The following is a 72089-nucleotide window of genomic DNA, read 5'->3' as shown; positions in this document are numbered from 1 at the left end:
GTTAGTTTAGTCTTGCCTATGTCAGGATCTGGCCATTTGTGATGAGCCTATAAGCTACATAAATAATAAGGTATGATATATTTGTTTTAAGAGCTCTGTCCACGGACCTATAGCATATTTTATTTAGTATTTTCAAACTCTGACGCGCAACGGTGGGTAAAGACCGGGGCCCAGTTCCCAAAATCATCTTGATGAATATAGCTTTAAGCTGCTTTTGGCAAACGGAGCTCGGGGCATCGTTTTCCCAGAGCCTTTGTATAGCGTTAGAACCATCTTACGATGCATATTTAGTAGCCGAGGTGTTTCCCAGAGCCTTCGTTAGTAACGTGGCTCTGAAACCCTTGCACATCTACGAGCGATCCAGACACATATAGAGCAGCCAAAGTGCACCGTTGGGCTAATTTTCTACCTTAACTCACAAGACATAATTCCAAAACCTATTTATACGAGTTTTGTGTAAATGGGGATGATCATACGATGACAAATGTTTAATTTGGGTCATGTAAAAAATATCTAATGTAATATTTGAAATATGTATTTGTAACATTTTGTCAAGATCAGTTTTATCCCAAGCTGAATCTTAACTGGTACAAATTGGAAACACCTGGAACACTATAAACACCAAGTCATTGTCAGGCTTCAGCGAAATAACAATAATACAGCATATATTTTGGCTGCTATTCAGCAGATTGTTGCTCTCCAACATAACCCGCGGCTGCGCAGGCGGATATGCGCATATTCTCAACAACCTGAGCCCGTTGCAGACACACAATGATGGATTAGAAATACAAGAGAGGAGATACTCAGGCTGCTCGACCTTGTGTCCCCTCATTCAGCCAACCAACCCACTGCAATTTTGCGCGGAGTGCTGAGGTGCAGCATCGAACAGCATGGGGTTTTTACGTAGTGGGGAGTTCTCTCCAGCTCCTTGGGGATGGACACGTCATCAGAACATAAGGGCAAAACCAAAATGTGTGCAGTAGAGGGTTAGTTACTGTAGATATGTGTGGGCTAAAGGAAACAGACTGATATTTATTTTATTACGTTTGTTTGGCAGGGACAATGCACAACAAAAGCATAGGCTGTCTCAGAGCACCAAACATGTCGCACCAGATTTAGCGAATAGTTCATTTTCATCCGTAGTACCTAAAATATCTAGACATGGAAACATATACAAAACAGGAAAAAATAAATCAATTTTACAGTAAAAACTACAACTGATCAGGACATAACACAGAAGTCAAAACATTGTGGTGCAGTGTGCTAGAGCACTGTGGAGGAAATAAGACCACCGGGGTTCAAATCAGGAAATCAATCAAAATGACTTGTAGATTAGTTTTATTTATTTTCATTCAAAAAAAGTCTGCGAAATGTATAGGCCTAGCCTATGTTTCACATGAAATGTGGGTTACTAGTCGTCGTTGCTTATGACGCAAGCGGCATCAATTTCAGCAGCAGGAAAATGGACAGATCCCCCCCAACGGAGTCACGTGAAAAACCGAACATTCCCCCCCAACGACGCTTTTAGCTGTCACTCTTACAGGCTCACTATCTGCTTGTTTGGTAAAGACTTACAAAGTTGGATCGTAAATAACGACGCATTTGTTACGACCATCGTAATACTTAAAGCGGCAATCAGCAATATAAACAATAATAACCCCTGGTTTGGTGTAACGCTCAGGGATGGGGCTGGATACATTACATCACTCTCAAATTCATAGAGCTACGGATGCAAGGCCTGACCATCCATGATATATATATAATTTTTTAACTATGTTTTGAGACTATAGCGTGTTTGTAAAATATATATATATATTTTTTAAAGTCTACAAACGTTGGAGTAAATGTTGGGTTCTGGTGGAGAACGACAGTTGAACTAAGCTCATGATGCATTTAAGTTACATTTTTCAAGAATGAACATATTCATTTCTAAGTACAAAATGTATGTAATAACTGCTGATTGCCCCTTTAAGTTACACCGCAACTGGGAAACTTGGCTCTGATCCGTCGGTCTCTCCTGGACTGTGTCACCTTCAGTGTTCTCCAGACAGTCCAGAGGGAAAGTGCCACACACTTCGAAAACCAAGTTGGCAATGAGGTAAGCTAGGCTATGGTTTACAGAGTTTTTGTCCAATTATGTAGGCTACTATACCGTTGCAGGGTCACCTAGTGGCTCGATATATACAGTGCATTCTGAAAGTATTCAGCCCCCTTCCTCTTTTCCACATTTTGTTATGTTACAGCCGTATTCCAAAATGGATACAATTATCAATCTACACACAATAACCCACAATGACCTTTTTACAAATGTATTAAAAATAAAAAATATGGACCTTATTTGCATATGGGACCAGTCAAGTTTGGACACCTACTCATTGAAGGGTTGTCTTATTTTTTACTATTTTCTACATTGTATAATAAATAGTGAAGACATAACTAAACACATATGGAATCACGTAGTAACCAAAAAAGGTGTTAAACAAATCAAAATATATTCTTCAAAGTAGCTACCATTTGCCTTCATGACAGCTTTGCACACTCTTGGCATTCTCTACCAGCTTCACCTAGAATGCTTTTCCAACAGTCTTGAAGGAGGTCCCACATATGCTGAGCACTTGTTGGCTGCTTTTCCTTTACTCTGCGGTCCAACTCATCCCAAACCATCTCAATTGGGTTGATGTCAGGTGATTGTGAAGGCCAGGTCATCTGAATGCGCACTTCATCACTCTCCTTCTTGGTCAAATAGCCCTTACACAGCCTGGAGGTGTGTTGGGTCATTGTCCTGTTGAAAAACAAATGATAGTCCCACTAAGCGCAAACCAGATGGGATGGTGTATCGCTGCAGAATGCTGTGGTAGCCATGCTGGTTAAGTGGGTATTGGCCACCCGGCCAAACTGAGCAATCAGGGGAAAAGGGCCTTGGTCAGGGAGGTGACCAAGAACCCGATGGTCACTGACAGAGTTCGTCTGTGGAGATGGGAGAACCTTCCAGAAGGACCACCATCTCTGCAGCACTCCACCAATCAGGCTTTTATGGTAGAGTGGCCAAACCGAAGCCACTCCTAAGTAAAAAGGCACGACAGCCCGCTTGGAGTTGGCCAAAAGGCACCTAAAGGACTCAGACCATGAGGAAACAAGATTCTCTGGTCTGATTAAACCAAGATTGAACTCTGGCCTGGCACCATCCCTACGGTGAAGCATGGTGGTGGCAGCATCATGCTGTGGGGATGTTGTTCAGCAGCATGGACTGGGACACTAGTCAGGATCGAGGGAAAGATGAACGGAGCAAAGTACAGAGAGATCCTTGATGAAAACCTGCTCCAGAGCACTCAGGACCTCAGACTGGGACGAAGGTTCACCTTCCAACAGGACAACGACCCTAAGCACACAGCCAAGACAACGCAGGAGTGGCTTCGGGACAAGTCTCAATGTCCTTGAGTGGCCCAGCCAGAGCCCAGACTTGAACCCGATCGAACATCTCCGGACCCCTGAATATAGCTGTGCAGCGACGCTCCCCATCCAACCTGACAAGAGCTTGAGAGGATCTGCAGAGAAGAATGTGAGAAACTCCCCAAATACTGGTGTGCCAAGCTTGTAGCATCATACCCAAGAAGACTTGACACTGTAATCACCACCAAAAGGTGATTCAACAAAGTACTGAGTAACGGGGTCTGAATCTTACGTAAATGTGATATAAATATATTTTAACATTTGCAAAAACTTCTAAAAACCTGTTTTTGCTTTGTCATTATAGGGTATTCTGTGTAGATTGAGGGAAAGAAAACAATGTAATACATTTTAGAACAAGGCTGTAATGTAACAAAATGTGGAAAAAGTCAAGTGGCCTGAATACTTTCCAAATGCACTGTAAGACGAAAAAGTAGCCTACAAGTGGATATCGAACAACTTAAGACTTTCCTCTACGCTAAATTTCTAGCTATTTTGCTATAACGCCACACCTGTGACACGGATAAATTCCCAACGATTTCACAAGTTATGGTATTTTTGCAGTATTGTGATCTTTGAGCAGTATGAGTTGTTTTCAGTGTCAATGAGGGTCCCAAGACAAGACCAAGACACCAACGTTGAGTTGGCCTGTTTTTTTTATTGCTTCCTAATCAAATCTAACATTCCTAAGTGAGTATTTTTTCACACAAAACTTATTTAATTCATAGAACAAGTTTAAATGAACTGAATTTCTAAGCAGAAGAATACTAGCATGAGAATCAGACACTAAAGTCACACTCATTTGTCATTACCTCTGAAATCAATCGATAAAGGAATAAGGAACCAAACACTTGGTTTTTGAAAGCTGTATTTTTTATTTACTGTAATAAGAGACATAACACTGTGTTGAAGAATAAATAGGAGGAAAAAGCAACACTTACCTGTAGGGAATCCCAATAAAAACAGTTGGAATGAGGTAACACTGAAGAGCAATGTTTGTTGTTTTTAACCAGTTTTCTGGTCTCATATCTGCAGCATGTAGAGTGAGTGCACCTGGGGAACAGAGGGAGACAATGACATGATTAAAACCACCTCCACACCAGTCGACCTATCCCAACCCAGGAAAACCTCTACAGACAGAAATACATTGTATAGATTACAACAGGGCAGCAGGTAGCCTACTGAGAGTGTTGGGCCAGTAACCACAAGGTTGCTGGTTTGAATCCCAGCGACTAGGTGAAAAATCCCCTTGTGCCCTTGAGCAAGGCACTTAACTCTAATTCCTCCTGTAAGTCGCTCTGGATAAGAGCGTCTGCTAAATGACTCAAATGTAACATATGGTTGTCTGTCATTAGATGAGTAAATCATGTCAGCTCTTCTCATTAACTTCGATGTTGATCTGAAATGGTCACTGTTTCACCTCACTGAATACATCCCCTGATATTACACTAGGATGAAAACCAGCTGCCTTCAAGGAGCATAGTTGTGCACCCATGGGGTTGTTTTAACACCGGACCTCCATCTGTAAAACAGGCCATCATTATTACTCGTTATATTGATATGTCAATTGGCTTATGATGAGTACTGATAGATGAGGTTCATTTACTAAGTAGATCAGGGTTTCCCAAACTCGGTCCTGGGACCCCCTCTGGGTGCACGTTTTGTAGATGACAAACACATATCGATAGAGAAAATTGTGTGTGTGTGTGTCAGACAGATGCAATACGAAACTCCATGTGGTACATGCTTTAGTGAAACAGGACAAATCAGACCCACCCTTTAGAATGACAGACAGTGCTGCGGCCTTGAGATGTGCGAGGTGGTCGCCAGGTAATATCCACTTGAAGGACAAGCATCCTTCATTCATTGACTCACTTATTAATTCATCCTTCATTCTACTAATACACAGTGTTCCACCAAGTGGATTGGTAGTATGTCATGTCACAGAGGACAATGAAACAACATTCATTCAGGATACTAATGACAGGTGTATGTTGTAAGGACTGTTGTGTTAAACGGAACAGATGGCCCTAAAGCAGTGTTTGTCAGTCCTGCTGCTAGGCAACCAACAAGCTACAGAAATGCCACTAGTATTGATGAAATAACAGCATGTCAACAGACAAGAGGTCTTCACAGGTCCAACAGGCCTGAAATATTGAGATCTGACCAGAGACCCGAGCGGGTTCTAAATTCAGACTTTTGACTCAGATCTGATAATTGTCACGGTCTCAGGTACGTGCAATTGAAAATGATTTACCGACCAGAAACGTCCTCTTTAATGTGTGTGTGAGGTGATGATAACTATGCAAGCTTGTTATGTGTCAGCCAATTGCAACTCAATAAAATGTATAGCTTATGTATAGCTGAAACTGGGTTCGGCTGCTCACCTCACATGTGCCTTCTGATGTGGAGACGGAGAGAACGAGTGAAAGGAGCCTTGGCCTAGGTTAGGACAGTCACGAAATTGTCAGCCGGTGATTGTCAAGCAAATAACTGTCAGTCTCAAGGTAATTGACAGTTAATTAACATGAACACATTTAGCATCTCCTGTTTTCAACATATAGCCTACAATTTTAAAAAGTCAAATAAATCCATGTAACATAGCCTACACCTTCACAATAAATCCATGATTTATTTTAGACAGGTCTAAAGAAGCATGATATGAAGAAAATGTCTATTTCAGAAGAAAAGAATAGCATACTCTGAGTTGTCCTTTTGTTAGGTCCTGATCTGGCTATGCCAAATGGTTATGGGCTACACTAGTTCCTTTAGCAGACAAGATTTGCTTATGTATGCCAGTTAGGCGCTACAGCCTTTGTAAAGCAGATTAATGTGCTTCATTTTAAGATGTTATTTGGCCACTTTAGTTGTGACACAAACCTTATGAATACATATAGGCCTAATGGCTATGAAATATGCTAGGCATCATTCACAAGTGATAATATATAATTCAAAATTGATAAGCTTATAATATTGTCATCCATCAGATTTCTTGATTTATTCTTGTCTTTACATATACTAAATAATGTGTGAAATTTGTTTTGATTTAGAATGGACCATTATCATGCATGTGTATCAAAACAGGGGCCGCAGGAAAAAAATAAATGTCATCTATGCACTTAAATAACGAATAGAGGATGCTTTTCCCTGTGGTTTATTTCATTCCAGCCAGGTACACTATACTGCTGTTGTAATGAGAAGCAATGTGCTTAATATTAGGAAAGTTGAGAAATAAATATAGTAGGCCTAGCCTATAGAAAGCTGATGGGCTCCTCCTCTTTTTATTAGCGGCCATCACTCTGTTTTGTCACTCAATTGCATAGACTATAGAAAGGTTGCGCAACATGAGCGAATGGGCTTTCATGAGTGTTTTATTCGATTTGAATACATTTGCATTGATGTCAGAGTGATTAGAGGGACAATAGAGTGCGGAGTACCAGGCAGTTAACACGTTTGGGTAGGCTACTAATGACCATCAGCAGCACTATCAGAGCTTGGAGAAGCCTAATTACCTTGACTCAATGGTCATGTGGAATTTGACTGCGGTCACCACAACAGCCCTAGCCTAGGCTACTATTGATTGCGAAGATGGATGCCTTTCTCATTGACGTAAAATTAAAGTTAGAGGATTTTAATTAGGATCTCCATTAGCAACAAAGTATAGTATAGTGAAATTATTATTTTCGAACTGATTATAATTTGTTTTAGTATTGTATATTATTCTTGCAAATAGTGTGTTGTTTCTTTGCCGAGACATTTTTGTTGGCTAAATTTTGTTTGAACTGTCTTTTTTATTGTGTGGGCCTACAAAAAGGCACCCACCATTGTTGGTAATTACTGCAATATAAGCCTGTTCAAAACTTTAAACCAGTTTTGTTTCTTTCTGTTGAGACATTTGTTTTGGCCCAAATGACACTGAACAATATAAAACAACATGCAACAATTCCAAAGACTTGAGTTACAGTTCATATAAGGAAATCAGTCAATTTAAATGAATTCATTAGGCCTTTATTTTATCTTTATTTAACTAGGCAAGTCAGTTAAAGAACAAATTCTTATTTTCAATGACGGCCTAGGAACAGTGGGTTAACTGCCTGTTCAGGGGCAGAACGACAGATTTGTACCTTGTCAGCTCGGGGATTTGAACTTGCAACCTTCCGGTTACTAGTCCAATGCTCTAACCACTATGCTACCCTGCCACCCCATCTATGGATTTCACATGACAGGGAATACAGGTATGCATCGATTGGTCACAGATACCTTAAAAAAAATAATGTAGAGGAGTGGTTCAGAAAACAAGTCAGGATCTGGTGTGACCACCATTTGCCTCATGCAGCGTGACATCTCATTTGCATAGAGTTGATCAGGCCGTTGATTGTGGCTGTGGAATGTTGTCCCACTTCTCTTCAATGGCTGTGCAAAGTTGCTGGTTATTGGCCAGAACTGGAACCGACTGTCGTACACGTTGATCCGGACTTCCAGAGCATCCCAAACATGCTCAATGTGACACGTCTGGTAGGTCTGAAGGTCACTTTAGAATTGGGACTTTTTCAGCTTCCAGGAATTGTGTACATATCCTTGCGGCATGGAGTGTGCATTATCATTCTGAAACATGAGGTGATTTCGGCGGATGAATGGCACGACAATGGGCCTCAGGATCTCGTCATGGTATCTCCGTGGATGCAAATTGCTATAGATGAAACGCAATTGTGTTCATTGTCCATAGCTTATGCCTGCCCATACTATAACCCCACCGCCACCATGGGTTACTCTGTTCACAACATTGACATCAGCAAACTGCTCACCCATACGACGTCATGCTGTCTGCCACCTGTCCAGTACAGTTGAAACCGGGATTCATCCGTGAAGAGCACACTTTTCCAGCATGCCAGTGGCCATCGAAGGTGAGCATTTGACACTGAAGTCGGTTACGATGCCGAACTGCAATCAGGTCAAGACCCTGGTGAGGATGACGAGCATTCAGATGAGCTTGTGCAGACAGTTTGTTCAGAAATTCTTCGGTTGTGCAAACCCACACTTTTATTGGCTATCTGGGTGGCTGGTCTCAGACGATCCTGCAGTTGAAGAAGCTGGATGTGGAGGTCCTGGGCTGGCGTGGTCACACGTGGTCTGCGGTTGTGAGGCCGGTTGGACGTACTGCCAAATTCTCTAAAACGGAGGCCTCATATGGTAGAGAAATTAACATTCAATTCTCTGGCAACAGCTCTGATGGACATTCCTGCAGTCAGCATGACATAAGACTACCAAAATCACAAATTACCTTTTTGAAGGACATACCATTAAATCTGCCCCCACTCCCTCTCAAACATTTGTAAGTGCAAGTCATTATCACTCGACACATCCTCCCCACTCGCTCAATCATACAAATATACACACACAGTATAGTCCTGTATGCTACGTTATATTGTCAAAGTCAGAAGAGTTACAGATCGAAAAGCATTGTTTAGAATAGACATTCTCTGTAAGGTGTAATGGGGAACAGTGTCAGCTCTACACATTACATTTCTATCAGCAACATTCTAAACATTGCAGCACCACAGAATACACCTAGTCCAAAAATCTAAATTGAATGTCTTAAGATGTTGCAAGATATGAGAGTTTCCTCTGAATTTAAAAAACTGGCCAACTAACACAAATTAAACATACAGTGCCTTGCGAAAGTATTCGGCCCCCTTGAACTTTGCGACCTTTTGCCACATTTCAGGCTTCAAACAAAGATATAAAACTCTATTTTTTTGTGAAGAATCAACAACAAGTGGGACACAATCATGAAGTGGAACGACATTTATTGGATATTTCAAACTTTTTTAACAAATCAAAAACTGAAAAATTGGGCGTGCAAAATTATTCAGCCCCCTTAAGTTAATACTTTGTAGCGCCACCTTTTGCTGCGATTACAGCTGTAAGTCGCTTGGGGTATGTCTATCAGTTTTGCACATCGAGAGACTGACATTTTTTCCCATTCCTCCTTGCAAAACAGCTCGAGCTCAGGGAGGTTGGATGGAGAGCATTTGTGAACAGCAGTTTTCAGTTCTTTCCACAGATTCTCGATTGGATTCAGGTCTGGACTTTGACTTGGCCATTCTAACACCTGGATATGTTTATTTTTGAACCATTCCATTGTAGATTTTGCTTTATGTTTTGGATCATTGTCTTGTTGGAAGACAAATCTCCGTCCCAGTCTCAGGTCTTTTGCAGACTCCATCAGGTTTTCTTCCAGAATGGTCCTGTATTTGGCTCCATCCATCTTCCCATCAATTTTAACCATCTTCCCTGTCCCTGCTGAAGAAAAGCAGGCCCAAACCATGATGCTGCCGCCACCATGTTTGACAGTGGGGATGGTGTGTTCAGCTGTGTTGCTTTTACGCCAAACATAACGTTTAGCATTGTTGCCAAAAAGTTCAATTTTGGTTTCATCTGACCAGAGCACCTTCTTCCACATGTTTGGTGTGTCTCCCAGGTGGCTTGTGGCAAACTTTAAACAACACTTTTTATGGATATCTTTAAGAAATGGCTTTCTTCTTGCCACTCTTCCATAAAGGCCAGATTTGTGCAATATACGACTGATTGTTGTCCTATGGACAGAGTCTCCAACCTCAGCTGTAGATCTCTGCAGTTCATCCAGAGTGATCATGGGCCTCTTGGCTGCATGTCTGATCAGTCTTCTTCTTGTATGAGCTGAAAGTTTAGAGGGACGGCCAGGTCTTGGTAGATTTGCAGTGGTCTGATACTCCTTCCATTTCAATATTATCACTTGCACAGTGCTCCTTGGGATGTTTAAAGCTTGGGAAATCTTTTTGTATCCAAATCCAGCTTTAAACTTCTTCACAACAGTATCTCGGACCTGCCTGGTGTGTTCCTTGTTCTTCATGATGCTCTCTGCGCTTTTAACGGACCTCTGAGACTATCACAGTGCAGGTGCATTTATACGGAGACTTGATTACACACAGGTGGATTGTATTTATCATCATTAGTCATTTAGGTCAACATTGGATCATTCAGAGATCCTCACTGAACTTCTGGAGAGAGTTTGCTGCACTGAAAATAAAGGGGCTGAATAATTTTGCACGCCCAATTTTTCAGTTTTTGATTTGTTAAAAAAGTTTGAAATATCCAATAAATGTCGTTCCACTTCATGATTGTGTCCCACTTGTTGTTGATTCTTCACAAAAAAAATACAGTTTTATATCTTTATGTTTGAAGCCTGAAATGTGGCAAACGGTCGCAAAGTTCAAGGGGGCCGAATACTTTCGCAAGGCACTGTATATATATTACACACACACACACACACAGTGGGGGGAACAAGTATTTGATACACTCCCGATTTTGCAGGTTTTCCTACTTACAAAGCATGTAGTGGTCTGTAATATTTTATCATAGGTACACTTCAACTATGAGAGACAGAATCTAAAACAAATATCCAGAAAATCACATTGTATGATTTTAAGTAATTAATTTGCATTTTATTTCATGACATAAGTATTTGATCACCTACCAACCAGTAAGGATTCCAGTTCTCACAGACCTGTTCGTTTTTGTTTAAGAAGCCCTCCTGTTCTCCACTCATTACCTGTATTAACTGCACCTGTTTGAACTCGTTGCCTGTATAAAAGACACCTGTCCACACACTCAATCAAAACAGACTCCAACCTCTCCACAATGGCCAAGACCAGAGAGCTGTGTAAGGACATCAGGGCTAAATTGTAGACCTGCACGGGCTACAGGACAATAGGCAAGCAGCTTGGTGAAAAGGCAACAACTGTTGGCGCAATTATTAGAAAATGGAAGAAGTTCAAGATGACGGTCAATCACCCTTGGTCTGGGGCTCCATGCAAGATCTCACCTCGTGGGGCATCAATGACCATGAGGAAGGTGAGGGATCAGCTCAGAACTACACGGCAGGACCTGGTCAATGACCCGAAGAGAGCTGGGACCACAGTCTCAAAGAAAACCATTAGTAACATACTACGACGTCATGGATTAAAATCCTGCAGCGCACACAAGGTCCCCCTGCTCAAGCCAGCGCATGTCCAGGCCCGTCTGAAGTTTGCCAATGACCATCTGGATGAACCAGAGGAGGAATGGGAGGTCATGTGGTCTGACGAGACAAAAATAGAGCTTTTTGGTCTAAACTCCACTCGCTGTGTTTGGAGGAAGAAGGATGAGTACAACCCCAAGAACACCATCCCAACCATGAAGCATGGAGGTGGAAACATCATTCTTTGGGGATGCTTTTCTGCAAAGGGGACAGGACGACTGCACCGTATTAAGGGGAGGATGGATGGGGCCATGTATCACGAGATCTTGGCCAACAACCTCCTTCCCTCAGTAAGAGCATTGAAGATGGGTCGTGGCTGGGTCTTCCAGCATGACAACAACCCGAAACACACAGCCAGGGCAACTAAGGTGTGGCGCCGTAAGAAGCATCTCAAGGTCCTGGAGTGGCCTAGCCAGTCTCCAGACCTGAACCCAATAGAAAATCTTTGGAGGGAGCTGAAAGTCCGTATTGCCCAGCAACAGCACCAAAACCTGAAGGATCTGGAGAAGGTCTGTATGGAGGAGTGGGCCAAAATCCCTGCTGCAGTGTGTGCAAACCTGGTCAAGAACTACAGGAAACGTATGATCTCTGTAATTGCAAACAAAGGTTTCTGTACCAAATATTAAGTTCTGCTTTTCTGATGTATCAAATACTTAGTGGGCCAAAAAAGTATTTAGTCAGCCACCAATTGTGCAAGTTCTCCCACTTAAAAAGATGAGGCCTGTAATTTTCATCATAGGTACACTTCAACTATGACAGACAAAATAATAATAAAAAAAAAAATCCAGAAAATCACATTGTAGGATTTTTATGAATTTAATTGCAAATTATGGTGGAAAATAATTATTTGGTCACCCACAAACAAGCAAGATTTCTGGCTCTCACAGACCTGTAACTTCTTCTTTAAGAGGCTCCTCTGTCCTCCACTCGTTACTTGTATTAATGGCACTTGTTTGAACTTGTTATCAGTATAAAAGACACCTGTCCACAACCTCAAACAGTCACACTCCAAACTCCACTATGGCCAAGACCAAAGAGCTGTCAAAGGACACCAGAAACAAAATTGTAGACCTGCACCAGGCTGGGAAGACTGAATCTGCAATAGGTAAGCAGCTTGGTTTGAAGAAATCAACTGTGGGAGCAATTATTAGGAAATGGAAGACATACAAGACCACTGATAATCTCCCTCCACGCAAGATCAGACCCCGCGGGGTCAAAATGATCACAAGAACGGTGAGCAAAAATCCCAGAACCACACGGGGGGACCTAGTGAATGACCCGCAGAGAGCTGGGACCAAAGTAACAAAGCCTACCATCAGTAACACACTACGCCGCCAGGGACTCAAATCCTGCAGTGCCAGACGTGTCCCCCTGCGTAAGACAGTACATGTCCAGGCCCGTCTGAAGTTTGCTAGAGAGCATTTGGATGATCCAGAAGAAGATTGGGAGAATGTCATATGGTCAGGTGAAACCAAAATATAACTTTTTGGTAAACTCAACTCATCGTGTTTAGAGGACAAAGAATGCTGAGTTGCATCCAAAGAAGACCATACCTACTGTGAAGCATGGGGGTGGAAACATCATGCTTTGGGGGTGTTTTTCTGCAAAGGGACCAGGACGACTGATCCGTGTAAAGGAAAGAATGAACAGGGCCATGTATCGTGAGATGTTAAGTGAAAACCTCCTTCCATCAGCAAGGGCATTGAAGATGAAACGTGGCTGGGTCTTTCAGCATGACAATGATCCCAAACACACCGCCCGGGCAACGAAGGAGTGGCTTCGTAAGAAGCATTTCAAGGTCCTGGAGTGGCCTAGCCAGTCTCCAGATCTCAACCCCATAGAAAATCTTTGGAGGGAGTTGAAAGTCTGTTGCCCAGCAACAGCCCCAAAACATCACTGCTCTAGAGATCTGCATGGAGGAATGGGCCAAAATACCAGCAACAGCGTGTGAAGACTTACAGAAAACATTTTACCTCTGTCATTGCCAACAAAGGGTATATAACAAAGTATTGAGATAAACTTTTGTTATTGACCAAATACTTATTTTCCACCATAATTGGCAAATAAATTCATAAAAAATCCTACAAATGTGATTTTCTGGATTTTTTTTCTCATTTTGTCTGTCATAGTTGAAGTGTACCTATGATGAAAATTACAGGCCTCTCATCTTTTTAGGTGGGAGAACTTGCACAATTGGTGGCTGACTAAATACTTTTTTGCCCCACTGTATGTCATGCAATAAAATACTAATTAATTACTTAAAAATCATACAATGTGAGATTTAGATTCCGTCTCACAGTTGAAGTGTACCTATGATAAAAATTACAGACCTCTACATGCTTTGTAAGTAGGAAAATCTGCAAAATCGGCAGTGTATCAAATACTTGTTCTCCCCACTGTATATATACTAAAAGCTCCATTGTTAGATTGTTTTAACTACTCCTATAGAAATGGTAGTCTGTCAGGTACTCAGCAGGAAGGTCTGATTTCACTAATTACTAAAACAAGACCCAGATGGCAAATATAAAGATTCCGTTTTTTTAGACTGTAGGCCCCTTACACTTAAATGTTGTGATGCAAAAATACTAGCGAAATGCATAGCACTCAGAATTAAAGAGGTTTTACCAGGTATTGCTCCATCTGATCAGGCAGGTTTATTTTTACATGGAGATAATATACGACAACTACTAGAAATAATAGAACATCATGAAATATCTAAGAAACCAGGCCTGGTATTTATAGCAGATTTTGAAAAGGCCTTTGATAAAGACTGGATTTTTTTAAAATATCGGTGATTCTCTTATAAAATGGGTAAAAGTAATGTATAGTAACACCAGGTGTAAAATAGTAAATATCGGCTACTTAGAGAGTTTTGAATTGCCAAGAGAAGTTAAACAAAGGTGTCCGCTGTCACCATATCTATTAGTTATGGCCATTGAAATGCTAGCTATTAAAATCAGATCCAATAACAACATTAGGGGATTAGAAATCCAAGGTTTAAAAACAAAGGTGTCCATGTGCCAATGACTCAAGTTTTATATTAAGTCCGCAAGCTAAATTTGTCTGGACTAAAATCTAATTGTGTACAATATTACATATTGGATTTTCAAAAATACAACTTTTACATTACCCTGCAGTTTACCTATAAAATTGGCTGATGGTGAAGTTGACATACTTGGTATTCATATGACAAAAGATATGAGCCCTCCACAATGAATTTCAATAGAAAAATAGACAAGATCATGCAACCATGGAGAGGAAAATACCTGTCTATTTATGGAAAAATTGCCCTGATTAACTCTGTTTACTCACTTACGGCGCTGCCTACTCCTGATGATTTGTTTTTCAAATCATATGAGCAAAAAATATTTTGCTTTATCTGGGACGCTAAACCAGACAGCGCTAAACCAGACAAAATAAAGCATTTAATGAATAGGGTGGGTTGAGATTATTAAATATAAAAGCACTAAACCACTCTAAAAGCTTCACCTGTTCAAAAGTTTTACTTGAACCCTAAATGGTTCTCAAGTAGATTAAGAAAAGCTCATCCAATATTTAAAGTCTTTTTTCAGATAGCCATGTCTCATTTTCAATTAATTGAAAATTACACTTTTTTTTTCAAAATCTCTCTTTTTCAAACAAGCATTGCAGAGCTGACTACAATTTCATCCCCCTGAAAATGTAATATTTGTTCTAACAAATATTATGGCTGAACTAAAAATGCGCTGGTTGTCAAAATACCTGTATTTATGGGAAATTTGTATTTTGTACTTAAAGTATATTGTAAATTGGAATGGTAGTTGTGTCTTTCGTGGAGTTATCAGAATTGTACAAGAAGGTCCGCTCAATCCAAGAGTACAAGCAACTGATTACAGCGTTACCCCAAAAACGGAGAAGGCAGGTGGCAGCGGGAGGTGGTAGGGAACTTATCTGTCTGCCCAATATAAAAACTGGCAGAATAATAAAAACAGAACAAATAGGAAAGTATACCAGTTTCATTTGAGGACCAGGATGTTGACAACTGTGCCATACAGATTGCAAAATAGTTGGGAAGACATTTTTTGATATACCGATTCCATGGTACAGGGTGTTTAAGTTGATTTTTAAAACGAAGCAAGATTCAAGACTTCAAGCTTGTCAGCAAAAATTATTATACAGAATTCTTGCCACCAACAAAACATTGAATATTTGGGGCATAAAATCATTGAAGCTCTGCAGATTTTGTTGTGAGGATACAGAATCAATAGACAATTTATTTTGGTATTGCCCTCAGGAAGCCTGTTTCTGGTCTTAAGTTCAGGAATGGCTGAAAATACATTGATCTGGGTCCCCGTTTTTGGCCTTATGGGAGATCTGTTGACGTGCCCTTGAGCAGGGCGGTGACCCTGTGTCATCCTGAATGGGATTCTGTTGGATGACTGGTGTGGTGTAGTTGTTGAGCGGCTTCACTGCAAGTATATTGTATGTTTTGGATATTCAATCAAAATAAATACATTTGAGGAAGGCCCTTTCCTGTTTCAGCATGACAATGCCCCTGTGCATGAAGCGAGGTCCATACATAAATGGTTTGTCGAGATCGGTGTGAAGAACTTGACAGGCCTGCAGAGCCCTGACCTCAACCCCATCAAACACCTTGGGATGAATTGGAACGCCGACTGCGAGCCAGGCCTAATCGCCCAATATCAGTGACCCACCTCACAAATGCTCATGGCTGAATGGATGCAAGTCCCCACAGCAATGTTCCAACATCTAGTGGAAAGCCTTCCTAGAAGCTGTTATAGCAGCAAAGGGGGACCAACTCCATATTAAATGCCCATGATTTTGGAATGAGATGTTTGATGAGGTGTCCACATACTTTGGCATGTAGTGTAGTTACAGCTCCACCTGAATATACTTACCTGAAATATAATGCAAATGTTACACGTCACAAAGACTTTCCTCATGCTTGCACACAACACTCACTCAAGACAAGCACATGATTCTTCACACACACGGCAACACAAATTCTCTTGCTCGAGTACAGAGGTAAGTGCACGAGTATGGGATATTCAAATGTCATGTTAATTAACACGATTATACAAAAGTTTGTCTATAATGTTGAGTTAATTAAAATACAAGAAACTTTAAATATACAGAAAAAGAATGAGAAATGACTAACAAAATGTTGAGTTGCCTATTGGTTCAAATTAAACTCCAGTGTATTGATCAGAATATCCGATATGGGTATTCTGCCTGCTTGAGGATCAATACACCCAATTGCGTTGTACCGATACCAGTATCGCAATACTAAGATAGCAGATTTTCCTTGGCAAAAAAGAAAACACGAAGCAGACTAAACTCTATGGTCCTTTAAAACCTAGCTTTGTAAAATATTGTGTGCTATAGCTAAACAAATGTGACTCTGGGTGACAACATAAGGCTGTGCATGTTTTACACAGACATCATTTTGGCTCTGCTCTGAAAAATTAAAAGATTAGTTTGAGTTCACAATACTTGAAACAAGGATGAGGGTGAGAAAATCCCAAAATATCTAGAGGCTACAAAATAGTTTGTGTTTGTTTTTTTTACTTCAATCAACTTAGTATTCACAAAATGGCATTTCACAGTTTTATTGCAGTTAGTCAAACAACTACTACAGGATGCAATGTACCGGAAATACATTCCATGGACGGGAGGAAATCAAAGTAAGCTAACCATTGCAGAGGCAATGCAGGTCTTCACTTGTTACTAGGATCTACTGAAAACAACAATAACAGGAGGATAGGATACTGATAGCAAAAAGCAAGAAAAGACATCATACAGAAGTTTATAAGCCATCTACAGACCTGACTACATCAAGATACATCGCAGTTGATATTGGCCTTTGGCGGCCAACATTGAAAATTTGTGTTTTTGCATCAACATTGGGCCTGGCTTGTGATATAATTATTTATTTTTTTCCCCCTCAGTCAACATTCGGGACACATGAAGAAGCTGAGGGAAATTATCAGCCCAAATTAAAAGAACAAAAAAAAAACATTTGACGAGAAAATAAATCAGTTATTTTACATAATGAGAAAGGAGAAGCTGGAGATCCGAATATTGAGCCTTGGGGTACACCGTTGAAAAAATGTCAACATAACACAATCAGTATCTGCGACGTTTGTTGTTAGGCCCTTCATAGTTTCCCACAACAGGGATTCCCCTCCCAAAGCCTGCTGGCCCCCCCACTGCAGGTCCAGGCCCTGCCCCCATAAGCCCTGCCCCCACTGCCTGTTGCTGCTGAGGGGACTCGACACCTGGACGGCCACTCATGGGGGACGAACCAATCTGATTAGGAGCCCCCTGGGGGAACCTATCGTTGCGAAGCTACAATATAAAGGGAAAGGTTGGTGGAGATATTATGAGCAGTCCAGATGCAGAAGAATCAGATGGGAGGGATATTCAATAACAATGTTCGTTTTGGCGAGGCAATGAGAAGGCGTTCCGAACGTCAAAGTAGGCAAGCAGAGGAGTTCCGGGCAGAGTCAGAAGAGGGAGAGAGGAATCAGTCCATTAGTTATGGGTGCAGAGCTGATATAAGCTATGAGAATCCCTTTCCTAACCTGCACTAACCTCGATGTGAAAAGTGAAATCAGGGGAGTAAATGTTATTATTAACCACCACGGGATACTATGATATCATGATTAAAGATATCACAATGGTAGGGGAAAAGATGCCAGAAAAGACCAGCTGGATGAGATATCTGTACCATAAACTATTAAAATCAAAGTCACTGGCAAAACACCTTGGAATGTAATATCCATAAGCAGCATCTAAATAGCCTCTGGCATCTCCTCTCACCACTGGTTAAAACCTGAAAACATTACACTGCAGTTTCTATTCAGCACCAAGGGTTGAGCAGGTTAAGGAGAGTGAGTTATTGAGAGAGAAATTAAAAAGAGGTTGAGTGTAAGCGCCCATCTTAGCGCATACATTACCATGGCTCCATTGTCTGGCATCATGTTTGGTGCGCCCATGTTTGGAGTTCCCTCGGGGCCCATGGCTCCGGCCCTTCCGCTCATGCCTATGCCCATCATTTGAGGGGGTCCCTGGTTTACACTGGCCCCGGCAACAGAGGCGGGGTTAAACCCATCTACACGCAAAACAACGTAGCATCGTTTGGTCACACTGGAAGTAAACCCCACCCATCACACCCCGTGTGCACTGTTTGTTGTTGTAGAGTGGTGTAAAAAAAATCTCTCAGGGCTGACAGAGCTAGCTAACGTTGGTTGTCGGTCACACAAGCAATGCCAATTATGTAGGTGTCAAATGTTTTGTTTCCTAGTTTGATAGGGAAAAATAAGTCAATATTGAGCCCGGTGGTACACAATTGAAAACATATCAAATTTTGATAGTCTGTGGTGAGATATCCATATCAATGTATACACTGAACAAAAAATGAAATGCAACATGTAAAATGTTGGTCCCATGTTACATGAGCTGGGGTACTGATGCATTTTTCAATTGACTGATTTCCTTCTATGAACTGTAACTCAGCTAAATATTTGAAATCTTTGCATGTTACATTTATTTTTTGTTTAGTGTATATATATATATATATAAAACCCTTTTAAAAACATACATCATTTGTTGATGATTTCATATGGCAGGTTAACAGTCTACAGCACCTGTAATCATTAGGCTATGACTTAAAATTGGTTAAGTTGTATTAATATAAGCTGAACAACCAAAAACCAACGTTAGCAGATAGATGCCTACAACAGACTATTTACAGGTCATTGGGAACAGGAGCAGTGTATCATACCATTCAATCAACAGAGCAAGAGTTCCATTACAGTAAAACAGTGGGACAAGCTGTGAGAGGCCCTCAGATAGTCTGGATGAATTTCCGATTTCAGGCGAAAGAACACCATCACCCAGTTCTGCTTCTAGGTTAAAAACCGTGACTGCACATCACCGTTGCCAAATACTCAACCCCGGACCCAAAACCCCATTCACAGCCATATGACACAGGTCTTTGAGAACACTGTAAAATCATCAGTAGGATGACAAGTCATTTAATAAATACTTTTTTTTTTTAATTAAGAAGATAGAAAATGTTGCATCAACAACTAATGGAAACACGAGTAAAGAGTTCATTATGCTTTCTAGGTACTAAATGAGAGAGCTGTATTAGTTATGAATTGACTCCACCCACCCACACTGCTGGAAATGAAAAGATGATAAACTATTTCCTAGATGGTATATGTACACAGAAATGATACTGCAAACCCCCCCCAATAAAAATAATCCACCATCTCATTGAACAACGCACGCCATTATGTTTGTAAGTAGTAAACATACACACACATAAAATGTAAATACAAACAAAGGGATGGGTTTATTCTAAGCTTGTAGATAAGAACGTTTACCAAGTGTTGGGATTGGTGGCTACTGCTGATACAAAATGTTTGCTAAAAACCCTCAAGCTAGAAATGTTTGTTCAGTTTGGGCCTCATCTATTGTTCGAATCAGGTAACCTTCCACATGTGTGGCACGATGAATAAGTAGGTCTGTAGAAAGGGCAAAAGTGAAGTTGCATAACACATTAAGGACTAAAGAAAACAATGGTTTCCTTCAACCAGTTGACTAAATAACAAATGACCTGATAATGAAAAGATCATTAGTGAAGTCATCATGTAAAATTCACACTAAAAAAAAGGTAGATGTGACTTTCTACGAATTGATGTACTCAGTTTCTCCACACAAATCAGGGGTAAAAACAAAAGAAATCCCATGACTGAAATTTAAGTCAATTTCAGTTCGACTGCAAAACTCCTTTTTCATGAAAATAGAAAAGGCATGGCCATAATTTCTTGTCAGGAAAGAGGAGTTTTGTACATGTATTAAAACTGAGTTACACCATTTAGTCATATCTATCTATCTATCTATATATATATCTTTATATACTGAAATAATCGTGGCGGGGTTAAAGTTATCGATCACTGCAAAGGATTGCTGCAAAGTGATCGATAACTTCAACTCCTCCACGATTATTTCAGTCTCACATTCCCCCAAAACACACTTACACCCTAGTCACTCTCACTCACATATCTAATCAGTGACACAAAAACATAATTAGCATGTTCTCAGACTACACCACATGAGCATATTTCCCCCAGTAGTATTAGTACTTCAGTACACACAGTATGTAGGTGATGTGCAGCCCCGGGTTACAATCATGAAGTGGTGAAGGAGCCACCATGAACCTCACACAGCCCATCCCGTTCAGAGCCTCACAATATATCTTTAGCCCTGCTCCGAGCCCTTTAATGTCTGCCGACCTGAAGGAACTAGCCAGGTGCACACAATATGGCGGGGGCTCCACCTAGCCTTCTTAGGGGGAACTTCTGCCTTATGGCTGGGGCGGCAAAACTCCAGTAACTTTCCTCAAATTCCCAGGCTTTCCAGGAATCCCAGTCCCTGGGAATTGAGAAAGTTACCAGAATTTCACAAACCTAGCCATATGGCCAACACCTTCCCAGTTCCTTTAGCTCTGTAGACACCGAAAGGGGGAGGGGGTAGTTCATTGTTGTTTATGGACCAGTCAGTGCTGAGTCATCGTTATGACCCTACCTCCCATATTAATGGCTCCACGAGGGCCCAGTTCACCCATTCTCATTTCCTGTTCTCTCTGGAAGAAGTGAAGAAGAGTGGTGCACCCGTAAACCTTGTGGACAATAACTACTAGGACCATTAGGACATGTGTAGGATGATTCCTCACACATCACAACACTCACACAGCTATACAGTGGGGCAAAAAAGTATTTAGTCAACCACCAATTGTGCAAGTTCTCCCACTTAAAAAGATGAGGCCTGTAATTTATCATAGGTACACTTCAACTATGACAGACAAAATGAGAAGGAAAAAAAATCCTGAAAATCACATTGTAGGATTTTTATGAATTTATTTGCAAATTATGGTGGAAAATAAGTATTTGGTCACCTACAAACAAGCAAGATTTCTGGCTCTCACAGATCTGTAACTTCATCTTTAAGAGGCTCCTCTGTCCTCCACTCATTAATTGTATTAATGGCACTTGTTTGAACTTGTTATCAGTATAAAAGACACCTGTCCACAACCTCAAACAGTCACACTCCAAACTCCACTATGGCCAAAACCAAAGAGCTGTCAAAGGACACCAGAAACAAAATTGTAGACCTGCACCAGGCTGGGAAGACTGAATCTGCAATAGGTAAGCAGCTTGGTTTGAATAAATCAACTGTGGGAGCAATTATTAGGAAATGGAAGACATACAAGACCACTGATAATCTCCCTCGATCTGGGGCTCCACGCAAGATCTCACCCCGTGGGGTCAAAATGATCACAAGAACGGTGAGCAAAAATCCCAGAACCACACGGGGGGACCTAGTGAATGACCTGCAGAGAGCTGGGACCAAAGTAACAAAGCCTACCATCAGTAACACACTACGCCGCCAGGGACTCAAATCCTGCAGTGCCAGAGTTGTCCCCCTGCGTAAGACAGTACACGTCCAGGCCCGTCTGAAGTTTGCTAGAGAGCATTTGGATGATCCAGAAGAAGATTGGGAGAATGTCATATGGTCAGATGAAACCAAAATATAACTTTTTGGTAAAAACTCAACTCGTCGTGTTTGGAGAACAAAGAATGCTGAGTTGCATCCAAAGAACACCATACCTACTTGGAAGCATGGGGGTGGAAACATCATGCTTTGTGGCTGTTTTTCTACAAAGGGACCAGGACGACATCCGTGTAAAGGAAAGAATGAATGGGGCCATGTATCGTGAGATTTTGAGTGAAAACCTCCTTCCATCAGCAAAGGCATTGAAGATGAAACGTGGCTGGGTCTTTCAGCATGACAATGATCCCAAACACACCGCCCGGGCAACGAAGGAGTGGCTTCGTAAGAAGCATTTCAAGGTCCTGGAGTGGCCTAGCCAGTCTCCAGATCTCAACCCCATAGAAAATCTTTGGAGGGAGTTGAGCCCAGTGTAGCCCGTGTAGCCCAGCAACAGCCCCAAAACATCTCTAGAGGAGATCTGCATGGAGGAATGGGCTAAAATACCAGCAACAGTGTGTGAAGACTTACAGAAAACATTTTACCTCTGTCATTGCCAACAAAGGGTATATAACAAAGTATTGAGATAAACTTTTGTTATTGACCAAATACTTATTTTCCACCATAATTTGCAAATAAATTCATAAAAAATCCTACAATGTGATTTTCTGGATTTTTTTTCTTCTCAATTTGTCTGTCATAGTTGAAGTGTACCTATGATGAAAATTACAGGCCTCTCATCTTTTTAAGTGGGAGAACTTGCACAATTGGTGGCTGACTAAATACTTGTTTGCCTCACTGTATAAGCAACAGCCAGGGAATAAGGATAATAATGTTCTCCCAACTGTGATAGAAAAAGTCCTGAAGGAGGAGTTACAAAAGCTGTGTGTGGAATGATACTGTATTGGATATGTAAGAATTCAGTGAGAGAGGAGCACATACGGAATGATCATCTGAGTTCCTAGGTTTGCTTAACAAGTTACCTATGTGTCCAGTATGGATTCTCAAGGCCCATCTAAAAAGGTCAATATCGGTCTGTATGTGATGAGCATATAACTTAATATGGGCCAAGCCAAAATATAACATGGATTTAGTCCAAAGTTGATCAAACACTGAAGTGACCTTGTTGTGGTGATTTCAGCCTAGAGGAATAAGGGTTACTGATAAATATGCAAGACAAAAGATAGAGAAGTAGATAAATCCCCAAATCCCCTCCACACATAGATGTTCAGACAACCCAAACATTAGTACACACAAATATATATGTACTCTACACAAACGCACAAATGAAGCTGTACAAAGCACACACATTATCAACACTGACCTCCCCTCACACACACACTCACATAAAATATATTATCATAAAGGACATGCAATAAACATGCCCCCACTTGCGCTCTCTCACACACACACCTGTAAGTACACAACATTATCACTCAACTCAACCCCCCCCCCCCCAACACACTCGCACAGACACAAATAATATGCAAGTACACTCAACATCCTCCTAACTCGCTCACTCACACCATCATACAAATATGATACACATACAGTATAGTCCTGTGTGCTACGTTATATTGTCAAAGTCAGAAGCGTTACAGATAGAAAAGCATTGTTTAGAACAGACATGCTCTGTAACATGTAATCGGGAACAGTGTCAGCTCTACACATTGCATTTCTACCAGCAACATTCTAAACATTGCAGAACCACAGAATACACCTCCTGGTCCAAAATGTCTTAAGATATGTTGTAAAATCGGAGTTTCCTGTGAATTTTAAACTGGCCAGCTAAAACAAAGTAAACATGGGTAAATAGTACATATATTATATATTCCATATTAATATACTATATTTCAAATCATGATACATTTAAATAGTTAATGAGGGATGGACACTGAAAACGATATCCTTCACCGGTTGCATTCACTCATCTGTAGTGGGACAAACTGTGTTCTAGTTATATAGTTACAGCTCCACCTGAATATACTTACCTGGAATACAATGCAAATGTTCCACATTGAAGATCGAACACTTCCATCACACATACTTGCACACAACACTCCCTCAAGACAAGCACATGAAGTAGTTTAAGTACACACACACACACACACAAATTCAAATCACACACACACACACACACACACACACACCCTCTCTCTCTCTCGTCTCTGTTGAGTACAGAGGTAAGTGCAGTATGGGATATTAAAATGTCATGTTAATTAACATGACGTGACAGTATTACAAACGTTTGTCATCTATAATGTTGAAATAATTAAATGCAAGAAACTTTAAAGGAAAAAGAATGAGAACTGTTAAACGAGAAACAAAACAAAACATACAGTATTTGTTGGAATTAAATCTTGAGTATTGATCAGAATATCTGATATAGGTCTTTTGCCTGGAACAATTTCCACACAAATGTTCATGGATAAAAACTCCCCAAAGTACAGTATGCACTACTACTAAACATTTTTATGACATTTTTTTTGTCATAAAAAGTAACTAGAAGGTAATTATCAATTATCAAAAATTGTGGGACTTGCTTTAGGTCATTGAAAGTATTTGTGTGGTAGTTGAGGAAATGTAAAACATTTTACTTAAGTGAAGAATTCTAGCCAAAGTTAAATGATAAAATATCTAGTCTGATAAGCCCATACTATGATAGACAACTATAAAAACCTTATTACTTTGGCGTGTAGGGGAGTTAGATCACATATTTCATCACAAATACAGTAAATACACTCAGACTACAACATTTTTACTCATAAGGAATTAGAAAAGTTGTAGGCTATGTTGTAGGGGTGATGAATACTACAAGTTGTAGTTGTAGGGGTGATGAATATGTTACACCTAGTGGTGGAAGTTTAGAAGTTTGTTAGTGTTAAATTTAAGTCTGGTGTAGTAGAGGGCGTGACTGACTTATAAATAGTGAATAGTAGCCTTCGGTGGGAGACTAGGTAGTAGTAAGTAGCCCAGAAGTACTAGTAGCAGTAGTCTACATTGCAGTAGTGACTGTTTTAGATAGGTAGGCCATAGGTTAGCTAGAGTAAGTGTTATAATTTGATTTTGCTGTTCTGATTTCCGATTTGAAAAGCAGACTAAAGATTTCATACACTAAGTTTTTATGAAAGTAGTCAAAAGTTTGTAAAATTGAAGAGATAGTAGTTGATGCGGTTCCTAAAACAGCTGTATAGTTTGATTGTTAGAAGATAATTCCGTTCCCAATTTCAGATTTGAATAGCAGAGAAGACCAATATTTCATATCCTCTAAGTTTTGTCTAAATTGTTGGGAAAGTGTTCAAGTAGCTGATGTGTAAAAAGTCACCTTGTTTTACAAAGTTTTTAAGAAGGACAAAAAGTTGAATTATTTAAAAAGTATATATATATATATTCCTGAGTGGCGCAGCGGTCTAAGGCACTGCATCGTAGTGCTAGAGGTGTCACTACAGACCCTGGTTTGATCCCGGGCTGTATCACATAACCGGTCGTGATCGGAAATCCCATAGGGCGCCGTACAATTGGCCCAGCGTCGCCCGGGTTAGGGTTTGACCGGGGGAACTTCATTTGGCTATTCGCGCTCTAGCGACCACTTGCGGCGGGCCGGGCGCCTGCAGGCTGACCTCGGTCGTCAGGTGAACAGTGTTTCCTCCAACACATTGGTGCGCCTGGCTTTCGGATTAAGCTGTTGGGGGTTTAGAAGCGCGGTTTGGCAGATCATGTTTCAGACGACGCATGACTCGACCTTCGCCTCCGGAGCCCGTTGGGGAGTTGCAGCGATGAGACAAGATCAAAATTGGGGAGAAAAGGGGAGGTAAAAAAATTATTTTAAACAAAATTGGTATATATGGTATGAAAAAACCTGTATGCAAGCAACTTAATCCAGACCAGCCTACACATTTTTACATTTGAATGGTATTTCTATCTGAAACAGTGTAGTGTGCTACATAACCACAAGTCTGTTTTTTTTATTTCTATATTTTTTTACAATATTTAAAGGGAAGACTGTTGCTAGTGCCACTAATAATAGTAGGCCTACATATACTGCAATCCTGTGTATGTTTTACACGAGCACAACTTTGGCACTCTGGATGACGGGACACATTGAATACAAAGTGGTGCCCAATTGATAGATCTTTAAAAAGTTATATTATTGCCAGACACTTCTGACTTCTAAGTTGTAGTTCAGCTTTGTCTTCTGGACTTCTATTCAACCATCCCTTTTGGTTTTCATTCCTCGGTCGATAGCACATTAAGTTAGGGGATGGAGCATCGTTCATTTTTTAAACTTGCACTCGTCCTTTCCTACTAGCACGGACATTGCTGATCACTACTTTAATTGAGGAAAAATATACTTACTACGACTGATATGTGGTTGTCTCACCTAGCTTTCTTACGATGAATGCACTAAGTAAGTCGCTCTGGATGAGAGCGTCTGCTAAATTACTAAAATGTCAATCTAAAAGGAGGGAGACAAAAAGTGTGTTAGGTATACGTGTTGTTCGTAAGTGTGTGTGAGGCTTGCGAGCATGTTCTGAGATTGCTGCCAGTCTACTACCCCCCCCAAGACTAATGGTAAAGGGTAACGACAATAGAGCTAAGCTAATCCTTGTGCGGGTTGTTTTAGGTTAAGCTGTAGGAGCTGAACTCTTGCTCCTATGCAACAGTTACATGCTAAGAGTAGTGTAAGGGTGGCTGTAACAGCAGAGGGTGCTTTGTACGATATTTCCAGCCGGTCCTCTTTCTCTACGGCCTCTCAACACACAATAGAAACAGAGAAGAAAAGTTATTATGCAGCAACATCATAAGACACATCACATCCACAGGCATGCAGTAATACAAGTGCACTAAGGGCTAGGTAGATAAACACATGTTTCCTGAGAATGTCAGTATGTTTCCCAACCCATGATCACAGAGTTGCAATGATGAAAAAGTTGACTGGAGACTGTTGAAGTTCTGAAAATTGGGACCAAGACTTAGGCCTGAAATGAAAGATTAAAATCCACCCCAAAAAAGCCGATGACAGATTCCTCAACTCTTTGCCTGTGTGTTTTTGTCAAGTGATTAGATAAAGATACCAAAGGACACAGCATTTGCACAGTGGCCATTTCTAGACATGCCATTCAAATTTTAACAGATTGACATTCAAGTTACCCTATCGCCTTCATGGAAAAACTTAGAACTATTCTGAGGACTCTCTCTGGAAGAGAAGTTACTCTCATCTAGAACACACTCAAGCATGACAAATGAGCATTGTGGTGAAAGGGTCTGTCAAATCATTAGCCTCTCCCCTCTTAACGTTCCCACAAGAAAGCCAAGCTGTCGGTTACAGGATCTAAATTACTTCAGACAACTCAGAAGAGATAGAGCAGTATTTTGTTCTAGCAGGTGTCCCTCTCCCATACTACTTTAGTAAAATAGGTGTTGAAAACCCAGGTAAATACAACAGGCATTTGAATTGATGATATACGTATAACGTGGGACAGCTACATGGTGTTTTATGTCGCTAGCTGTGAGGCTAGTATTGTGGATACACGGCTTAGAAGGGCTGCTACTGCTGGACATCAGTTTGGTGAGAAACATACACCCTGAAAACCACAGTAAAACACAGATGAACCAATATGAAAACCCCTCGGCCTTTCTCTTTTGGTTTTAGCAGATCTGAAGAAACCAGATGGGTGTAAACAAGATGGTGGCTGTCAGATGCTACCCTAAGCCCATTGGAGGGCTAGATTGAGCAATCGCTGCACTGCTTACACCTATCAGTCCTGTAAGAAGGAGAATGAATAGTGGCTTGACGCCAATTTCAGATCACGGTTGTGTCTTTCACGCGAAAGTCTTTGGAAGATACCAAAACCAAACCTAGAGCCCTGTTGGTATTGTGACATGCTACTTACATAAGAAATAGCACTAAATAGGTAGTAGGCTACCCTAAACTAGACCAACCCAAAATACATTTTTATTAGACTTTCACACACAGGACTACAGTACACTATGTTCATCTGTAGTTACCTAGAAAATATATGCTCCTATAGTGATATGGGACACTATTTGAAAAGAAAAAGGCAGCATTCTGGGATGCTTTAGGAATGGGTATTCAAAATTATTTTACCATTCAAATAATATCATCACTTATATTTTCCAGATAATCGAAAAATGCACATGCACATGGCAGAGGTAAACAGAGGAGATACTGCGTTTCCGGTAGTTTGGCTAACAGCAAAAGCGAAAGAAGTACGATTTTCAGCCTTATAGATAGAACCGATTCTGCTACGAAAAAAGGTTTTCTGGTGAGTGTTTTGCATTGATCTGTGTCAGGTATAGTGGAAACTCTGTCAAGGGAGTGCCTGTAATTGCTATTTGAAGTGGGGGAAATGGCATAACGAGTCGGGGCAGCCTGGAGGGCTAAATCCCCACCAGTAGCTCAACGCACCGCTATAGAAACTACATTCAAAGATTTGTAATTTAGTTAAATTAAGAATTTCAAATGTCCTGGTATTTCTTTGTAGATAAAAAATATCACAAGGACAACGTAATATAGACAAAGATTTTTCATGATTAAAATAGGTCTAAATAAATATGTATCTAAAAAAAATGAACACTCAGGTAATTGAATACTAACATTCGGTGGGATATCCGGGTATTTAATTAACCGTGCCTGTCCCTAGTATGCTTGATCATCAGTGTGACGTAGAGTGGTAGGACTGTTAGGCATCTTTTCTCAGCACCCAACATGATCGATGGACCCGAATAATCCCTATCATATCCGAGAATGTTCTCAAAATCCCCATCTAAAACGCAGACCCTCAGCAGAATCATGTGAATGAAAGTGTGTGAACACTGCTTCTCTGAATCGAAGAAAAAAGTGTGATAATTTGTGTATTCAAAAACCAAGAAATGAGTGATACTGACTGTACTGATGTGAATGTCTATGTTGGCTGTGTGTGTGTTCTCCAAGTGTATTCACACTCTTCATGAAGTTAGGCTTGAACCGGTCTGACCTTTGTGTGTGCATGTTTGTGTGTCTGTCCGGTGAACTCACGTTGTCCGCATAGTTTGGCTTGAAGCCGTCTGGTTGGCGTCTCAACTCTTCCTGCTCTCGATGGCGCTGCATCATCTCCTCCTCCTGCCTACGCCTCTCCTCATGTCTACAAACAGGAAAGAACGTGAGGACACACTCACTTCTGACTCTCCTTGTGACGAGTAGAAAATAGAGTGGGAGGTACACACACGTACCTCATCTCTATATTCTTGCGTTTCTGCAGCTCCTGGTTGCGAAGTTCCTCCAGACGTCTCAGCTCCTCTTGACGCCTCATCAGGTCTGAGAAAGAGAAGATGAGATAAATATGGGTTGGCTTGGTATTACATCAGGTCTGAGAGAAAGGGGTTGGCTTGGTATTACATCAGGTCTGAGAGGAGGGGTTGGCTTGGTATTACATCAGGTCTGAGAGGAGGGGTTGGCTTGGTATTACATCAGGTCTGAGAGGAGGGGTTGGCTTGGTATTACATCAGGTCTGAGAGAAAGGGGTTGGCTTGGTATTACATCAGGTCTGAGAGAAAGGGGTTGGCTTGGTATTACATCAGGTCTGAGAGGAGGGGTTGGTTTGGTATTACATCAGGTCTGAGAGGAGGGGTTGGCTTGGTATTACATCAGGTCTGAGAGAAAGGGGTTGGCTTGGTATTACATCAGGTCTGAGAGGAGGGGTTGGCTTGGTATTACATCAGGTCTGAGAGGAGGGGTTGGCTTGGTATTACATCAGGTCTGAGAGAAAGGGGTTGGCTTGGTATTACATCAGGTCTGAGAGGAGGGGTTGGCTTGGTATTACATCAGGTCTGAGAGAAAGGGGTTGGCTTGGTATTACATCAGGTCTGAGAGGAGGGGTTGGCTTGGAATTACATCAGGTCTGAGAGGAGGGGTTGGCTTGGTATTACATCAGGTCTGAGAGAAAGGGGTTGGCTTGGAATTACATCAGGTCTGAGAGGAGGGGTTGGCTTGGTATTACATCAGGTCTGAGAGAAAGGGGTTGGCTTGGTATTACATCAGGTCTGATAGAAAGGGGTTGGCTTGGTATTACATCAGGTCTGAGAGGAGGGGTTGGCTTGGTATTACATCAGGTCTGAGAGAAAGGGGTTGGCTTGGTATTACATCAGGTCTGAGAGGAGGGGTTGGCTTGGTATTACATCAGGTCTGAGAGGAGGGGTTGGCTTGGTATTACATCAGGTCTGAGAGGAGGGGTTGGCTTGGTATTACATCAGGTCTGAGAGAAAGGGGTTGGCTTGGTATTACATCAGGTCTGAGAGGAGGGGTTGGCTTGGTATTACATCAGGTCTGAGAGAAAGGGGTTGGCTTGGTATTACATCAGGTCTGAGAGGAGGGGTTGGCTTGGTATTACATCAGGTCTGAGAGAAAGGGGTTGGCTTGGTATTACATCAGGTCTGAGAGAAAGGGGTTGGCTTGGTATTAATGTTTTTTTGTATTCACACGTGACAGTTTCTGACAACACTTGAAGTAGGCCTATGGCTATGTCTGCTAATGTTGAATGTGCGCACAACACAAAAGGTAACATGTTAACTTTGTCCTTGAGAAGTGAGTGTCTTCCTCAGTGTGTGAGAGGTTCCTCTGAATGGGTGTACCTTGTCTCATCATCATGAGCTGATGCTCGTGCTTGGCGGCCTCCATCTCTTGCTCCAGCTTCTCCTTTGCCTCTCGGATGTTGCGCTCAACCTGGTCTCTCTGCTGCTTTTCCATCTCGTCCAGGGCCTTCCAGCGGGACGAGTACTCAAACTCAAATGTCCCCGGCTGGGCAAACCGCGGGGGGTGCTCCCTCTCCCTGGAGAGACGGGGAGGAGAGGGGTTAGTGGCTGGACTAAGACCTGCAGGGAGACCACGAGGAAAGTGGAACGGTGCACACACACACAGGCAAGTGAATAAATCAACAAATTCATACTGGTTATGATAAAGAACTACGGTTGTCAAGACTGGTACAGAGAGTAAAACTCCCAATAGGAGATTGTGTGTATAACGTACTTGTGGTAGTGTACAGATTTCACAAGCAATTTCTCTGGGAGTCCATCCTCTTCATCCAGCTGCTCGGTGGGTTCCACAATGGCAGGCCGAGGAGACCTGGAGACAACATGGTGAGGTGGGAGTGATCACTCACACTGCTTGGAATTGATTTGGTGCGTTTGGGTTATTTCTTAAACCAGGTAACTAAGTAAATGCAGTCGTTGGTTGTCTTACGTGGTGAGCAGCAGCGCCCCGTCAGCACAGCGATCCAGGGCTTTACGAGCACAAGGTTTGTTGGCAAACTCCACGAAGCCCTTCCCAGTGGGCCTTCCTCGGTCGTCCACCACAACGATAGCCCTTTCCACGGGGCCGAACTCGGAGAAGGCCTCCTCAAGGAGCTCGTTGGAGACCACGGGGGAAAGGTTCCGCACCGTGAGGGCAGAGCCGTGAGTGGCGAAGCGGATCCGGATAGGTCGGTTCCCCAGCACTATGCCGTCCAACTCTGCCTTGGCAATCTCCGCCAGCGTCCTGGTTTCCTAGAATACCAGGTCAAAGGTTAGGCTCTATTGATAGCAAACTTTCAAACATTTTTTTATACAGTCTTGGTTGATTAATGAGAATTGCCACCTAGATAGTATTACCACAAACTCTAGTCAAGTATGTTTCAAAGGGACCCCATGTATCAAGTAATGAATGGTTTCGGGTGGAGGAGTAGTCTTAACAACTGGTGAGGCAGACCCTTCCGCCAGAGTAATACATCGTAGCTAACTAACTAGGGGAAACAGATGGCTATCGATACTAATGCGGCCTAAACGCCAACATTCAAAAGGAGCTTCCTTCACCACGGAGTTAGATATTACTGATTAACGTTACTCTAAAACGCAGTCTTACCAGTCGAATGAAGCCGAATCCTCGGTCTCGGTTGATAAACACCTCGTTAGCCTCGCCATACTTGGAAAACAGCTTCTTGAAATCATCCTCCGTGAGGTCTGTCGGGAGGTTACCGATGAACAACCTACAACGCTGCGTGAAGGTTTTCTCCCCGGGTCTCCTGAAACTCTTTATATCCAGCGTCATCTCCTGCGACTCTCCGGCTCCAACCTCCCCCTCTGCCGCAGGGCTGGCAGCCGTCGGCGGCTTTGGTGGTGGGGTTTTCCCATCCGCAACATTCGGCCTTCGCTCCATGCCTGGAGAGTCCATGTTGCGCTTTGTGTGCTGCTGCTGGTGGTACTGCTGCTGCTGAGGTTTCGGCGATGGTGCGTTGTTTTGAATGTTGATCTGTTTAAGATTTCGGTGAGCCATACTTAGAGCGAAGTAAATCCCTCACAATATGTATCCAGTAAGTATAGCTTTGAATGCGCAGAAATGTTTCAGAAACGAAGAAATCGTGCCTCCTTTCAGTCAACAGCCAGCGAAGTGCGGCTGTAATTCAAAATGGCGATGACTGCGCGCGCACCGTTGACGCGAGGTATTCAACGTGGCTGTGGTTTTCCCCTTGCCCACTAGGTGGTATACGAAGACTTTCACAAGCTCAGGGATGTCGGGAAGTTTTTGCATGGCACGGTGGCATGCTGATGTGGTGTCCACTTTGTTCAACATGTTCAAGGTCAATGTCATGGGAAGATTCAGTGTGCTGCCGCTGACACTTTACTATCTAAATGATTGATATTCGTAACAGCAGCATGTTGGTTCCCTTCCCAAGGTGGGAACACTATGCCAGTAGGAGTATTACTCCACTTGGCAGTGGTACTGGTAGGCTCACTATTCTTATTGCTTATATAATCATTAATGCCATTTAGGCCTGGGGCAGATCTCATACTCAGTCACTCTGTCTATGATCCAAAGTTTATACACACACACACACACACATCCTATGGGGGTAAAGTGGAGGGAAGGGGTTCATGGGGTGATAAAAGGGATGGTTGGTCTCTTTGTGCCAGATGTCTGAGACTGGTCATATGACAACGATGGCTGAGACTGGTCATGTGACAACGATGGCATTCACGGACCTCCACACAACTAAATGGCCCTGTAGCCACATTTTTGCCCATTGTGATGACAAAAGACGCCAGGGTCACTGGAAACCAGACAGACACAGATGCCTGACAGTATAATACACACTATTCCCTATGTATCTGGTGTCTCTTTACCAAAGTTGTCAGGCAGATGCCTGATACACCCAATTTATCGTCTCTGTGCTAATGTTTGCATAGCAACGATAGTCTTCCCAGATCCCTGGAAAGGGTCACAGAGAAAAGTTTGGCAACTAACCTTCACATGACTGATGTGTGTCACATGAACACACACACACACACACACACACACACACACACACACACACACACACACACACACACACACACACACACACACACACACACACACACACACACACACACACACACACACACACACACTGCCAGGCTAGTGGCCGGGCGATAGAAAGAGAGGGGTAGAGGGTGATTAGTTTTTGTTGTTAGGGCTCAATCCCCTGTGCTTTCGGGGGCACAAAGGAAGTGCTGCTCTCAGCAGGGTCAGTGGGCTAGGTCTGCAGAGGCACGCCAATGGCGAAGGGGGAATTATAGCCAGCGATTAACTAGGCAATCCTCTGCCAATCACATGATATGAACTAGTGTGGCAATGAAAAAACAACAGGGGGGAGAGGGAGAGAGAGAGACCACCTAAAAGGAAGCGATTCCTACACCTATCACCTGCGAGTCCCCTAAGCAAGCTGGTCCTGGGGCTTTGTTCACAAACACAAACACACCCCACAGAGCCCCAGGACAGCAACACAATTAGATCCAACCAAATCATGAGAAAACAAAAAGATAACTACTTGACACATTGGAAAGAATTAACAAAAAAACAAAGCAAACTAGAATGACATTTGGCCCTAAACAGAGAGTACACAGTGGCAGAATACCTGAACACCGTGACTGACCTAAACTTAAGGAAAGCTTTGACTATGTACAGACTCAGTGAGCATAGCCTTGCTATTGATAAAGGCCGCCGTAGGCAGACCTGGCTCTCAAGAGAAGACAGGCTATGTGCACACCGCCCACAAAATGAGGTGGAAACTGAGCTGCACTTCCTAACCTCCTGCCCAATGTATGACCATATTAGAAACATATTTCCCTCAGATTACACAGATCCACAAAGAATTCGAAAATAAACCCGATGTTGATAAACTCCCATATCTACTGGGTGAAATACCACAGTGTGCCATCACAGCAGCAAGATTTGTGACCTGTCGGGTAGGGTAGCCTAGTGGTTAGAGCGTTGGACTAGTAACCGGAAGGTTGCGAGTTCAAACCCCCGAGCTGACAAGGTACAAATCTGTCGTTCTGCCCCTGAACAGGCAGTTAACCCACTGTTCCCAGGCCGTCATTGAAAATAAGAATTTGTTCTTAACTGACTTGCCTGGTTAAATAAAGGTAAAAAAAAAATTAAAAAAAAAGGGCAACCAGTGAAGAACAAACACCATTGTAAATACAACCCATATTTATGCTATTTATTTTCCCTTTTGTACTTTAACCATTTGTACATCGTTACAACACTGTATATATACAGTACATACTATGACATTTGTAATGTCTTTATTCTTTTGGAACTTCTGTGAGTGTAATGTTTACTGTTCATTTTTATTGTTTATTTCACTTTTGTATATTATCTACTTCACTTGCTGTTGCAATGTTAACATATGTTTCCCATGCCAATAAAGCCCCTTGAATTTAACTGAATTGAGAGGCAGGGGAGAGGGAGATGTGGGGGAGGGGAGGGGAGGTAAGTAGAGGGAGAGAGCACAGTATAGGGTGGGGTTTGGGGGTCAGAGTGAGAGTGAGAGAGGCGGGGGAGTGGGAGATGTGGAGGGAGGGGAGGTATGTAGCGGGAGAGAGCACACTACACGGTGGGGTTTGGGGGAGAGAGAGAGACAGGAAGAGTAGGAGAGATGTATGTAGAGCAAAGGAGGGAGAGCTAAGGATGGAATATGCTGTCTGTACTCTTCCAAGGACTAAGATCTTCCTCTCCTAGTCCAAGACTTGGCCCACTATCTTTTCTTCAATCCACCAAATTCACTCCAGACGTCCCCAATTCTCCAAGATTGTGATCCATTTCACCCCTACACTTCCCTCAGGCCCCTCCCCAAATTGTATTTTTTTTATCTCTGTGAATACTGAACCAGTAAGGGCTAAGTACTGAAAGTGACTGAGATATCTTGAATTTCACTATCACACCCAACTGTTCCCCATTGGTGTTGGTTACAGCCTGTCAGATAGGCTAGCTATAGTTACATGTTATAAAGGAAACTAAATTACATTTTGATGGATGTTCCTCATCACAGTGTGAAAACCGTGTGCCTGTGTGTCTTCCCAACCTCTCACTCCCTTCTCCTCTCTCCCCCACCCCTTCCTCTCCTCTCACTTCGTCTCTCCCTCCCTTCATACCCCCATGTCCTCAAAGAGCATAACTTTTTCTCTCTTTATGCATTGTGGGAAGCCAAAGTACTTATTTTATTTCACCAAACAAAACCCCCAGGCGACAAGTTAGATATGGTACAAAAAGTTTATTCATTAACAGTTTTGTAAACATTTGAGGTAAATTAACATTTACATCAACATGTTCTTACAAAAGTTCAGACGTAAGGCACTTCTCTTCATAGACAGTGATTTCACAATGGGGTATCTGGTCTGACCATGTCTAAATCTCCTTCCCTGCCTCACTGGCCAATGAAATCTCACTCCACGCCAGAGATTCCAAAAGTCCAACAAAATGTCAGTTTTCTGATGGGGGGGGGGGGGGGGGGTGCCTGACACAACAATGGAGTATAACTTTAACCTAGCCAAACACCTCTCCAGTATTTTTTCGACAAAAAAGTCAACAAAGATGCAATCTTTTTTTCAAAATCAACTTTTTTGTATTTGGTAATCTGGTAATTCTCTCATAAATAGAAATACTTTCTAAAATACTGAGACATCCTCTTTTTGAGATGTCCTTTGTTATTTGATCTTAGAACACCATTCTGTCTTAACTGTCCAGATCATTATCTACATGCTAAATTGTCAACTTTAAACAATCGAAATGACAAGGTTATAAACAGAAATTATGACTTAACAGAACCGTAACCTGTTTTCAACAACTCTTAACAGAGTTCTATTGGTGTCCATTTTAGATTTTCTCTCTTTGGTGGACAGCTGACCTGCTCTTCGTTTTTTTTGGATTACAATGTCACAGCTCGATCCCATCACCTGGTGGCTTTTTTTTAACATACTGTATGTGCATGGTATGTAAACGATTAGTGAGGCACTTAGATTCTGTGTGTGTGGCAACGCAACAAGCAGCAGACCTGATTCTCTAAGCATTTTAACACATCATACAACAGAACACAGCAACAGCCCATTCACAGTCTCGGTCTAAACCCTCTACTCCAAGATATACCCCAATGTAGAGTTTGCGTGTGTGTGTGTGTGTGTGTGTGTGTGTGTGTGTGTGTGTGTGTGTGTGTGTGTGTGTGTGTGAGAGAGAGAGAGAATAAAAGAAAGAGAGAAAAGAAAGGAAGGAAGGAAGGACGAGTGTGAGGGTAAGGGAGGGGGAGATAGAGAGAGAAATGGGAACAAACAGCCTATCTACATTGTTGAAATGTACTGTAAGAATCACAACTTTCTGTTCTTACTTTAAGTGGCAAAATTGAAGTGCCCCCTGCTTCTTGTTGCTTTATGGTAATAACCCCCATGTGGTGGTGGAATGATAACATATGATCTCATCATAACAAGGTCAAAGGTCAAGTGCTTGAGGGAGTCAGTAGTAGTGAGTTGTAGTTTCACAGTAACAGAATATGCCGTTGTTCAAAACATAAAGAGGTACAAAATGCAAAAGAGATTTGTCCAAAACATTGTTCGATAGCTATGATTTTTTCCTGAATGTTAGATGACAAAAATTAATTAATCTGGAGAGAGAAAAAACAGGAAGCTTAAAATAAATACAACTGCATGTTAAGAGCCATTTTCTGATTTAAAAAACTGGCAGGAGTTTAAGAAAATGATACGCAAATGCACATTCCTATTGATTTTGCTATTATGACTCAGTAACAAAGAAGAAATGTCATTGCCTTAAATAATACTCTGTATCTATCTATCTTCTAGCAATTCTATTGCCTACTCTCTCTAAGCACTATACTGAAACTTCCCATACTGACTACCAGTGGGGGCCTACAGTCTTAAATCTGCTGAATTTCTTTACGATGAGGACACACACGTCTTTAACACACTGCAAACACAAGCGTCAGTATGGGTTCTTTATAAGTCATAATTCTATATGTATAATATACCCTGTATGTACTATGTAATATATTTACATATATATATTATTTACCCTGATGTAACTGCCTAAATGTTGTTGTAGACATTGAAACAAGACTCTATAATATATCTATTGCGCACGCACACACGCACGCACACACACACACACACACACACACACACACACACACACACACACACACACACACACACACACACACACACACACACACACACACACACACAAGCCAAGCCTCAGGTTGGGATCGCGGTGGTAACATAGGTTGAAGCTTCACACTAGTATGGCTACACACGACAGTAACCGGTAGGACGTTACCTTATGCACTGGTATTAACCTGGTATTTACTGGTACATTACATATTATCAGAGGGTACTTCATTGTTAACTACCTGGTACCAAAATGTGCCTAGTCGTGTGTGATTAACATGTCATTTGTAAGTAAATAGCAAGTCATTTTGAATAAAGTGCCACCCAGGTACCCTATCCCTGTCTTTCTCCACTCCACCATACTGTCAGAGCGTCCCTCTCTTCATTCAGCTTAATAGGAAGGGTGAGTATGGAACAGACAGACGGCTAGCTACGAGGCAGACAGACAGACACCAGGAAGAGACAATAGGACACATCGGCTTCATCTTAAAGGGTCCATCACAAGAAAAGAAAAAAGAAAAGGGGGGAGAGAAAAAAATTAACGAAAGCGCAAACCCTCTTCTGATGTCTACCATCAAAGAATAAAGAAAACAGCAGAATTATATTCATCCGAAATGTTGCTAATGTCCCAAACTAGTTAGTCCAATATCTCTAATCCTTTCATGGCATCTGAGCTGCAAACAGTGAATGTGTGTGTTCCCTCTCCACACACGTGTTGGCACCTCATAACGTTGAAGCACTAAGCTATGCCTCACCGAATGCATCTCCAGATAACGCAACTTTTGTAGAGAGTAATGTCAGGAGCATCTCAACTCCAGAGCCCCCCCTCCCACATCGCCTCTGTATTTCACACAACATTTGACACCTGAGCCTCAAAGATATAAAATGTATAGAACCCAGAGGCGTTGGGGGTGCGGTGGTGGATAGGGGTCTGCATGTGTTTGTATGTGATTGTGTGAAGGTGTGTGAGAGTGTGTGTGTGTGTACGTGTTACACGGCAAGGTCGTCGGGCCGGGCTCGGACACTGCTGGTCTTGCTGGCCCTGCTCAGCCTGCGGGCGTCCGCCGCTATGAAAACGGGTGGCTCGTGCATCTCCACCTGGGTCACCGTGACATCATCAACGTGCGTCAGCGGCAGCGCCGCCTCTTCTTCCTGCTGCTGGTGCTCCTCACTCCTTCTCGATTCCCCCAGCGGGAGGGTGGAGGAGCGGGAGTCGGGGATAGGAGGGGCAGTGTCCGGTGGAGGGGGTGACTGCTCCTGATCAGAGGAGGTGTGGGAGGAGGAGGAGGGTGGCGGAGAAGGGGAGGAGGGAGGAGGAGGGTAGGAGGAGGACTTGGCAGCGTCCAGAGTCTGCAGCTCCATGGCCATGTTGGCCCAGTTCTGCTCCACGGACTGCTGCTGGCCACTGCCCTCGCCGCCGTATAAGGACGTGGGAGGAGCCTCCAGCAGGAAGTCTTCATGGAAAGGGTCCATCTTGAGTTCTGCCGCCGCTGCCTGCTGCTCGGATAAAGCGTCCGTGGCGTTTGCCTGCTCGTTGGGCAGGTACACCACGTTCACGCCACCGTACGTGGGCAGGCAGTTGAGGACCGGGTGGGCGATCCCCTCCTGGATCATGTTGGACTCCACCGCCTCGTCTCTGGCCAGGGGGAGCGCCATTCGGTCAGGTGCAAACTCGTTGCTGACCCCCTGCTTCACCTTCTTCCATCCCAGGTGGTATATCTCCAGCAGGTTGAGTAGCAGGGAGACGCAGGCTACCACCAGCATGAAGATGATGAAGATGGTCTTCTCTGTGGGACGTGAGATGAAGCAGTCAACCGTGTTGGGGCAGGGCCAGCGACCACACTTATACAGGGGGCTGAGCTGGAAGCCATACAGGAAGTACTGACCCAGGATGAAGCCCACTTCGAACAGCGTCTTGAAGATGATGTTGAACACGTATGTGCGCAGGAGAGCCCCCCGGATGCGGATTTTACCGTGCTCGTCTCTGATTGGGGGCTTCTCCTTTTTCCCTCCTCCTCCTCCGTTCCTGTACAGAGGGTCTCTCTCCTCCTGGTGCCGGCTGGCCTTCCGCTGCTCCTCCTCCTTCTCCCGGTGTTTCTCCTCCATGCGGACAATGTGCAGCACGTGTCCCAGGTAGATCAAGGTGGGCGTGGACACGAAGATAATCTGCAGCACCCAGAAGCGGATGTGCGAGATGGGGAAGGCTTCGTCGTAGCACACGTTCTCGCAACCGGGCTGCTGCGTGTTGCAGGTGAAGTCCGACTGCTCGTCTCCCCACACTTCCTCCGCAGCCGCCCCCAGGACCAGGATACGAAAGATGAAGAGGACTGTCAGCCACACCTGGACACAAGGGACATAACGCCACATAAGAGGGCATAAGGGGCTATATACCACAGGAATAAAAGGGTCAATCAATCAAATAACTGTATAAATGTATCAATCCATCAATCAGTCACCTTGCCAATCACGGTGGAGTGTTCTTGAGCGTTCTCCAGCAGCCGCCCCAGAAAGCTCCAGTCACCCATGCTTCACACGATTTCTAGCCTGGGGAGAGAGAGCACAGCCTGGGATGAGTAGCAACTGGGCGAGGCCTGGGTGGGGAGAGGCTGGGGGGGGAATGGCTGGGGGAGAGAGGTGGGGAACGGCTGGGAAAGAGAGAGGGGGAGAAGCTGGGGGAGAGAGGAGTGGAGAGGTTGGAGGAGAGGCAGGAGAGAGGTTGGAGGAGAGGCAGGAGAAAGGTTGGGTGAAGCAGGATAGAGGTGCAGCTAGAGATGTGGGGGAAAGCTGGAGATAGGTGGGAGCAACAGAGAGGGAATAGGGCTGTGTAGGCACCGACTGGGGATGAGAGGGAAGAGAGAGGTGGGGAGAGAACACACACAGAATGAGCGAGCATAGGCCAGGGAGAGCGGGAGCACAGGCATGGGTGAGTAACAACTGAGAGGGTAAGAAAACAGGAAAGGGAGGTGGGGAAATGAGAGAAGGGGACATGAGAGAAGAGGGGAATAAAAACTTTGAATGAAAATGTACAGGTTCAGAAACGAAAACAAACATTGGTGGAGTTGACCTCTGGTTTGAAGCCATAATATTACAAAAGATTACTTTCATATTATGCACACACATTGTATCCATCCTATGCACTTTCTGCTCCCGACATCACTCAGTGAAGTCACACAATCTCTCAGTCAAAGCCAATGCGTTTGGCACTGAAGGAGGCAGCAGGGTTGCATTTAGGAGGCGGCATGATTCCTTGTTCTACGTAAAGGATACATATCTGTTCTAATATATTTCTATCTGGAGGTTCTGTAATGTGGCATCCCACTCAGCACAGCCCAGAACAGCTGTGGAGACCACCGAACAACCACCCTCAGACACAGGATGGACGCCATCGAGTCAGTCATACGGGACTAACAAGCTGCCTTGATCACTTTCACTCTCGACCGGCCACACACTTCTCTAATACATTCTGTAATCACAGTACTGGAGACTGAGGTTAAACGTGCCAATAAAAAATCCTGAGCACCACCATTGTGCTTCTTACAGGCCTACTAGAATCATTAGCAGCAATTCAAAGGAAAGTTTTTCCCGGTGCTGACATTTTACAGTTGTATCAATTTCAAATCAGCTACAATTGAGAATCTAGTTCCCACGGCAACTTTTAAACACATTGCAAAGCAGACGAAAAAAGGACCAGATATCCAATGACACAAAAAAGCACCCAAAGTAGTGACAGACGGTGGACTTACTAAAATGTTGTTGTATTGTCAGTGATAAATCCATCAACTAGTGGTTCAAAAGAAATACAATACCTGGAAGCAAAAAACAAATCATATCAGTTATGAATTACAATTATAATGTCATTTAAATATGCTCACATTACCCAAATACCCTAATTAACCATTCTTTTGTATGCCTATTGTCCATGCAACTTACGATATAGACACTTCGGAGATGAGTGGAAAACTCAAATCTTTTTAAACTGGCTACAAGCCAACTGGCCACCAATAAAAATGTATCATGTCTTCAAAGTCAAAAACCTCCATTATCTTCCCCCAAAATGTATATTTCTCTGAAATAGGTGACTTGGGTGTTTCTAATTGGACAGACTACATGGAACCCTGAACCCTATGAATGCCACAGCATTGATAGACATATGTGTTTTGTTTTGAAAGGCAGATTTAATTGAGGAATGTATGCAATCCATCCATAGGCCTGTCTGTGTGTTGCTGGGCAAGCGGGTTACAATGGCTGGCCATCTGTGGCAGTCTGAATGAGTACATAACAGCCTGGGAGGAATGCTCGGATCATCAGAACACAGAACTGCTGATGAGGGGAAATTTTTGCCCCGGATCGACTGATATGCATTTACAGAGGGCTTTATATCACCAATGCATAGATACAACAACAACAAAACAACAGATCCCAGCTGCATTACTCTACCTGTTACAAACTCCTGTTTGGACAAACTTTGAAAACAAGGACCTATTTTCCCCATGTTAAAACACTGTCAAATCTATGATCACTATGATTACCACAGTATCCCAATCTATGATTGGTGTTGCATTGTTGCTGAATGTAGCCCATATCAGCTCAACTCAAATCACTGGCCTTCTACAGTTTAATGTTAATTTCAATAGATGACTCCATGGTCGTTATTCCTGGCCTAGCCTACTCAATAACGCGCTGGTATCAAAGTGGTGCAATACCCCTCTATAATGACAGTATGTGTCGAGCTGCACAGTATATGTGTTGATCCTTTTGAGGTTTTGATGAAATACCGTCTGTCACCTGTAACAATAGAGAAGCTGCCAGACACGCATTGTGCTCCTTGGCACTGGCTATTGACGGGGATCAGCGGCATTGTGTTCCAGCGGCCGTACCATTTAACTCTTTGACCACACTGACCCAAGTAATTTAAATATATTAACCTTAGGCAGTAGATATCCTAACAGAATACCTATTGATACACTAATTGATTGCAGGCTAAGTCAAGTCAACATCACTCGCATTGGAATTGGTGAGCGTAAAAGTGTCTCCTTGGCGTTCCCAAATAAGCATCAGGACAGGGTGCATGGATAGACTCCCCAAGCCTTGGCCACTTGAAGCAATCTCCGGTGGTCACTGAAGCTATCCAAATGAAAGGGTTGGAAAATCCTACAGACCTTCCCAGGTAGAAAGATCCCTCCCCTTCCCCCTCACTCCCCATCCCTGACAGCTTACCAATCTCCCTTGACAGCGGCCGGCAAACAACTTTTTCCCGGAAGCGTCGCGATCTGCGTTCTCTTATTTTCTCCCGCGGGGTTCGAGGCCAGGCGTGCGGGAGAGAAAGAGAGCGAACAAGAGAGAGAGAGAGAGACAGCGTGAGGGTGAGCAAAGCGATGCTAGTCTAAGGGCGCGTGTGGAACCTGGAGATTGGGTCCCGCAAAGCGCAGCGGCTGCGTCCGGTGCCCAACCATCGCTACTGTCACATTGTGTGACCATCCATGAGTGCACGCGTGGGGGAGGGTGGGGGCGGCGTCGCCCACCCGTCAACCCCCCGTCACCTCCCATCCCACCCTGCCACCCTGCTCTTCCGAAATTCCACACCAGGACTCCAAAATTGTGCATGGCGTCTCCGCGCGCAGGGGGGAAATGATGGCCTTGACTATGTTGGAGAGTAGGCATAAATGCATATAGATGAGTTATAGTACAGGACTGGATGTTCCTCTCCTATATTATCTGTACTATCTGAACATCTTCTTTGTGCACTTTGTATATTTTTTCTAGTACTCTATTTTACATTTATGCTATCTGAAAATAATATATATAATACATCACATCTCATGATTAAGTGCTGGGATGTGCTTCCTCAGGCCCACTAACACAACCACATGATTTACAAACATCTGACCACTCACCATCACCCAAATTGTGAAATGCAGCTCTGCTAAAATGTGTCTCAATGATCAGACAGTATATCAAATATCTAATGTTTTTATTTCAGCGTTTTTAAAACACACACATCCTCTGTAGGTCATTGCGTAAGCCTTTACTCATAGTCACACTCTACTGTGGTTCTGCGAATGCCATTGTCAGTGTATTTACAATGTTATCTCTTCATTACCAACATCACAATTCCATAGGAGCAATACTGTCTGTCTGTCTGTCTGTCTGTCTGTCTGTCTGTCTGTCTGTCTGTCTGTCTGTCTGTCTGTCTGTCTGTCTTTGCCTGTGAGTGGTCAGTGGCCATGTGTGAATACTGGCCACTAGATGGCGTAGTGACTCCAATGACTGAAGCGGGGAAGGAGATCTGTGCATGTCTGGAGTGGACTACACAGTGTTTACACATATTTATGATTCAGTGTGTTTGTGTGTGTACTGTAGGCTACTGATGTTTTGCACGTCTGTGTGTGCATATGTACGCTATGTCTATAGCTCCCCCGTCCTCACACCGCCTTGCTGCAGGTGGACCCAGACGAAGAGGACGACAACAACTTCTCATTCTTCTTGTTCTGCTGCGCAGTCTTGTCTTTGGAAGAGGTTGAGGAACAGTTTGCACCCTTCCCTTTCTGTTTCCCCCCTCTGCGCCGTGATGACGGGCACCAAGCGATAGCCTTGGCGACCAGGTAGGCCAGTTCGGCCATGTTGAGAGCCATACAGACGCAGGAGGAGGCGGCCATGAAAACGGTGAAGACAGTTTTTTCCGTGGGGCGGGAGACAAAGCAGTCCACCACGTTGGGACAGGGCCACTGGTCACACTGGACCAGCCTGGGCATCTGGAAGCCGTCGTACAACACGTACAGAGCATACCTGGAGAACGAAGGGGAAGATAAAGGCTTAGAACTACAGATGTAGCATCTTTATTTTTTGACAGTTTGCAACAGCGGGTAAAAAGTCCTACAGCAACAGGAAATGTGAATTATTATGTGGATTATAATTAATGGACAGTTTTGTAGGGGTTGATATATTTTTCGTAAAGGGAAAATCATGTCTGACATTTCAAAGTGGAAATTACAAACTTCAGAAGCCTTTTTAACCTCAAATACACTACAAGATTAGAACATTCTCCCGCAACAGGGTGATCAAATTAAGATCCTACACTTGTACATGGTGATGTCATGAATCTTGAGGAAGTGTATCGACATCTTATTCTTAAGCGTTTGTATGTAATGGAGGTGGTTCATTGAGCTACACTCAAGTAACTTGAGTGTAGCTCAATGCCTGCCTGAAATAAAGACTTGTTAGGCTTTGCTCAGTGAGCTAACACAGTACGTACATGAAGCCTCCCTCGAACAGCAGGCGGAAGACCAGACTACAGGCGTACGTCCACCACAGCGGCCCGGCGATTGGCAGCCTCCGCCTCCTCAGGCTCTCTAGCTCAGCCTCCTGGGCCGCCTGGGCCTTGTCGCTGCGGCAACGCCCCCCGACTGAACCCTGCTGCAGGACCTGGCGTTTGTCGCCGTGATTACGGTAGGCCACGTACATGGCGACGAGGAGAGCGGGCGTGGAGACGAAGACAAGCTGCAGACACCAGAGCCTGATGTGGGACACGGGGAAGAAGTGGTCGTAGCAGACGTTCTCGCAGCCCGGCTGCAGGGTGTTGCAGACAAAGTCACTCTGTTCGTCCCCCCAGACGCTTTCGGCCGCCAGGACCAGCACGGTGACACGGAAGATGAAGAGGACAGACAGCCACACCTTCCCCAGGCTGGTGGAGTGGCGGTTCACACCAGCCAGCTGGGCATACAGGGTCCCCCAGGTCATCTCTCCTGCTCCTCTGGCCCAGAACACACACCTCTACCCTGGGGAGAGACCAGAGGAGAGCGGGGGTGAGAGCTGGATCTAAGTAAGGAGAGTTGGAGGGAAGAGAGAGGAAGGAGGAAATAAGAAAACATTAGGTGCCTCCCGGGTGGCGCAGTGGTCTAGGGCACTGCATCACAGTGCTAGCTGTGCCACCAGAGACTCTGGGTTCGAGCCCAGGCCTAGCGTTGTCCGGGTTAGGGAGGGCTTGTCCTTGTCGGGTGCAGTGCACGCTAACCAGGTCACCAGGTGTATGGTGTTTCCTCCGACACATTGGTGCGGCTGGCTTCCAAGTTGGATACGCGCTGTGTTAAGAAGCAGTGCGGCTTGGTTGGGTTGTGTTTCGGAGGACGCATGGCTTTCGACCTTCGTCTCTCCCGAGCCCGTACGGGAGTTGTAGCAATGAGACAAGATAGTAATTACTAACAATTGGATACCACAAAATTGGGGAGAAAAAGGGGTAAAATAAAAATAATAAAAATAATAAAAAACATTAGGTACAGGGTCCCCAAGCTCATCGTTCCTCTGCTGCCCAGGAACAATCTCTCTACTCTAGGGAGAGAGGAGAGGAGAAGGGGGGTGAAAGTTGAGGTTAAAAAAATAAATAGAGAGGGAGGGAGGAGAATAAGAATGAGATGAGAGGAGGAAGTATAGAGATGAGAGGAGGAGGAGAGAGAGACAGAGAAAGAGAACTGAATACAGCTGCTTGGCTAGAACATTTCTAATGTACTCTTAGAAAAAAGGGGTTATTTGTCTTTCCCCATAAGAGAACAGTTTTTGGTTCCAGGTAGAACCCTTTTTGGTTCCAGGTCAAACCCGTTTCTCCTATGGGGACAGTCGAAGAACCCTTTTAGGTTCCCCCTAAGAGTGTACAGCTGAGCTATATAGCCATACTAAGTTTTTATAACTGCACGTTACATTCACCTCTCGAAGACACACAATATTCACATCAATGGGGTTTACATGCTATAGTAATAAAATATCAAGAAGTTGAAGTGTTGTTTTTTTATTCACTTCATAAGGTGTTTTTAAAGTGACTGAGATTCAATGTGTACTGAAAACCCCTATATAAAATACATCTATTATTATTACGATAGGTCAATTCAAAACATTGTGCATGAAATTATTATTTTCAACCCCACAATACTTTCATCATGTGATAACAAAAATACATTTTACATAACACGTCTCCAAAGTTTTTGAAATGTTTCATCTGATGAAATAAACAGAGAAAAAGAAGTCAGCTGACAGAGAACAGAACAACACATCAGCCTGTCCTCACCTTTTCTCTCCTGAGTGTCAGGGAGGCTCCATGTACCCCCACTTTCGGCTGCTTGGTTCACTCTGCCATAGTCAGATCCAACAGAGCTCCAGGGAGAGGCCGTCTAGGGTGAGACGCTGACTAGAACTGATGTGCTCTGAGCGCTCTCAGAGACGCACCTGAACTTGTGGATTCACCTACGTGACGTCAGTTTCGGTGCAGAGCTGAAATCTGGAGCGACAACAAGTGCAGTTTGAGTGAGTCTTGAGCGGATGTTCATATGTATAAGAAACACAGCCATAGATGTTGTGCTGATCTGCACCCTTCTCTGCTTCACTCAAATATATTTATGTGTGTGTGTGTGTGTATATATATACTGACTGAGGAGGAGTTCATTCAGTCAGTTTATCAAAAGAGGTTTTGTTTTGCTTTCTTGTGGTTCTAACCAAACAGCGAATCCCACATTGGGTGATTATACTTTTTTTTGGGTGTGTGGATGCACAAACCAGGTCTTGATGTCTTTACACTCAAATGTGGTCAAAATGTTGACCTCAGGGAATGTTTAACACACTCTGAATTTTTTGCTAAAATAGACTTAAACACTCCACAAAACACATCTCAGTTCACTGGTCATGATGGCAACACCCACCCTTAGCATGCGCTCCAGCAGGTGTATCTCACTGATCATCCCTAAAGCCAACACCTCATTTGGCCGCCATTCCTTCCAGTTCTCTGCTGCCTGTGACTGGAACGAATTGCAAAAATCGCTGAAGTTGGAGACTTTTATCTCCCTCACCAACTTTAAACATCTGCTATCTGAGCAGCTAACCGATCGCTGCAGCTGTACATAGTCCATCGGTAAATAGCCCACCCAATTTACCTACCTCATCCCCATACTGTTTTTATTTATTTACTTGTCTGCTCTTTTGCACACCTGTATCTCTACCTGCACATCATCATCTGATCATTTATCACTCCAGTGTTAATCTGCTAAATTGTAATAATTCACTCCTATGACCTATTTATTGCCTACCTCCTCATGCCTTTTGCACACAATGTATATAGACTCTTTTTTTCTACTGTGCTATTGACTTGTTTATTGTTTACTCCATGTGTAACTCTGTGTTGTTGTCTGTTCACACTGCTATGCTTTATCTTGGCCATGTCGCAGTTGTAAATTAGAATTTGTTCTCAACTAGCCTACCCCATCCCACCCCCATCCAGGTGCTTGCAAGATCCAGTTTATTCATGCACCTTGGTTGAACTGCATTGTAGCAGTGTACAGTATTCCATCCCAAACACTCCCCTTCTGTCTGAATGGCTCAGTGGACGAAGTGAAACACTTTCCTTTCTATTCATCTCTCTGTTCCCTACTCTGTTCTTCCCTCCCTTCATCCCTCACTACCAAACTGCTCCCACCAGATTGGGTTTCCCTAATCACCCCCATCCTGCCCCACCAGGATAACAGCAGGGCACAGTGAGGACACACACACACACACACACACACACACACACACACACACACACACACACACACACACACACACACACACACACACGTACACACACACACGGTTGTCTCCTATTTCTTGGGGATTGGGGGCGGATGCCCAATGGTAGATTGGGTGTGGACAGAGCAGAGGAGCTGAAGGGTGGGCACTGGTCACAAACCCTGGTGAGGGCAGAGGAAGGAGGGGGTACAGGGCTCGATAGGGCTGAGGTGGGGTGGGTAGTGAGTACAGGCATGGCTTTGTGTGGCTCTTTTTGGCGACAACAACAGTTCTGTTTACCAACGAGGTGAGTTGACACTGGGGTCTGGTGCTGCATGACAAGAGACACAACCAGAGTGATGATAACTGGTAATGTCCTCCTCAGCCAGATGTGATTTGCTCATCTGAGAAAGTGTGTGTATTATTTTGACTGTGTATACCGTATTGAGACAGTGAGTGTGTGTTGTATTGAGACATTGAGTGTGTATTGTATTGAGACTGTGAGTGTGTACCATATTGAGACTGTGAGTGTGTATTGTATTGAGACAGTGAGTGTGTATTGTAGTGAGACTGTGAGTGTGTATTGTATTGAGACTGTGAGTGTGTATTGTATTGAGACTGTGAGTGTGTATTGTAGTGATACTGTGAGTGTGTATTGTATTGAGACTGTGAGTGTGTATTGTATTGAGACTGTGAGTGTGTATTGTATTGAGACAGTGAGTGTGTATTGTAGTGAGACTGTGAGTGTGTATTGTAGTGAGACTGTGAGTGTGTATTGTAGTGAGACTGTGAGTGTGTATCGTATTGAGACAGTGAGTGTGTATTGTATTGAGACAGTGAGTGTGTATTGTATTGAGACAGTGAGTGTGTATTGTATTGAGACTGTGAGTGTGTATTGTCGTGAGACTGTGAGTGTGTATTGTAGTGAGACTGTGAGTGTGTATTGTATTGAGACAGTGAGTGTGTATTGTAGTGAGACTGTGAGTGTGTATTGTAGTGAGACTGTGAGTGTGTATTGTATTGAGACAGTGAGTGTGTATTGTATTGAGACTGTGAGTGTGTATCGTATTGAGACAGTGAGTGTGTATTGTAGTGAGACAGTGAGTGTGTATTGTAGTGAGACTGTGAGTGTGTATTGTATTGAGACCGTGAGTGTGTATTGTATTGAGACAGTGAGTGTGTATTGTATTGAGACAGTGAGTGTGTATTGTATTGAGACTGTGAGTGTGTATCGTATTGAGACAGTGAGTGTGTATTGTAGTGAGACAGTGAGTGTGTATTGTAGTGAGACTGTGAGTGTGTATTGTATTGAGACAGTGAGTGTGTATTGTATTGAGACAGTGAGTGTGTATTGTATTGAGACAGTGAGTGTGTAGTGTAGTGAGACTGTGACTGTGTAGTGTAGTGAGACTGTGAGTGTGTAGTGTAGTGAGACTGTGACTGTGTAGTGTAGTGAGACTGTGAGTGTGTGTGTGTCTCTGCACATGTGCATGAGAAGCAGCACATTCCATGCACATGTAACAAGGGCTGCATAGCTGTCTGATTTTGGAACTTCGTCAGATCAGTTAGATCCAATCTGAGCTTTCACCCTGTGGAGAGCGCTATCTATATTTCTATGGCATGTTTTTGTGTAACAGGAAGATTAATATGCATATTCATTTTTGGACCGCTGCTATCTGTCCAGTGATCCTGCCGACCCAGGGTCTGAGGAGCTGCTTGGCGTAGCAGCCAGCCTATCAAAATAGCTGGGTTTTCTTGAGGGCTTGAAGGCAGCACGCGACGCTGTTAGCCATTGTGGCTGGGACCGCAGCTTGTCCTGGGCTTGTGGCTGTCTAGATATCTGCTGTTTGTTGTTTTCAATCTTCCCTGCGACCTGCCCTGTCTGGAACTGCGAGGAGTTACAGCGTAACCTGTGTTGCAACCATGACAAAAACCAAAGCGGGCAGGAGTACCTTTGAGGACAGTGGTGTCTCTCTATCACAGGGGAAGGATCTTTTAACGAAGAAAAAGAGTTCTACAAGCAGTTGTCACAAAAACAACAAAATAGCTTCAAGTATTTTGTCCAAATACTGGTGGAGTCAACTAATAAAAGAATGGACGACCTGACCAGAGAGGTCCAGGACCTGAAGAACAATTGGCAGTTCTCCCAGGGTCAGCTCGATGACTTTAAACATGAGAACGGAAACATGACTGCATTCTGTAAGTCATTGAGAGAGAGGACATTAATTCTGTATGTGAATCCATGATAACAATGACGGAAAAATCTGATTATCTCGAGGGACAATCAATGCAGAACAACATGGCTGTGGACGGAATTGCAGAATCTCCACATGAGATAGTGGTCAAGATCCTGAGATTCAAGGACAAGGTAGCTGTTCTGGAAAGAGCCAAGAACTTAAGAGGAATGTATATCTTCCTCATCTAGAACTATCCGGAAGCTGTGCTCCAGAAGAGGAAAGAACTTATCCCAGCCATAAAAGCTGCCAGAGCGCATGGGGACATTTCTTACATCTGCTATGACAGGCCCATTTTTCCATCGTCCCTCCCAAAAGCCCGGAAGGGATGAGAGAGCCAAGCCTATGGGTTCGTAGCTTCAACCCTGCAGCACACACACACACACACACACACACACACACACACACACACACACACACACACACACTTAATGTGTTGAAAATTCCAAATTGTTTGGATAGTCAACTTACACACAGCCCTGAAACACACACTTACTCCACCAGACATGGCACCAGGGGTCTTTTCACAGTCCCCAAATCCAGAACACGTTCAAGAAAGCGTACAGTATTATATAGAGCCCTTATTGCATGGACTCATATTGCTCAACTGAAAAAACAGATAAAGCAACACCTTACGGCACAACGTCTCTCCCCTATTTGACCTAGAAAGTTTGCGTGTTTGTATTGATATGTAGGCGATGTGTGCCATTTTTAAATTGATGTAGTTCTGTTCTTGTCTATTAATGTTGTGTATTATGTCATGGTTCATGTTCTGTGTGGACCTCAGGAAGAGGAGCTGCTGCTTCCGCAACAGCTAATGGGGATCCTAATAAATGACCAAATACCAAAGATGTTGAGGAAGTGAGGTATGCTCATTATAGCCAAATGTCTCCTCTCTGTCGTATCACTCCCATCTCTGCCCCCACTAAGCTGATGTTGGCGGCCAGTGATGACAGTAATGTGTCCATTACATTAGATGTCTTCAGGTGAGCAGAGAGATGAGGCATTTTAGCCATAATACCCTATGTATTGCTGCTCCATACAGGAGGAGGAGGCAGCAGTCAGCCACTCACAGTCCAGAGGAAGGCCAAATTCACAGTGACTCGCACACACACACACACACACACACACATGCATGCACACATGTCCAGAACCCGGGAAGCACACATTAAAATGACCAAATTACCTTCAAAATCAGCCTACAGTATACACTTTCAAAAAGAGACTCTGAAGTGTCTACCTCCTCTCTCCATCCCCTCTTTTCACATCAGTCAGTCACCTTGTTACCAGATTCAGGTACAGGAGCTACAGTAAATGTATCTGTTCTCTCTGAGGCAGAATCAACACCAGCAGGGTTACAAGGCCCCATTGTGTCCATCTGAAAAGAGGGGTTTATACATTACAACTAAACGCATAGAGCATAGAGGGATTCGGGGGGAATGAGAGAAAATGGACAGAGGAAACAATCCCTTTTTAGAGAGGAGATGGAGGGGGGGTCATTGATCGTAATCCGGTTATTGCGGAAAATAAAGAATTGATATCAGTGTCTCGAGAGGGCTCTAAAACACACTGTTATGGGAGAGAGAGACAGAGAGAGACAGAGAAACAGAGAGAGAGAGAGAGAGAAAGAGAGAGAGAGAGAGAGAGAGAGAGAAAGAGAGAGAGAGAGAGAGATGGAGGGGTGGAGAGAGAGAGATACAGAAAGACAGAGAGATAGGGATGGAGAGAGAGAAACAGAGAGAGAGAGAGAGAGAGAGAGAGAGAGAGAGAAAGAGAGAGAGAGAGAGAGAGAGAGAGAGTGAGAGAGAGAGAGAGAGAGAGAGAGAGAGAAAGAAACAGAGAGAGAGAGAGAGAGAGAGAGAGAAAGAGAGCGAGAGAGAGAGAGATGGAGGGGTGGAGAGAGAGAGATACAGAAAGACAGGGAGAGAGAGAAAGATAGAGAAAGCGAGAGAGAGAGAGAGAGAGAGAGGTGGAGAGAAAGAGAGAGCGAAAGCAAGAGAGAGAGAGAGAGAGAGAAGAAAAGAAGAAGAATGAAAAGAGAGAGAGAGAGTGGCGGATAGATTCTTTGAAGTGGATCCATGAGAATTCTGGTGCGGGGCTGCGAGGGGATGGGCCTGGTCAGGGTAAAATGGATGTGATTGTTAGTGAGAGTAGACCCTGGTCATCCAGCCAGCAGCAGAACAGAGGAGGCCAGTGTGAGGGCTCTCTCAGCGGGAAGGATAGACAGTGGGAGACAGAGGCTCTAGCTGCATGTGACTAAACAGTAGGTCTCGGCCGTGTAGGTGGACAATTACCATTGATCCCGGCCAAGTTAGTTGTGATAGATGAGGTTGGAACGTGCTTGACTCTAGTTTCTTCAATACACAGCAATTTGAATACTGATAAACAGTATCAAAGGGTAATCTCATAGTTGTCTTTAGTTGTCTTAAAAGGCCAGAAGTCACTTGATGGAGTTGGGTTGACTCAATTCATTTCAAGGCAAAACACATTTGATATACAGCTGTATTGTGTAACTCCTGATGAGGGAGGTTTGGGCTGATCTGAGAACAGAGGTCAGAGGTGATCTACGACTGGACGGTCCCACTCCTGCTGGCATGCCGCACACACAAGCATGCACATGCACACACTTGCACGAGCGCACGCACACAGATGTCCAGGCCAGAGGCTCAAACAATGGGGCTTGCAATGCAGACCCAACTGCAAACCCATCATGTATATTCAGTACATTTACACACTCACTAAGTCAGTACAGTATGTGGAGATAAGCAGAGGCATACGTAGACACGCGCACAACTACAATCACACATAGAAATTCACACACGATCTGCATTGATAGATAGCCTATACACGCACTACATTGCCCAGTCTGTCTGGTATGCTTTTTCGACTACTGTTTTTTGACATGCACTGTCCACACTCCATCAGACAAATCAATTTAATCATTATGTCAGATTTGAGCTACACCTCAATTGCTGGAAAATGATTATTTCTTAATTAACACAAATGATCATGACAAATGTGGGGTTTCAATAGTGGCTTCTTTCCTCGACACAGATGGTCGCCTTTTTCTGTATTATTTCTTACATTGTTAGCCCAGAAAATCTCAAGTGTTATTACCTACAACCAGGAAGAACTATTGGATATAAAGCAATGTCAACTTACCAACATTACGACCAGGAATACGTCTTTCCCAAAGTGAATCCTTTGTTCGGACCTCCACCCTGGACATGGGATCTTATCCCAGAGGCCGACGCAAAACAACGTGGTCGCCGCAGGAGAGGCAGACTGAGCGGCCTACTGGTCTCAGAAAGCGAGCACACCATCCACCGCTTCCGAGCATATTACTCACCAATGTCCAATCTCTACACAACAAGGTGAATGAAATTAGGGCACGAGTTGCCTTCTAGAGAGACATCAGAGATTGTAACATTCTCTGTTTCACGGAAACATGGCTCACTCTGGATATGTCGTCAGAGTCGGTACAGCCACCCGGTTTCTTCATGCATCGGGCCGACAGAAACAAACATCTCTCTGGTAAGAAGAAGGGTATGCCTTATGATTAACGACTCATGGTGTAATAACAACAACATACAGGAACTCAAGTCCTTTTGTTCACCTGACCTAGAATTCCTTACACTAAATGCCGACTGCATTATCTACCAAGAGAATTCTCTTTGATTATAGTCACAGCAGTGTATATCCCCCCCAAGCAGATACCTCGTTGGCCCTGAAAGAACTTCACTGGACTCTATGTAAACTGGATACCATACATCCTGAGGCTGCATTTATTGTAGCTGGGGATTTTAACAAAGCTAACCTCAGAACAAGACTTCCTAAATTCTATCAGCATATTGTGGCCAACGTGAGTAAAACATTTAAACGTGTTAACTCTCGCAAGGCTGCCGGCCCAGACGGCATCCCTAGCCGCGTCCTCAGAACATGCGCAGACCAGCTGGCTGGTGTGTTTACGGACATAGTCAATCAATCCCTATCTCAGTCTGTTGTCCCCACATGCTTCAAGATGGCCACCATTGTTCCTGTTTCCAAGAAAGCGAAGGTAACTGAACTAAATGACTATCGCCCCGTTGCACTCACTTCTGTCATCATGAAGTGCTTTGAGAGACTAGTCAAGGATCATATCACCTCCACCCTACCTGATACCCTAGACCCACTCCAATTTGCTTACCGCCCCAATAGGTCCACAGATGATGCAATCGCCATCACACTGCACACTGCCCTATCCCATCTGGACAAGAGGAATACCTATGTAAGAATGCTGTTTATTGACTACAGCTCAACATTTAACACCATGGTACCCTCCAAAATCATCTCTAAGCTCGAGGCCCTGGGTCTCAACCCCGCCCTGTGCAATTGGGTCCTGGACTTTCTGACGGGCCGCCCCCCAGGTGGCGAAGGTAGGAAACAACATCTCCACCCCGCTGATCCTCAACACTGGGGCCCCACAAGGGTGTGTTCTCAGCCCTCTTCTGTACTCCAAGTTCACCCATGACTGCGTGGCCATGCACGCCTCCAACTCAATCATCAAGTTTGCAGACGGCACTACAGTGGTAGGCCTGATTACCAACAACGACAAGACGGCCTACAGGGAGGAGGTGAAGAGTCTCAGAGTGTAGTGTCAGGAAAACAACCTCTCACTCAATGTCAACAAAACAAAGTAGATGATTGTGGACTTCAGGAAACAGCAGAGGGAGCACCCCCCCCCCCCCCCCCATCCACATCGAAGGGACAGTGGTGGAGAAAGTGGAAAGTTTTAAGTTTCTCTGCGTACACATCATGGACAAACTGAAATGGTCCACCCACACAGACAGCGTGATGAACCTCAGGAGGCTGAAGAAATTTGGCTTGTCACCTAAAACACTCACAAACTTTTACAGATGCACAATCGAGAACATCCTGTCGGGCTGTATCACCGCCTGGTATGGCAACTGCACCGCCCTCAACCACAAGGCTCTCCGGAGGGTAGTGTGGTCTGCACAACGCATCACTGGGGGCAAACCACCTGCCCTCCAGGACACCTACAGTACCCAAAGTCACAGGAAGGCCAAAAAGATCATCAAGGACAACAACCACCTGAGCCACTTTCTGTTCACTCTTCTATCATCCAGAAGGCGAGGTCAGTACAGGTCACTTTAATAATGTTTACATATCCTACATTACTCATCTCATATGTATATATTGTATTCTATACCTTTACCTATCTTGCCTATGCTGTATGGCCATCGCTCATCCATATATTTACATGTACATATTCTATTCATCCCTTTACATTTGTGTGTATAAGGTAGTTGTTGTGAATGTATTAGATTACTTGTTAGATATTACTGCATTGTCGGAACTAGAAGCACAAGCATTTCGCTACACTTGCATTAACAGCTGCTAACCATGTGTACGTGACAAATAAAATTCTAATTGATTTGATTTGACATGAACTGGGAAGTGAACAAAATATTCTCAGTAGACATCCACTTACAGTATTTTAACCTTATTGAGAGGAGATTTAGAATATGTATATGCACCACTGTCCCATAAGAGGGGTACATTGAGGTTGACATTTAAAATGGTTAAGGGTTAAGGTTATGGTTAGGTACAGGTTATGGTTAGGGTAAGGGTAAAGGTAAGGGTAGGGGTTAAGGTTCCCGAGTGGCGCAGCGGTCTAAGGCACTGCATCTCAGTGCTAGAGGCGTCACTACAGACTCTGGTTTGATTCCAGGCTGTATCACGAATGGCCGTGATTAGGAGTTCTATAGAGCGGCGCACATTTGGCCCAGCGTCGTCCGGGGATAGGGTTTTGCCAGGGTAGGCCGTCATTGTAAATAATAATTTGTTCTTAACTGACTTGCCTAGTTAAATAATATCATTGTCTACCGCCACCTGTTGGGAGGAAACTAGAAATACAATCATTCACTTGAGAACTATCTTTAATTAGATGTTTATAAAAAGCTAACTGGAATCTATTCGTATATGTTTTTTATAAGGCAATCGTTAAAGTTTTAGAAAGTTTTTGCGCACCTTTCGTACGTCATCATGATGGAAAAGCGGAAGCGGAAACAACTATTTGGCACAGTGTTTGCAAATCTTCTGGTGTGAGCATCAACGTCAATTAATTAACTTCTTTACTCCCTAAAATGGCTCTTGAATCAAGAATCACACAAGAAGAGATTCGAAAAATCCCCGAAAAGCCTATCGACCGAGAAAAGGTAAGCTATAAGCGTTTTATCTTCGCTTGGTTTGTGAGACAGCAATTCGTTAACGTAACGTTAGCTAGCATTAACGAGCCTGCTGTGCTAGCAAACGCCGCTGCACTGCTTGAACTGTGCAACTGACTCACACTTAACTCAACTAATTGGTTGTAGTTCTGTAAGTGGCTATACGGGCATTTCATATTTTTTCCTGCTACCACATTTTCTAGGAGACTAGCCACGTGCCTGTCTAACCAGATAACTAACGTTAACTGTTTGTGTGTCTATAGACGTGTCCTCTTCTGCTGCGGGTATTTACGACCAACGGTGGCAGGCATCACAGAGGGGACGAATTCGCACGAGGACAAGTCCCTTCAAGTGAGCTGCAAATCTACACATGGTAAGAATATATAAATGGTTGGCTGCACCTAGGGTCTAGAGCGTTGGGCCAGTAATCCAAAGATTGCTAGATCGAATCCCCAAGAAGACAAGGAAATAATCTGTAGTTTGCCCCTGAACAAGGCAGTTAACCCACTGTTCCTAGACCGTAATTGTAAATTAGAATTTGTTCTTAACTGACGTACCTAGATAAATAAAGATTTTTAAAAAATGTGATAGCCAGTGCCACAATACCTTTGAGCTAATATTCTATAAGAGGTGTATGAACTCAAGGAGTAAAAAATGTGGTACTGACATTCTGCTCTGCCCAAGTTGAGCACTGGTGGTAGTGTTGTGTGTATTATACAGGGTACCATGGCTACATAATTTATCACCACAATAATCAAAACTATGTTGTGTCCTTCTCCTGAAGGATGGATGCCTCGCTAAAAGAGCTGACCAGCCTTGTGAAGGAGGTGTACCCTGAAGCTCGGAAGAAAGGAACACACTTTGGTTTCGCCATCGTTTATCCTGAGCCCAAAAGAAATGGCTACAGGTTAGTATATTACTCTCCGGCCCTAGCTTAAAGGTAGAGTCAGCGATATGACAGAGGCACAAAGTAAACAGTAGTGGGTCAGTTTTGGCAACAACTAAGAGCGTTGAAGCGCAAGTCTCAACTTCTCTGCTGTTTTGGTCCCATGGCTATCACGCTGTGTCAGCGTGATGTGAACCCATTCACATCTGCAGATACTGTGAGAGCGAAGTTTTGCATCTTGCACATCTCAATATCTGTGGTGCTGCTGGCAATGTCATATCGTTGGGTCTACCTTCAGGGCAACTGGGCTGTTGTAAATTGAAGTCACGCTGTGCTCTATAATCTTGGACACAGGGTGTGCACGGTTTTGTTCCAGTCCAGTGCTAACACACCAGGGTTTCTGTTAGGAAAATGTGGCGGTGGACAACGTGACCGGGAAGATTTGAGAATGTGTCCATATGGCAGAGGCTGGTGATCTCGTTTTAGTAGACTTTTAAATTCAATTATATTTTAATTTACATTTTTATGATTAACCACTTCACAATGATTTTGAGAAACAAAACCGTTATTGAAATGAAACTGGTCCAAGAACATGAGTATCTGAAAATATAACTAGCAGGCAGAACGATAGAAATGGTAGGATAAATTGTAAGCTTCCCCAACTTGATACTCACGAGCTGCCTATGAAGCCTTTATAAAATAATTGCCTCCACGTTTCCATGGTCGGATTTTGCCTATAGGCTACTTTGAAGCAAGGTAAGACATGTCTCATAATATTAAATCAAATATTCAGGTTTCAAACAATTAAGTATTTAAAAAACAAAATACATACTGCCTCCAGCTCACATTGTAAAGTGGTGGATGTCACGCTGATAGCTTGTTGGCCTGCACTTTCATAGTGAATGGGAGGCGTGCTTCAATTACCAGTTGAGAAATAAAAATGGTAGCTCTCTTTAATCGTGTACCAAAACTGTTAACATGCAATTGCATTTAGAAATTGTTGTGCATTGAATGGGCTGATAAATCACATGTTTTACTCCAGCAGTAACCAGTTGAGCTGCAGGAGAAATCCCGCTTAAAATAGGCTGTGTATGCATGTGTGATAGTTGTATTGGATAAGTAAGATACACAATGAATAACAAATACACACAGGACAACTTGAATTCCACTAAATTATTCAAATGAACCTATAGACTGATAAGCATCTCAGTCAAATGTATTTCCATCCACTGGTCTTAACATCAATGATTAAAAAGTAATATTTTGCAACTGGATTTGACATTTTTTTTTGGCTGGCAACATTTATTTATTGGCTTCATTTTTTTTTCTAGCTAAAAGCTGGCATTAGCTGGCTACTGGAACTCTGTAACACACCTGACTTAATTAAAGTGAGACTCAGCGACATGTTGTCACGAGCAGCAGGATGAACCGCAGGTTTTTCAGATGAGTGCAGTGCAAGACGTTGCACTGGCAAAAAAATATCTGCGTAGGTGCACTTCATGCCACTGCATTACTGACTTATTCTAAAATGGATTCAACATCCCATAATGATATAGAAAATCAGGTTTTATTTGTTTATTTGAAAAAAAGAGGAAAAATATGTGTATATACTTTACAGAAGTATTCAGACCCTTTACTCAGTACTAGGTTGAAGCACCTATGGCAGCGACTACAGCATCAAGTCTTCTTGGGTATGATGCTACAAGCTTGGCACACCTGTATTTGGGGCGTTTCTCCCATTCTTCTCTGCAGATCCTCTTAAGCTCCGTCAGGTTGTATGGGGAGCGTCACTGCACAATTATTCACAGGTCTCTCCAGAGATGTTCGATCAAGTTCAAGTCCGGAATCTGGCTGGGCCACTCAAGTACATTCATAGACTCATAGACTCCAATGCAGTCACTCCTGCATTGTCTAGGCTGTGTGCTACGGGTCGTTGTCCTTTTGGAAGGTGAACCTTCGCCCCAGTCTGAGGTCGTGTGCTTTGGAGCAGGTTTTCATCAAGGATCTCTCTGTACTTTGCTCCGTTCATCTTTCCCTTAATCCTGACAAGTCTCCCAGTCCCTGCTGCTGAAAAACAACCCCACAGCATGATGCTGCCAAGTTTCCTCCAGATGTGAGTCTTGGCATTCAGGCCAAAGAGTTCAATCTTTGTTTCATCAGACCAGAATCTTATTTCTCATGGTGTGATAGTCCTTTAGGTGCCTTTTGGGAAACTCCAAGTGGACTGTCATGTGCTTTTTTACTGCGTGGCGGCTTCCGTCTGGCCATTCTACTATAAAGGCCTGATTGGTGGAGTGCTGCAGATGGGTGATTTTCTGGAAGGTTCTCCCATCTCCACAGAGGAACTCTGGAGCTCTGTCGGTGACCATCGGGTTCTTGGTCACCTCCCTAACCAAGGCCCTTCTCCCCCAATTTCTCTGTTTGACCGGGAGGCCAGCTCAAGGAAGAGTCTTGGTGGTTCCAAACTTATTTCATTTAATAATGATGGAGGCCACTGTGTTCTTGGCTATCTTCAATGCTGCAGAAATGTTTGATACCCTTCCCCAGATCTGTGCCTCGACACAATCCTGTCTCGGAGCTCTACGGACAATTCCTTTCGAGCTGGTTTGGTTTTTGCTCTGACATGCACTGTCAACTGTGGGACATTTTTATATAGACAGGTGTGCCTTTCCAAATCATGTGCAATCAATTGATTTTACCACAGGTGGACGCCAATCAAGTTGTAAAATCTCAAGGATGATCAATAGGAACAGGATGCACCTGAGCTCAATTTCAAGGCTCATAGCAAATGATCTGAATACTTATGTAAATAGGGGATTTAAAAAAAAATGTTTTAAAAAAATAGCAAAAATCTTTTTAAAAAACAACTTGTTTTCGCTTTGTCATTATGGGGTTTTGTGTGTTGATTGATTGAAAACAATTAATTTAATACATTTTAGAATAAGGCTGTAACATATAAACATTTTTGAGAATGTCAAGGAGTCTGAATACATTCTGAATGCTCTGTAGTTGTTGCGGAAGTCGGCCTGACATTGCTGTTTGCTTTGTGCATTGCTGACTACCTTAAATCAACAGCTTGGTGGTCAGTGGATTAGGTAAATCGTCTGTTTGCCTTTTTAAAAGTATTTAAACATGGCCTCAGTTGTTTGATTGGATGATGTCATTATGAAAGTACTGTTGTCTCACCCACGGTCTCTATGGTTACAGAGTGAAAGACATCGGCAACACTGTGTCAGGCAGGAAGGGGGAAAATGACTCCATGACGCTACAGTCGCAGCGCTTCCAGATAGGAGACTACCTGGACATAGCCATCACACCACCCAACAGAGCCCCCCCACTTAACCCACGCATGGGCATGGGGAGGCCCTTCTGAACGCATCCACACCTGAACATAATAACCATCATATCACAAAACCCAAACCCACCTCTAAACATACATAAAGCCTTTCTGATCACACTGACTGACTCTTACCATCTCTCAGGAGACTACCGTGACTTTCAATAGGGCCATCCTTCAGATTTCACTGTCCCCCACATACATGCTTTTTTGGGGGCCTTTTTATTTTCTGATAGATCATACTTATCAGACATGCATGTTCATTTTTTACCCTCTTGTCTCCCATCTTGGATAATGTGAAATAAAGTTGCCGTCTTTCGTCTTAAAACAATTTCTGTCATTCCTTTTTATAACAATACCAGCAGAAAGAGTGTTTGTGTAGTGCCTTGTCTGGTGTAGTTGGGGTTGTTGCAATGTCATAATGGTTCCTATAGGGGGCAGCATTAATACACAAATACCGTTAACCCAGTCTAGACCCCTTCCCACTAGAACAGAGGAAGCCATCTGGGGCCTTGTTTCCTTTCATCCCAGCTCATCTGTTTCCAAAGGCTTCTCTTGGAATGTTTCTTTTTTTTTCAATATACTTTTTGTCCCCCCCCCCCCCCCCCCCCCCCCCCCCCCCCCCCCCCCCCCTTTGTGAAGAGTGATGTAATAAAGCTGTTGGCATGGTGATTACTAGACCCCTTATTTCTGGAATCCAGCCGTAATGAGGACGGAACATCAGGGCTGGCGAGCGCATCACAGATATGATGGATCCCTGTGGTCCTGCAGAACCAAACCTGTACTGTCATCTAGACCAGGGAATCCCTCTGCCATCTGCTCATCTGGCTTGGATCCAGTTATTGAATCGGATGTTTTATATTGATGAATGTCTCTTATACTTCACTTAGGAGAGACCTTATAGACATCAGTTGCCAGTAATTCTATATCTATGATTGACTCTACCAATAAGGATAGCCATTTTAATGTTCTGGGCCTATAGCTACAAAGTGTCTCAGAGTGCTGATCTAGGATCCGTTTGGTCTTTTAGATCATAATTTAAATATATGGACAGGTCCTAGATCAGCACTGCTACTCTGAATTGCTTTGTGGACATGGGACCAGGTCTTGAATTCTGATGTAGCTTAAAAAAATGATTGTGTAAAAAAAGTGACAATGGCTTTCTTTCTAATATAATAATCCTCAGTGGGTTTGAAGACGTGTTTTGAAACCTGCTCCTGTCTCTGTGTTCTAAGGTCTGCGATGATTGATAATGCATCACTGCTAATGTTGTCAGTCATTAATTCACATTAGACACTGCTATCATTGGATGCAGCAGACTGAGAAAAGGTTATGACACCATTGAGGGTTTTATTAGAGATGAATATTTGCACATATTAAATAAGAATCAAGTATGACATCAAAACATGGCCATATAGGGTGTTTACAGCTGTGTCCCCTGAGGGACAATAATGTTTTTCTTATCTTACATCTCTCGTATCTGCATAAGGCATCCCAATTTGTTTGTGGTGGTTGTCAACATTGTCTATGTGGCAACACATGCCTTGCAGTGTAAGTTGATGCATATTTCCTGAAGATATTCATCTGAGGCTAAGCGGTTTTGATGTGACTTTCCCATTTCATTCCTCCAATGGTTTCTACAGGGAACAGACACAAAACAGTGACACGCTGACCACTGAATCACCCACAGTCAGGAGCGTTGTAGTATAATGCTTCTAGGTTAGGCTAATTTACAGCATCGTTGATCTATTGATTCTCAGATATACTGGAAGAACCTCGGAATAGGTTGTCATGTCAGATCAGTGGTCCAGTCACTGGGGTTATTGAGCCAACTATATACTGTAATAGCGTAATGGGTATTGTGTCTCTGAAATGAGAAGAGACATCACAGAGAATAACACAACAGACTGACGCTTCAGTGGCAATTTGCTTTAATGACAACGGACATTTGAATCAGAGGAGCAAACCACTTTTCATCAGAGCAAATATGGGCTGAGTTATTCCACCTGAGCTACGCAGAGAGGCCACGGTGGGCATTCAGAGTAAATGGGAAGAGATGTAAAGACAAGCCCATGTTTTAGGGAGAGAGCGTTTTCTCTCTGCCTGCACGCCCTTCCGGTTCATTCATTCGACACGCTGCTGTCAGACGGGTGTGTGAAGGGGGGGAAACCTGTTTATTCTCCGAGAGCAATCGCTAGGTTTATTTATAGTTGGCCCCCAACTGGGTGTGTGGCACTTGGAGAAATTGCCAATTAAGGAGCAAGCACACCAATGATTGTGGGACTGCATTGGTGAGACAGACACAGCTGCGACAATGGACAGGATGGATAGAAAGGAGTAGAACATGAATGAAGAAATGAAGCAGCACTCACACACCCAAGTCCCTTTGCCAATTAAATGAATGGTTTTAATATCAGTGAGTATCCTAGATTAGATTAGAATTGCAGATGATATGATATTAACAGGCACGTGCACTCTTGATTCAGCCACATCCATCATATTACATATGCAACAGTGTGCTCATGCCAAGATGTGTGTGTGTTTATTTTCTATCTCTGACTTGATGGTGTACTCAGCCCAGTAGCCACTCAGTCGTAGCTGAGCACTGTCCAACGGGCTAATTGAGATGAATAGTTATTTCCCTGTGTGCAGTGGTGCTACCAGTCCAGTAGGGCTGGGTGACTACAGAGTTATCGACAGAGTTTGGCTTGCCTTTGGCCATTATTGTTTTCAACCAAAAACCCTTGTTGATATCAAAATGGACAAAATCTAATACCATTGTATTTTAACATTATTATGACGTACACTAAGTATACAAAATATTAAAGATGCACTATGCAGAAATCGCTCCGGCATTTCTTTGTTGCTAAAATTTGAATAGTTAGCCTAATTTCAGTTTGTGTGAAAAAACAAGCAAGAATAGTGTAGATAATCATTGTAACACCAAAAACGCTGTGAAATATCTTTCCCATAACATGATTATAGTATTTTCAGCTATTTGAAGCTGGTGTATAAAAACATAAAAGACACAAACACAAAACTTAAGAATGGGAAGCATATAAATAGTGCACATAGAACAGATACACCGCTTCTTAGACTTGCTTACAATGACAGATCTATAACACAAAAAGTTACATATTGCAGCTTTAAGAACGCCTTCCTAATATTGAGTTGTCCAGACCTGTGCCTGGGTGCATCTTCTACTGGCAGCCTCTTCAGCCACCCACTCTGGTCTGAGTCACAGACCATGGCATCAGCCTGGCAAGACGACCTTGAACTTACCCTGGAGGCTCATGGGACAGGGACCAGTGTGTGTGTCTGATACGGACGGCTGACATTAAATGGTATTTCTGGCAGCAGGTGTGTTTGAAGGAAACCTATTAAGAAAGAGACTCACCCCCATCTCTCTCTCTCTGTCTCTCTCTCTCTCTCTCTCTCTCTCTCTCTCTCTCTCTCTCTCTCTGTCTCTCACACACTCACTCACTCACTCACTCTCTCTCTCTTTCTCTCTTTTACTCCCCCTTCTCTCTCTCAACCTATCTATTTATGTTTCTATCTATTTACAGTGCATTCGGAAAGTACTCAGACCCCTTGACTTTTTCCACATTTTGTTACATTACAGCCTTATTCAAAAACGGATGAAATACAAATGTACACACAATACCCCATAATCACAGATCGAAAACGGGTTTTTAGAATTTTTTCCAAACACAAAAATACTTCATCTGTGGAGATGGGGGAAAATTCCAGAAGGAAAACCATCTCTGCAGCACTTCACCAATTAGGCCTTGATGGTAGAGTGTCCAGACGGAAGCCACTCCTCAGTAAAAGGTAAATGACAGCCCTCTTGGAGTTTGCCAAAAGGCACCTGAAGACTCTCAGACCATGAGAAACAAGATTATCTGGTCTGATGATCCAAGATTGAACTCTTTGGACTGAATGACAAGCGTCACGTCTGGAGGAAACCTGGCACCATCCCTACGGTGAAGCATGGTGTTAGCAGCATTATGCTGTGGGGATGTTTTTTAGTGGCAGGGACTGGAAGACTAGTCAGGACCGAGGGAAAGCTTACAGAGCAAAGTATGGAGAGATCCTTGATGAAAAACTGCTCCAGAGCACTCAGGACCTCTGATTGGAACGAAGGTTCACCTTCCAACAGGACAACGACCCCAAGCACACAGCCAAGACAACGCAGGAGTGGCTACGGGACAAGTCTCTGAATGTCCTTGAGATGTCCAGCCAGAGCCTGGACTTAAACCTGATCAAACATCTCTGGAGACCTGAAAATAGCTGTGCAGCAACACTCTCCATCCAACCTGACAGAGCTTGAGAGGATCTGCAGAGAAGAATGGGAGAAACTCCCCAGATACAGGTGTTCCAAGCTTGTAGCGTCATACCCAAGAAGACTTGAGGCTGTAATCGCTATCAAAGGTGCTTCAACAAAGTACTGAGTAACGGGTCTGAATATTTATGTAAATGTGCTCTTTTTCTTTTTTTTTTTTTGCAAAAATGTCTCAAAACCTATTTTTGCTTTGTCATTGTGGGGTATTGTTTGCAGATTGATGAGGGGAAAAAAACAATTAAATTAATTTTAGAATAAGGCTGTAAAGTAACAAAATGTGGAAAAAGTCAAGGGATCTGAATACTTTCCGAATGCTCATATGTTCAGAGAATATTAGCTGCCTCATTAACTACGTAGCATCACGTTTGAATTAATTAACTGCATTGATGGGAATTTTTTTTCTCCAGCCTCAATGCTTTTTCCACACTAAAAGGTTTGTATTGGGAACACATTATCAGATGGCAGGAGGTAAAAAGCCCTCTGCAAACCCTCTATATACCAACCCTCTATATACCAACCCACTATATACCAACTGTCACGCCCTGGTCTTAGTATTTTGTGTTTTCTTTATTATTTTGGTCAGGCCAGGGTGTGACATGGGTTTATTATGTGGTGTGTTTTGTCTTGGGGTTTTTGTAGGTATTGGGATTGTGGCTTAGTGGGGTTTTCTAGTATAGTCTATGGCTGTCTGGAGTGGTTCTCAATCAGAGGCAGGTGTTTATCGTTGTCTCTGATTGGGAACCATATTTAGGCAGCCATATTCTTTGAGTGTTTCGTGGGTGATTGTTCCTGTCTCTGTGTTTGTTTTGCCCCAGTATAGGCTGTTTCTGTTTTCGCGGTACGTTTATTGTTTTTGTATTGTTCGTGTTTTTTCGTCATTAAACATGAATCTAAATAACCACGCCGCATTTTGGTCCTCCTCTCCTTCAGCGGAAGAAAACTGTAACACCAACCCTCTATATACCAACCCTCTATATGCAAACCCTTTCTGTAAAGTGCAAATCCTCAGCAACGAAGACAGCACAACCACAACATACACAACACTGATTCAAATAGATACCCACTCTCCTTGTATTTGGTTTTATGCTTTTTGTGTCAAATATGAGAGTTAAAATTGGTTGTAATTCATTATAGTTTCAGGTCCTAGCTCAAATATAGTCTGCAACCCCTCATCCCCCTCTCTCCCTCTCCCTCTCCCTCTCTCCCTCCCGCTCCCTCTCTCCCACTCCCTCTTTCTCTCTCCCTCTCTCCTCCTCTGTCTCATTAGATCATCTACAGTGCCTTCAGAAAGTATTCACACCCCTTTACTTTTTCCACATGTTAGTGTGTTGCAGCCTGAGTAAAACTGGCCTACACACAGTACCCCATAATGTCAAAGTGGAATTATGTTTTTCATGTTTAAAAACGAAATAAAAAAATGGAAAGCTGAAATGTCTTGAGTCAATAAGTATTCAACCCCTTTGTTTTGGCAAGCCTAAATAAGTTCAGGAGTAAAAATGGGCTTAACGCAGTTGAACAGGGAATTTCTAACAGATTCAACCACAAAAACCAGGAAGGTTTTCCAATGCCTCGCAAAGAAGGGCACTTCTTGGTAAAAAAAAAAAAGTACAAAAAAAAAGCTGACATTGACATCCCTTTGAGCATTGTGAAGTTGTTAATTAGTCACTTCAAAGATACAGGTGTCCTTCCTAACGTTTCCTAAAGTTGCCGGAGAGGATGGAAACAGCTCAGGGATTTCACAGGCCAATGGTGACTTTAAAACAGTTACTGAGTTTAATGGCTGTGAAAGGAGAAAACTGAGGATGGATCAACAACATTGTAGTTACTCCACAATACTAACCTAATTGACAGAGTGAAAAGAAGGAAGCCTGTACAGAATACAAATATTCCAAAACATGCATCCTGTTTGCAATACGGCACTAAAGTAAAACTGCTAGAAATGTGGCAAAGAAATTCACTTGACAACCAACCAACTTGACAGAGCTTGAAGAATTAAAAAAATAATAATGTGCAAATATTGTACAAACCATTTGCATTTCCTCGCGTGTCAATTATGTTAATTAGACCGCTGACAGTAATGTGCTTGTTCTGGATGATGAACAGAGAGCTTACCTTCAGCTGAAATGTGTCTGGGGCTTCTCAAGCCCTTAATTGGAGCAATCTGGTACGCCAATGCTGGGCTTGTACAAAAGCCTGCACACCCTGTATCTCTCCAGGACTGGTTTTGAAGAGTTCTGTTTCTGAGTGGAGCTTACCACAGGTTCAGATGGAGGCCATGGTTAGAGGGCAGTGGCTAGGAGACAGGAATGCTGACTGTCCATTTACAATGAGCTCACGGCCCCATAGAGACCTTATTAAATTCCTAATTCTATGTACATCCCCTCCTGTTACGCTAGTCATAGTAGCTAGGTTTCCATCCAAGTAGCGACAGATTTTCATGCGAATATTCTAAAATCTGCATTGAACAATGTGTTTCCATCAGACGGACTATTTCATCTGCTATAAACTTCTGATGCTTTTCCATGTCGTGGTGGTTCGCCCATATCGTCGTGTGACTCAAAGTTTTCTTCCATATGATGGTTATTGCATGAATATTTGTGCATAAAGGCATTTCTACCGCCATTTCTCCCATATTTCATTTGACAGACAAAAAAAGATCCCACCATGTCCAACGAGCAAATTGTCTGTCGACATTTATGAAATTATACAGAAATGTCCTGTTTCTATAAGTCCTGTCGCAACTTTTTTTATGTGTCAGGTAATTAATCCGCATGAAATGGTTGGGTGGAAACCTGAAAGGCATCAGCCTCACTCAAGGCCTGGAGAATACCCTGCCCTGATAAGACAGCATGTTTCTTGGCTTCCTATGACTGTTGACTACCCGCTCTAGGGGATGAAGAAACTGTGAGCTTTTGCTGTGTGGTTTTCCTTGTGGTGTTACTATACAGGCTTTTTCTGTGGATGGCTAGGTAGTCAAGACCCCACGAAGAGGCTGGGTCACATCACATACGCACGCACCGTATCCTCTGGGCTGTGCTGCCAGTTGTAGCACCACAGGGAGAACTGCCTGAGGTCTGGAAGCTATAAATGAGAGAGAGAGAGAGAGAGAGATGAATCTGTCTCAGAATGGATGCCTTTGAGCTTTTATGATGGAGTCCATACTTCCTCCAACCCATTAGTTCAAAATGGCAGAAACATGCAGTATTCACTACTGCAGTAGCCATGAAGCCAGTTCTTAGCCTTCCCTAACAAGATTTTACTTCATTTAAAGAGTTAATTTAATAACATTATTTAATTGTGAAAGTAAATTTTCTATTTAACTTTTTTTATTTTATTTTTTGTGAATTTTACCCCTTTTTCTCCCCAATTTCGTGGTATCCAATTGTTGTAGTAGCTACTATCTTGTCTCATTGCTACAACTCCCGTACGGGCTCGGGAGAGACGAAGGTTGAAAGTCATGCGTCCTCCGATACACAACCCAGCCAGCCATACTGCTTCTTAACACAGCGCGCATCCAACCCGGAAGCCAGCCGCACCAATGTGTCAGAGGCTACACTGTGCACCTGGCAACCTTGGCCGCACTGCACCCGGCCCACCACAGGAGTCGCTGGTGCGCGATGAGACAAGGACATCCCTACCAACCAAGCCCTCGCTAACCCGGATGACGCAAGGCCAATTGTGCGTCGCCCCACGGGCCTCCCAGTCGCAGCCGGTTACGACAGAGCCTGGGCGCGAACCCAGGGACTCTGATGGCACAGCTGGCGCTGCAGTAGAGCGCCCTTAACCACTGCGCCACCCGGGAGGCCTTCTATTTAACTTTTGACCATTTAAAAATATATATATATTTCTGCTTTGTCATGCATATGGAATATGGCAGGTGGATGGAATAACTCTCTTGTTTATGTTTGTAATTTACAGCGATTTCCTCGGCAAAGTGAATTAGCCTTCAGTCTAAACTGAAGCAACCTGTGGGTGTTGTGGCTGCCCTTCCACTCTGATGCATCTGAGACACTTAAAATGCTCACAAAAAGCCTTTCAGACTAATGGCAAAGCATACCACGTTCTCTACAAACCAGCAGGACATAAACCCATCACTCTCTGTTGGAGAGTTAGGAACATAAGCACATTGTTTCCAGTAGAAAACACTTTCCAAATAATTACTCAACAGTTCTACAATGTCTTGACTTGTCTTTTGAAGGCGTCGCTACGTTTTTGAATTGACATTCTCCGCTGTTTCCACCGTTTAAAAAGGGCGGTCAACTTTTAGGATTGGATCTTAAGGAATGCATTTCATCATACACAGCCGTTGTCAAAAGGCATCTTTGATTTAAAGGCTTCACTCTGGAATGGTTTTGTATGTATTTCAGGATTTCAAGTGACCACAATCTAACAGTGACCCCAACAGAAATGTATTACTTTGGCTTTTATCATTGTCATATTATTTGGTTACATGACAAATAAGAAGAACCTGCTGGAATGTTCAACGAAGGACTGCCTATTCCATCCGTACTCCTCCCAGGCTAACACCTGTGTGTGAGTGTGTGTTGTGAAGTATTGTGACACGCTGAGATTGTTGTCGCTAATTTAGTTTTGTCTGCTCTAATCTTCCATGTCTGAGCTTTACATTTCGAGTCAGAGAAGGGGGCCACGCCCATGCATTGCTCCTGAGTGTGTGTGTTTTGTCTTCATGCACTTGGTATGCCACACACAGATGTAATCTACTTTTATACAGAGTGTTAGTCATCTATGTGATCCGTAGATGGTTGATTGGGATTTAGGTTACACAAACACATGCGCATGCACACACACACACGCACACACACACACACACGCACACACACACACACACACACGCACACACACACACACACACACACACACACACACACACACACACACACACACACACACACACACTCACATTTGGCTTTCAGCGAAATTACACTCCAGTTAACACAAGGCTTTGCTGTGCGATTTAAGAAAAACGCCAACACACACAGAACAGCTGTGACATTTCCCCTGCTTGATAGAAAACCTGTAGCTACACACACACACATTTCCCCTGCTTGATAGAAAACCTGTAGCTACACACACACACACACACACACACACACACACACACACACACACACACACACACACACACACACACACACACACACACACACACACACACACACACACACACACACACACATTTGGCTTTCAGCGAAATTACACTCCAGTTAACACAAGGCTTTGCTGTGCGATTTAAGAAAAACGCCAACACACACAGAACAGCTGTGACATTTCCCCTGCTTGATAGAAAACCTGTAGCTACACACACACACATTTCCCCTGCTTGATAGAAAACCTGTAGCTACACACACACACACACACACACACACACACACACACACACACACACACACACACACACACACACACACACACACACACACACACACACACACACACACACACACACACACACATCAATTTCCCCTGTTTGATAGAAAACCTGTAGCTCCACAATCTGTTTCTGTTTGTGTTCAGGTGACATTTCCTGTATGGTGATATTTTGTTCCATTTCCTGATGATACAGTATCTCCAGGACCCATGCTGCACAACATCAGTAGATGCTATGTGATGTGACATTTTCCCTCTGTGTCTTCCACGGGGACCCCGGTGTGTATGACTGTGTGTGTGTGACTGTGTGTGTGTTGGTTGTTCAGTTTGACGATGTGACTTTCCTGGTCTCCTTTAGTATCGTTTGATGCTCTGTCAAGTTCACCTGTCTGGCCTTCAGAGATAGAGGCAGAACGTGAACGCTGTGTGCAGTCTGTCAACTCGTCTAGACAGCCTGTTGTACACATTCCTGTCACTTACATTCTCTGCAGAGTCAGGAGCACTCACACACGCACAGATGCAAGCACGCACACACACACACAGTCTTGTATAACTAACCTTGTGGGGACACAAAACTCAGGCCTATTCAAAATCCTATTTTCCCTAACCCTAACCTTAACCAAAAAACCTAACCTTTACCATAACCCTAAAACTAACCCTAGTTCCTAACCCTAACCCTTAACATAATTCCAACACTAATTCTAACCCTAAACCCCCTAGAAAGAGCATTTGACCTCGTGGGGACTAACAAAATGTCCCCAGTTGGTCAAATTTTTGTTTGTTTACTATTCTTGTGGGCACTTCTGGTTCCCACACGAATAGTTAAACATGACCACGTGTTCACACACACACACACACGCACGCGCACACACACACACACACACACACACACACACACACACACACACACACACACACACACACACACACACACACATACACACACACACACACACACACACACACACACACACATACACACACACACACACACACACACACACACACACACACACACACACAATCAAATGGACAGACAGGTCCATTTAGTGATTATTGTGAAGGTCACCAAGTCCATCCCTGGAGAGTGAAAATAAAAAAATATATATCTAAAAAAATTCTGATTGAAAACACTTTTGCGATTGAGTCTACTCTCAGCTGTACATCTTTTCTTTGTGACGTTCTGGCAGTGCACTTTCCTATCTTTCTCTCTCTGTCTCTCTCTCTCTGTGACAGTGTGAACGGTGACTATGTCAAGGGGCACAGTGTGGAACATTATGTCCAAATGAACATGGGCTGTGGCAAATAGAATAGACCAGATATGACCGGCATCCAGCGGATTATTCTGTAGCCTCTGCTCTTGATTGGGTGAACTGATGCGGTTTTAATTGGGAATAGCCTCAAGACTCAAGATAATTGAATCTAATTCACAATAGTATTAGCTTATTTTATTCACATTGTTGATTTTAATTGTTAGAAATGTGTAGGTTCTGTTTCTCTGAGATTATCTGAGGTAAAACGATTGTCATTGATTTGAATGAATTCCTCTTTTAATTCAAACATATAAACAGTTTGCTCAAAGCAAAAGGCATCAAAAGCTGTTTTTTTATCTTCCTC

General features: G+C 43.3%; 4 protein-coding genes across 6 annotated transcripts; 1 reads left to right on the top strand and 3 right to left on the bottom strand.

Annotated features, from left to right (window-relative positions):
* Window positions 1-17054: 17054 nt before the first annotated feature.
* On the bottom strand, window positions 17055-32372 carry LOC110495642 (paraspeckle component 1). Its single transcript, XM_036951949.1, has 9 exons — window positions 31962-32372; window positions 31305-31606; window positions 31092-31187; window positions 30698-30894; window positions 29300-29384; window positions 29106-29211; window positions 21104-21161; window positions 18466-18620; window positions 17055-17854 (listed from the first exon to the last, which is right to left on the bottom strand). The coding sequence occupies exons 1-9, from the start codon at window positions 32370-32372 to the stop codon at window positions 17633-17635; spliced, it is 1632 nt and encodes a 543-aa protein (XP_036807844.1). The 3' UTR covers window positions 17055-17632.
* A 3489-nt stretch (window positions 32373-35861) lies between these two features.
* On the bottom strand, window positions 35862-42985 carry LOC110495640 (gap junction alpha-3 protein). Of its 3 annotated transcripts, none has more exons than XM_036951951.1 (4): window positions 42752-42985; window positions 41278-41340; window positions 39991-40468; window positions 35862-39874 (listed from the first exon to the last, which is right to left on the bottom strand). In XM_036951951.1, exons 3-4 carry the CDS (start codon window positions 40057-40059, stop codon window positions 38525-38527), a joined length of 1419 nt encoding a protein of 472 aa, XP_036807846.1. In that variant the 5' UTR covers window positions 40060-40468; window positions 41278-41340; window positions 42752-42985; the 3' UTR covers window positions 35862-38524. The 3 variants fall into 3 exon arrangements, with proteins under 3 accessions (XP_036807846.1, XP_021426652.2, XP_036807847.1); XM_021570977.2 differs by having other exon boundaries at window positions 39991-40078; XM_036951952.1 differs by lacking the exons at window positions 41278-41340; window positions 42752-42985 and having other exon boundaries at window positions 39991-41260.
* A 517-nt stretch (window positions 42986-43502) lies between these two features.
* Window positions 43503-45359, bottom strand: LOC110495639 (gap junction beta-2 protein-like). The gene is made up of 2 exons (XM_036951984.1): window positions 44787-45359; window positions 43503-44320 (listed from the first exon to the last, which is right to left on the bottom strand). The coding sequence occupies exons 1-2, from the start codon at window positions 45269-45271 to the stop codon at window positions 43957-43959; spliced, it is 849 nt and encodes a 282-aa protein (XP_036807879.1). The 5' UTR covers window positions 45272-45359; the 3' UTR covers window positions 43503-43956.
* A 10964-nt stretch (window positions 45360-56323) lies between these two features.
* LOC110495638 (histone deacetylase complex subunit SAP18) lies at window positions 56324-61070 on the top strand. Its single transcript, XM_021570975.2, has 4 exons — window positions 56324-56510; window positions 56783-56892; window positions 57304-57426; window positions 60613-61070. Exons 1-4 carry the CDS (start codon window positions 56439-56441, stop codon window positions 60776-60778), a joined length of 471 nt encoding a protein of 156 aa, XP_021426650.1. The 5' UTR covers window positions 56324-56438; the 3' UTR covers window positions 60779-61070.
* The last annotated feature ends 11019 nt before the right edge of the window (window positions 61071-72089 follow it).

Source organism: Oncorhynchus mykiss, chromosome 18 (assembly GCF_013265735.2).
Source record: "Oncorhynchus mykiss isolate Arlee chromosome 18, USDA_OmykA_1.1, whole genome shotgun sequence".
In the NCBI taxonomy this organism is placed as follows: domain Eukaryota; kingdom Metazoa; phylum Chordata; class Actinopteri; order Salmoniformes; family Salmonidae; genus Oncorhynchus; species Oncorhynchus mykiss.
The sequence above is the reverse complement of the archived record's forward strand: the minus strand, read 5'-3'. Positions and strand labels throughout refer to the sequence as shown.

What these genes read in the sequence shown, in the direction of transcription:
- LOC110495640 (XM_036951951.1), bottom strand. Translation starts at nt 40,059, where the DNA reads ATGGGTGACTGGAGCTTTCTGGGGCGGCTGCTGGAGAACGCTCAAGAA. An exon ending in ACTCCACCGTGATTGGCAAG is followed by an intron (nt 39,875 to 39,990) that starts GTGACTGATTGA and finishes CCTTGTGTCCAG; the next exon opens with GTGTGGCTGACAGTCCTCTT.
- LOC110495638 (XM_021570975.2), top strand. Translation starts at nt 56,439, where the DNA reads ATGGCTCTTGAATCAAGAATCACACAAGAAGAGATTCGAAAAATCCCC. An exon ending in AGCCTATCGACCGAGAAAAG is followed by an intron (nt 56,511 to 56,782) that starts GTAAGCTATAAG and finishes GTGTGTCTATAG; the next exon opens with ACGTGTCCTCTTCTGCTGCG. An exon ending in CCCAAAAGAAATGGCTACAG is followed by an intron (nt 57,427 to 60,612) that starts GTTAGTATATTA and finishes CTATGGTTACAG; the next exon opens with AGTGAAAGACATCGGCAACA.
- LOC110495642 (XM_036951949.1), bottom strand. Translation starts at nt 32,372, where the DNA reads ATGGCTCACCGAAATCTTAAACAGATCAACATTCAAAACAACGCACCA. An exon ending in TGGAGCCATTAATATGGGAG is followed by an intron (nt 18,621 to 21,103) that starts GTAGGGTCATAA and finishes TTTTGCGTGTAG; the next exon opens with ATGGGTTTAACCCCGCCTCT. An exon ending in TGCCAGACAATGGAGCCATG is followed by an intron (nt 17,855 to 18,465) that starts GTAATGTATGCG and finishes TTTATATTGTAG; the next exon opens with CTTCGCAACGATAGGTTCCC.
- LOC110495639 (XM_036951984.1), bottom strand. Translation starts at nt 45,271, where the DNA reads ATGACCTGGGGGACCCTGTATGCCCAGCTGGCTGGTGTGAACCGCCAC. An exon ending in CTGTTCGAGGGAGGCTTCAT is followed by an intron (nt 44,321 to 44,786) that starts GTACGTACTGTG and finishes TTCGTTCTCCAG; the next exon opens with GTATGCTCTGTACGTGTTGT.